The 56,423-nt window shown below is 33.6% G+C and overlaps 4 protein-coding genes across 4 annotated transcripts in view; 2 read left to right on the plus strand and 2 right to left on the minus strand.

Moving 5' to 3' along the window:
• LOC119836485 (cuticle protein 1) overlaps positions 1-1,429 on the plus strand; it is a 4,826-nt gene extending 3,397 nt beyond the window's left edge. The window contains exons 2-3 of the mRNA XM_038361823.1: positions 580-761; positions 1,038-1,429. Coding sequence (XP_038217751.1) covers positions 580-761; positions 1,038-1,116 — 261 coding nt within the window. The 3' untranslated portion in view covers positions 1,117-1,429. The remainder of the gene's footprint in view (positions 1-579; positions 762-1,037) is intronic.
• Positions 1,430-11,972: 10,543 nt separating this feature from the next.
• LOC119836516 (glucose-6-phosphatase 2) lies at positions 11,973-17,655 on the minus strand. The gene is made up of 7 exons (XM_038361888.1): positions 17,477-17,655; positions 16,420-16,584; positions 15,697-15,888; positions 14,106-14,236; positions 13,655-13,851; positions 13,232-13,353; positions 11,973-12,346 (listed from the first exon to the last, which is right to left on the minus strand). The coding sequence occupies exons 1-7, from the start codon at positions 17,530-17,532 to the stop codon at positions 12,133-12,135; spliced, it is 1,077 nt and encodes a 358-aa protein (XP_038217816.1). The 5' UTR covers positions 17,533-17,655; the 3' UTR covers positions 11,973-12,132.
• Positions 17,656-37,088: 19,433 nt separating this feature from the next.
• LOC119836477 (segmentation protein even-skipped) lies at positions 37,089-48,780 on the minus strand. The gene is made up of 4 exons (XM_038361811.1): positions 48,489-48,780; positions 39,857-39,920; positions 39,574-39,706; positions 37,089-37,409 (listed from the first exon to the last, which is right to left on the minus strand). The coding sequence occupies exons 1-4, from the start codon at positions 48,778-48,780 to the stop codon at positions 37,089-37,091; spliced, it is 810 nt and encodes a 269-aa protein (XP_038217739.1).
• A 6,724-nt stretch (positions 48,781-55,504) lies between these two features.
• LOC119836456 (putative ammonium transporter 2) overlaps positions 55,505-56,423 on the plus strand; it is a 13,798-nt gene continuing 12,879 nt past the window's right edge. The window contains exon 1 of the mRNA XM_038361785.1: positions 55,505-55,658. Within this exon, the coding sequence (XP_038217713.1) occupies positions 55,505-55,658 (154 nt within the window). The remainder of the gene's footprint in view (positions 55,659-56,423) is intronic.

Genomic DNA, 56,423 nt, shown 5'->3' on the forward strand with positions numbered 1-56,423 from the left:
AATACGCGTAGGTGTTGATATTCGAACAAATATTCGATTGTTTCAAGCCAATGAATAATTAATATTTATAAATCTGGACCTAGCTAATGTCTGTGATTTTGTGCATATTCATTTCCAATAATAAAAAAATTAACTGAAAAACACACTTTATTTATTTATTTATCCTTTATTGTTTTGAAATAATTACAAATTGAGACTTAACCTAGTTAACATTATCACAAATGGCGGTCTTATCGCTAAATAGCGATTTTTTCCAACAACCGGTTGCAATGAATGATTATTTTCGATGTATAATATACATCGAAAATAATCAACATACGGACTCTCATATTCAAAAGTAATTTCTGAGACTAACATAGCCGACAACCAATACTTCAGCGATACAAAATTAGTACAGATAACTAGCTGTGCCGCGCGGTTTTACCCGCTAACGATTCCACTGGTAACACTTAGTATTTCTACAGCTTATGTGTATCACAAAAATCTGTTCAGTAGTTGTTGCGTGATAGAGTAACAAGCATCAATTATTACAACCTTTCAGGAATACTAGTAGGATATATGTCATTTTCTCTTTTGCAGTTCATCGTCTGCGCTTTGGCCGTGGTAGCGCTCGCCCGCGAGTACCCCGCTGGAGTCCACCCCGCCATCTGCCCGAACTACCCCTTCTGCGAGCCGAACACCCTCGCACGGTTCACCCCAGACGGCATGCCCATACCTGAGTGGGTGTACAACCCATCTATCCTCCCTGTCGCACCAGCTGAGTAAGTATACGTTAATTTTGTAAATGAAAAAAACCTCTGTCCGTCTATCGCTTCTTCATGACTTAACTACTGTAATGAAATTTGATACAGGGATAGTTTGAAACCCGAAACAGGACATACGTTGGTGTTTTCATTCCGGGAAAGATTTCGGACCTTTTCGTCTATTTTTGCCTACGAAATTTTCCTTTGTTACATCATAAATAAGTAAATAGAATAAATGGCTATGAAGGCTTAATACAAAAATATATTAAAGATTTATTATTTTCTTTATTCCAGCCCTCACGCCGCCGCTGCCCGTGAATATCCCGCTGGAGTGAACCCCGCATCTTGTCCCAACTACCCCTACTGCTGGTGAACAGTTGACCATTGGCCGCCCCCCTGATCCCAGATTGTTAATACCAGATTTTCGAACGAATCGTCACTTAATTTTTTTTTAATTGGCACAGGACTACAGACCATACAACCACGTCAATGTCACCTTGACTACGTCACTCTGACAGCTCAAATCTCCCGCCACTTTTCGTTGAAAATCTCCGTCTATTAACAATGCCACTGCCATAATAATTCTAAAATGTACATACGCGTTTACGCAAATAAGTCTGTAAATGCTAAGCATTTGGTTTTATAATAAAATTTGTAAAAAGTGTAAATAAACACAATTACTTGTACTTTTTGTTTTATTACCAACTCGCGCTATTGTAGCCCCCTTTCAAATAATCATCGACGATCAATGATTGATTCATTAAAAGGGATTTTTTCATAACAATAAGAACCAGGATACATTTTACGCTTAAAGCATCTTGTATTCTCATTTAAAACTTTAACTTAATTACATAACATACTTATAATATATTAGAAATTAAGGAAAAATGAACGTCAGGCATAGTTGATCTTGAGGTTTTTCACATTATAATGTGTTACGAAAATATATAAAGTACTTAAAATAGAAAAACAAACAACTTTTCTCTAGGAGTAATCAAAAGATTAATATCACACACACACACTGCACACTAATATCATAAACTAGCTGCGCCCCGCGGTTTCACCCGCAAAAGTTAGTATTCCGTAGGAAGATCGGGACAAAAAGTTGTATATGTGTTATTCCGGTTGTCCAGCTATCTACGTATCAAATTTAATTGCAATCGGTTCAGTTAATTTGTGTGAAAGAGTAACAAACATACAAGTAACAAACATTCTTACAAACTTTCACATTTATAATTTTAGTAGGATAGGATTTATTATATTAGTAGGATGTGAAAGTTAGTTTGTTTGGATGTTTGTCCGTTAATCACGCGGAAACTACTGAATGGATTTTGATGAAATTTGGTATACATACAGGGTATGAGCTAACTTAGATAATAGGATAGTTTTATCCCGATTAAATGCTCCCTTGGGATAAAACAGGAATTTTGATATCCGGGCGGAGCCGGGAGCGTCTAGTAAATAATAAATGAGACCGAGACAGCTATATCGTCCCCAATAGTCACACAACAACGCCTACCTAACACTCCAGACACTTCGTAACAAGTCCGTTTTTTATTAATGTATATAGCACTTGGCTTCAGCTTATTATAATATAAAATCCGTAGTTAAACCAAATATTTTTAGTGGTATCCATAAACGAAATCTATACTAATACTAGCTGCGCCCCGCGGTTTCACCCGCGTAAGTCCGTATCCCGTAGGAATATCGGGATAAAAAATAGATGTTGGCCGATTCTCAGACCTACCCAATATGCTTACCAAATTTCAGAGGAATCGGTCAAGCCGTTTCGGAGGAGTATGGCAACGAAAACTGTGACACGAGAATTTTATATATATAAAGATTATAAAGCTAGTTACGCCAACGGAACCCTAACGTAACGCTGAGTCGACGGTTCGCACGGGAACGTATATTACTGTATGCAGCGAACTCCTTTGGTGCGACGTAATTTTAAGTTTTCATGTTAAATAAGTTTAGTATATATTCATTACTTTTTAGCACTTGCATCGTGCAAGACATATTGTAATCATTATAATTAAAGTATTTTTATAAGTAAAATTCGATTTTTTTTAAGGGCGTCCGGCTGTGTGAAACATAATTAGCTGAAAAGTTTGTTTGTTTGAACGCGCTAATCTCGAGAACTACCAGGTCGATTTGAAAAATTATTTCAGTTTTAGATGGCCCATTAATTGAGGAAGGCTATATATGTACCACGGATGACGCCGGGACGGACCGCTAGTGTTTTATATTCTGTGTACAAAATTGTACGATAAATAATAATATACATTACACTTTTGAACAAAGAATATAAATGCGAGTTTAGAATAAACAAAATCAGTAGAATAAACGACCTTATCGCTAAGAAGCGATATCTTTAAGGCAACCTTCAGGTATAGAAAAGGAATGATAATGTAACTAAGTAGCTTTTTCCCGCGGCTTCGCACACGTCAATTGGTTACACAAATACCTAACATTCGTTATATAAACATAGATATTACATGAAATTATTAACTACTAGCTGCTCCCCGCGGTTTCACCCGCTAAGTCCGTATCCCGTAGGAATATCGGGATAAAAAGTTGCCTATATGTTATTCCAGTTGTCCAGCTATCTACGTACCAAGTTTCATTGCAATCGTTTCAGTAGTTTTTGCGTGAAAGAGCAACAAACACACACACATCCTTACAAACTTTCGCATTTATAATATTAGTAGGATAAAATTACTAAATATAGAAAAATCAATAAAATACATACTAAATACCAACATTAACGCATTTATTAGTGAGCTATAATATGTTATTAAAAATAAAACACTCATGTTGGTAGTATATTCTATAATTTCATACGTAAAACACACATTATCCATAAAATTTAAAATTACATGATAAACTTAATATGTAATAGACCACTATTTCGCATTCAAACATATTATTGTTTCAAAAATATACTATATACACTAGTTTAGTATTATGTTATCTGTGATATTACATAATATATTTGCTGCCCACGGCGATTTTTTTAGACCCTACGGCCTAACTAAAACAACACTTTAAAAACAAACGTTAATTGGTTCCTCATAACCTCTCAAATGTTATGGCTTTATTGTTAAGACAATATCAAGTACTTTATACATTCATCACAGCTTTAAATGGTCAGTGCGTGTCATTATACAATTATTATAGTCACATCCATCATTGTGAAATTGCTATCATATTTGGAAGAGCAAGGGCGAGTATCCGAACGCATGAAATCCCGCGCGATGCATAGTTGCTTAATTATGGCGGTAAAATTAATATTGATTGGTTTTCGACATTGATGTTGCTTTTATGATAAAGGAAACCGGTCAGAGGTGTATCATATTAAGTATTGATGGCTTTTTATTGTAAAACATATGGAGGTAGGTATTTTACGTTGAGATTATAAATTATAAGAAATGGTTTGAGCACCTACTTTAGAAAATGTATCGACAATAATAAATAGTCTCCGAATGAATGAAATGTTTAATGTATGTAACCATAATTCTGAATTAAAATATTTTGTCTTTTAATTAATTACCTAAATTTTTCTTTCTTTTAACGATTTTGATACATAAAATTGACAATATCAAATAAAGCGCCAATCGCTCATTCAATAATATGCATTAAGTGACAGTTATATAATTATGGCGGGAAAATTAATACGAAAAGAAGAAAGTTAGAAACGGAAATTCTCTACATCTATGCATCATTTATGTACACTAATATTATAAAGAGGAAGAATTTGTATTTTTGTTTGTTTGTTTGTATGTTTGTAATGGATAAACTCAAAACTACTAGACCGATTTTAAAAATTCTTTCACCATTAGAAAGCTGCAACTTCACTGAGTGACATAGGCATATTTGTACCGCAGACGAAGCTGTGCCGAACTGCTAGTCTTTTATAAGGACTCATATTATGATGCTAAAAAGAGAGATAGATTTCCGCAGCCTTCTTTCTCTTTCAAGCAGAATGACTAAGTATGTATGTATTATAGTACCTCTTTAATTGAATATGTTTTCTTAAAATCAGTTTATACTACTCAGTAGTTTAATGATTGTGAAGGCAAATAAAGAAATTCTTATTTTTATTTTTTATTTTATTTAACATCCAAGCAGCATATGGCCGAACGGATAAATTAAATTGATTATACTAATGTCAATATCAAATATATTCTTTTACTACTATATTCCTCGGTGATGATTTCATTGTATATAAGATAATCGCAACTGAACAGCTAATAATCCTATAATCTACTATAAAGATAAATTCAATATCTGTTTGTGTACTAAGTTTTAAGTTTATTTTGCAAGATCTAGGTACCTCTAAAAAAAGTGTGTTCTTTTTATTGACAGAAAAATGAAACTTCTAGATGCTAAAACAGAGGTTATAAATCGATACATATAGTATGGAACGGCTATCTCGCAATAATATGATGAAAACAAGTGAAGACAGGCAGCAAGCTAGAACATTCACAAAGCCACAAATAAAAGCAACCATTATATAAACACGCTCCAACCACAGAACATAAACATTCCATTTTCAAATGCACTTGTGACCCAAATATCGTTCAAAAACCGAATATCGAATTCGTAATCAATATTGAAACACTAAGCTAGCCACCGTAACGTGTAACCCAATCATTATGTGTTGCAACCACACGCCACTTGCGCGGTTAATTATAATTTGACATGTCATGACACTGTCAAGTTTTTTTTTTATCGAACCTAAGAGATGTGCCTAAGAGTAGATACAGATCAAAATATGTTCAGAGACATAATAAATCGTTAATTACCTAATAATAATATTATTCCTGGCCTAATTTAAGGCAATGCTGCTTATCTTGATTGCGAGCACACACAAACCAAAACACAAGCAAGAAAAAACCTAACAATTTTTTTTGCTCGAACGTGTGGCTTATCTAACGATTGCTTGAAACACATTCTTTGCTTTAGATCAAACTGAACTATATAAATAGAGACCTTTGTTATTTATAATGAATCTCCGCCTGGAAATATTATTGTCCAAAAACACAATTTTTATGTAATTTTTTTTTAGTTCTGATCTTAAGGACAGTATTTTACTTACTCATATAAGTCTCAAATAACAAATTAATGTAACGGAGTATATAAGTGTTCATTCAATGAATAAAACAACGGTAGGTATGTAATGGAAATACTTATACAGAAATAAATGCAGTACGAGCTCTTGTCTTTCCCAGACATGCTTTTCTTTTTTTCTTTATGACTAAATTCAAAAGAAGAATAGTCTCTTGTTCCGCTAGAAGCTTCTCGAACAATTTGATGACGTCACTCACGGTCAATTTGGCGCCATTCGCGAAAGTGTCAAGTTTGACAGCTATGACGACGCAACTCTCTGAAGGCAGCTAAAAATTTAAAAAAATTTAATCAATTAATTCTAGAACGCTCCTTTAACAATAGCTACAGATCATAAAAAAACTCATACTTTATTAACGGCATTTTCATATTTATCCACTTCAGTGCCTGTACTCATAATCAAATGTCTAGATCTCAACCAAGCGTAGTTCGAACTCATTCCCTCTGCCTGCACTTGTAACCTCATAAGCAATGATCTTACCTGGAATAATATCAAAGAATTAAATACTAATTCCAATTTTGCCTTTAATACCTAATTCCAATTTTGCCAATTAAATTGGCGCACGTACTCATATGTACAATAGTGTCCCCCGGCTTCGCCCGAGGTACAAATGTTGCTAATGGCGTAATAATTATCTAAACAGGTCCAGCAGTTTTTACATGAAAACATTCCATCATCATCATCAGCCTATATATGGTCCCACTGCTGGGACACAGACCTCCTATGAGAGTTTAGGCCATAATCCACCACGCTGGCCAAGTGCAGGTTGGCAGATGTCGCATGTCGTCGAACTTTTTATTCTTGGACATGCCGGTTTCCTCACGATGTTTTCCTTCACCGTTTTAAGCATAACAGACATACAAAATTTTCTCGAACGGTCTCGGCCGGTTCAATAAATGCTTATAGGTATCTTTGTGACTTTAGCTATTGCGTCAAACTTGTAGCATTATGTTTTTAACACCCTATGAAATAAGCGTAAGACCTGAAGCATGTTTTCTGTTATTATTTAATGCAGTTGATCATATATTTATGGTATAAAACACACATAAAGCTCATGTAGTCAACTTAAATAGATGATCTTGCAATTTGCCTGCAAATGATTTTCACGTGTATGAGATGTTTTCCCGAACCTAAAAGACAACTTATGTCAGTCTAGCCTCCTAACTATCTTAACATACAATAATTATGACTATCATAAAACATATTTTCGCATATTCATATGCGAAAATCGAGCACGCTTCTGCACGAATTGGACCAGCACCGGGAAGTACATACAAAGAAGTAAATGTTATTATGTTTCATCGGTAAGTGGAGGAGCCGGTTTGTATCCTTTTCCTCACCCTTCCCAAATTATTCCTTCAAAAGCGGGTAACGTGTGCATTTCTGCAAATGTTCATGGGCGGAGGTGATTACCATCTGGCGAACCACCAGCTCGGTCTCCCGTTATGGAATAAAAAAATATATCATCTTTTACCAATTAAGCAAAAATAACTTTACCATTTTCTAGATTTCATTTAGAAATAAGAAAAGTAGCGGAAGACCTTTATTTTATGCTAATTGAAAAGCTTGCGTAAGACGTCATTTTATACGTGGTTCTGTATAATTTGTGATATGGGGTGGATGCATTTTATATTTGTTTTAGTCATCGATTAAATTGTATATTTGGAAGATGAAAACCCATGGAATGCTTTCGCTTAAGAACTACAAGACAGTTCTTTGGAACCATTATTATTTTACATTTTTATACATAGGTAATATGTATAATATTACCTATGTATGAAAATGTAAAATTGACATAATTGGAAAAGAGAAATAACAGAGTTTCTTGCCGGCTCTTCTCCGTAGAAACTGCTTTCCCAACCGGTGGTAAATGATAAAAAGTGTTATGACCATTCAGAAGTGCTTCTTTAAGAAGTCTAATTGAATAAACAAATGTTTGATTTGAGTTTGATTATCCTTAGGGTTACGTATATATAAACACATACATGCTAAAGAATCCAAAATATATAAGTTCATTTTGGTTTAATTAAAAAAACAAATAATTTATTAAAGTTTACGTTGGTTGTTAAACTTGGTCTTCATTACATAGTTTAAAGTCACTTTCCGCCGTTTGTGTGTGTCTGTATGCTGAGATGTTTAAAATTACGCGAGAGATTTTGATGGAGTTTTTTAATATATAAGAGTGATTGAAGGGTTATATTATGTAGTAGTAACATCCATTAAACTTATCCGAATTTAACGAGTGCGAAGCCACAGACAAAATCTACTATAAAATATATTTAAAAAATTTACGGGACCCCAATAACATTTAACTATTCTAATATATTATAAAATGATAAAATCTGATCTATATAGCGCGCTCAGCTTAAGGTTAGGTCCGCATTAGGTCTAGTATTTGCATGTGCGACCTAAAACGATGTTTATAATAGTCTATATAAGCCTACATTAATTGAATGCGTAATAAATATACATGAAAGTGAATTTGTAACAGAAAATAACGCGTAAATCATTTTGATATGTTGAACGCAAATACATTTAATTCCTCAATATTACCTATTAGCCGACTTCCTAAATATATAAACCTTATTACTAGACAAAAAAAAAGGTGTGTGTGCGATTTACACACGATAGAAGTGAAACTTCAGTAAATCGACACAAGAATGAGATGAATATATATAAAATATAAAATAGTATGTATATTTCTGTCTCATTCTTTGCCGGCTTCATTCTACACATTTTTGTATTTGTGTCTCTTATCGTTTTTTCCGTTGCATCAGCTTTGAAATCACAACGATTCTAAAGAAGTTTCACTTCAATAAAATTATATGAATCACTTCCCTGCTGTAACACAGTCGGTGGACTATTACGGAGGGAAGTATTATCCTTTACACTTTTAATAATTGCTATGTATAATAAGACATTTAACTTGAAATGCTGAAACATAACCATTTTAAATATTTTATTTATTTATAAATAACTAGCTGCGCCCCGCGGTTTCATCCGCGTAAGTCCGTATCCCGTAGGAATATCGGGATAAAAAGTTGCTTGTATGTTATTCGCGTTGTCCAGCTGTCTACGTAGCAAATTTCATTGCAATCGGTTCTGTAGTTTTTGCGTGAAAAAGCAACAAACACAGACACACACATCCTTACAAACTTTCGCATTTATAATAATAGTAGGAAGTAGGATAATAGGACTAGTAGGTAGTGTGATAGTGAGATATAAACATATTTTAATATGTTACATCACAGCTGACTTGTGCGCGTGATAGGATACTTTTATCCCAATTAAATGATCCCTTGGGTTTCGGAATCATGCTTTCCGGGCGGAGCCGGGACGAGCGTCTAGTTGATAATATTTTAAAAGCGAAACTACAGAGGTTTTCGCTGACTCTTCACAAGTTGAAAACGCTTTCCGAACCGGTGGTAATTCTTTGTACTATGGCTATTTAAAAGCGCTTAGAAGCGAAGGTTGTTGACTAAATCAAGGTTTGGGTTCGAGTTTATACAAATTTAAACTGATGTCAAATAATAATTACTCACATAGTTTAATAAGTCCTTAGGTGAAAAACGCATGACTTTATTTTTCTGCCCAACAAACATTCTTGATAAAGTATTGAATGAATATAACTAACTAATAATTTTTCGGATATTGGCAATTATACAGTTAGATATCTAATAATTAAAACAATATATAAAGCTTTGTCATTTATGTCTGTATGGGCTTTTTTTATAACGTCAGCGGCAAAGGCCACTTTTATTTTTTTTAAAGTGGGGTAATTTGCATAGGTAGCCACGGCCCCCGGAGAAAAGGCCCTGGATTATGTAGGACTCTTACCAAAACCCCACTGTGTTCCATCAAGCCGCATTGATGAAGGGGCCACGGGTAGTTGGATGTGACCGCGACCCCTGTAAAGGTCCTCGGTAAAGGTCGCCTGACGGTAAGTTACCACATGAACATTTGCAAAGGTTATTTGCTTTCTCAGGACCAAAGGCGTCGCTGCAGATAAGAAAAGATGGACGAGGGGAAAAAAGGAAATGAGTGGGGGAGGGTAAGGAAGAGGATACGGTCCATTCGCTTTAATCTTTTTATAGGAATTGCTAGAAACAACGGTAATGTGACGATTCAAAAACGAGATATAATGTAATTTAGTTTAAAGTTTTTGTATGTCATAGAGGGCAACTGAGCTGGTGGTTGCCTGATTGTAAGCGATCACCACCGCCCATGAACATTGGGAGAGGTTGGGCCTCTGCAAATGCGCTGCCCGCTTTAAAAAGTAAGGGATAAGGAAAGGATTGATGACGGGAATAAAGGAATGGCATGGGAAGGGATGAGGAAAAGGTTACGAGCCTCCGCCTCCAGCTGATTTCAAAAAAATATTCAACGAAAAACTTCAGAACTTCAATGACTTCAAATTATCAGAATTGGACCAAATTAATTGGCACCAATTTCCAAATAAAAAGAGCATCATTAAAATCGGTTCACCCAAAAGAAGACTGAGTTAACAAACAATCTAAAATACAGTCGAATTGAAAACCCTCTTTTTTGAAGTTGATTAAATATCTGTGTAAACGAAGTCGGGTTAGCCTGCTTGTGTTGAATCTAAATAATATTAATATAGATAATATTGAAGTGGGACTTACTGTGTCGCAAAATTAATTAAATCATATGGAATTTTATTACCTACGTAGGCACTGTAATCCTACTAATATTATAAACGCGAGTGTATAAGTATAGATTGATGTATGTATGGATGTTTGTTACTCTTTCACGCGAAAACAGCTTATCGAATCTGTATAATTTTTGGTACCGAAATAGATAGTCTGGATTAGTATACGTAACTAGTATAGTTTTCCTAGGTACCACGCGAGTAACGCCGCGGATTACAGCTAGTGATAATAAAAATCGATGAAAACTTTCATCATCATCATCAGTCCATTAATGTTCTCACTGCTGGGACACAGGCCACCTATGAGGGTTCAGGCTATAATCCACGACGCTGGCCAAGTCCGGGTTGGCAGATGTCACATGTCGTCGAACTTTTGATTCTTGGACATGCCGGTTTCCTCACGATGTTTTGCATCGCCGAAAATTTTATTTTTGGAAAATTTTAAGGTAATAAATAATAATAAAAAATAAATTTATTTCTTATCAAATTACAAGATTTTTCGCAATTATAGACATTTACAGTAAATGTGATAAGTGGCACCCGTTCTAGGCTGAGTTCAAAGAACTCGCCTGTGTGGACAGGCACCAGCTTCTTTCCTTACTTCAGTTATATTAGTATGCCTTTAATTAAAATACATTATAATATTCATAAATTTCTTTATATGACATACAAGAAGTAAAAGGTGAAAACAAAAGAGTCTTTAATTCAAATAAATCTTTATTTAATGTAACATCACTTATGTGCGGAACTTATATAACATCATCACAATGATATATATTATTTATTAACAAAAAGTATAATAAAAATATCATACTGGTATCACAATAACTGAGAATGTACGCAAACCCGTATTAAATCGTATGTTTCATATTTAAACATGCTTCTGACTGCCGAATTAATTAATATATCAAAAAAATAAAAAAAAACACATTATTAATTCGTGTTAATCCCGAAACCCAAAAAGCAAAGACAAATCCATCGTTAAAACCCAATACATAAATATTAATAACAAAGCAAATAATGGAAAACTATCAAAACTGATCTAGCAGTTTTATCCCATGCACAAAAAAACAAACAAATATTATCTTTTTTATATACTTTTCTTTCTGTTAGTGCCATGTCTTTTTATAAACAATGGACAGACTTTTCTATTAATTTTCTTTACACATTTATTTAACTATTTTTATCTCTTTCCAATCCATAGTCATACATATATCTGTCCCATTCACACACACGTCAACTTACTTACAGGTAAATTAGATGTATTGTTGTAGGTAATTGCACTATTTGTATTGCACTAAAATTATTTCTATATCAAATGATTGTATAGACACCACTCGTCACGCCTTCGTATCGCTGTGTAGTAAGCGAATGCAAAGCGAACGCGAAGCGAAGCGTGAATTTTTCGAATCGATAAGACATGTACGAGATCTTCTTTTTGAAATTATAATAGGAGACGCGTCGCCTGATGTTATGTGATACATGTCATTTTCAATAGACTAGGAGATGTCGTCGCTTGATGTAACATGTTGTATGTCAATTATGGGATAGAAACGCGAAGCGAAGGCGTGGCGAAGCGAATCGCAAATCTATTTCTCCCCACTAAACGGCCACATGGATAACTCGGGCACTAAACGGAGGTAAAACAATGGTTTAGTTGCGTTCAGCAGAAAGTGTAGAACGTAGAATTTAAACACACTATCTCTGGGTATCCCCCCCTCAATGTAATGGAATGAATACGTTATAACTATGGTAGTAAAAGCTGATATTATAAATGATCTCTTGTACGTGTCGTGGCGGAATCTGGAAAGAGTAAAACACAATTATGTGATTAAAAAAATATATACATGTAGAGCACGCTTCGGCACGAATTGGACCAGCTAGCACCACAGAAGGTCTTCGTCATGATTCCCTCCATCAAACCTTTCCCATCATCCATTAAAATTGGCAATACATGCTTGGTGCTGGTCGCTTACCATCGGGCGACGGAAGCAGCACCTTTTTATACTAAACCACCTCTATGAATCGTCAGAACTACTACACCATATTTAAATGGGACGATGAAATTTAAATGAGCTTTCTTTTTCTTATCTTCGATTACGTAAGGGACACCGTCTATTGAATTATCTCAACCAATAAGAAAGGTTATTTTAATGACTACTATATACATTACTCGATGAGGCGCGAAAAAATAAGAAAAAAAAAAAATTCCCACATCCTTTTCCTAAAGCTTCCCAGTACATTCCTTCTTTCCAGTTTTCCTATCTTACCCCTTAAAGCGGGTAGCGCTTTCGAGGCACTACCCCTGATCTGTTCACGGGCGGCGGTGATCGCTTACCATCAGGCGAACAACCAGCTCAGTTGCCCGCTACGGCGTAAAATAAAACAGCGGGCGTGACAGCCCAAACAAACTTCCACCCACCTAGCAACAGAGGGCGTGAGACTTAAAAAAAAATTTCACTAACCTGGCAACATCAGTCGTGGCAGTTAAATAAAAAATCTTTCACTCGCCTGGCAACAGAGGGCGTGAGACTTAAAAAAAAATTTCACTAACCTGGCAACATCAGTCGTGGCAGTTAAATAAAAAATCTTTCACTCACCTGGCAACAGAGGGCGTGAGACTAAAAAAAAAATTCACTAACCTGGCAACATCAGTCGTGGCAGTTAATTAAAAAATCTTTCACTCACCTGGCAACACTGGGCGTGACGGCCAGCGCCCAGCCGAGCAGCGCGGCGCCGCACTGCGCCAGCGCGAACAGCGGCGTCGTCGACACGTGGATGCGCTCCGGCTGCTCGCACCACTTGAACGCCTGCAAATGTTAAAAAGAACGTGAAAGAACGTGAAAGAACAGACAAGAACAGGAGAGAACATGAAAGAACGTAAAGGAACATGAGAGAACCGTGCTCAAATTGTCAGAACTAGACAAATGCTAGTAAATGGAAAGTAGGCAGGATACAAAAATAAAAAGAGGGTTCTAAAAAATTGGTCCATCCAGTAAAAACTTTATAAGTTTACAAAAGAACGGCAAAATTGAGAGGTTCTCAATTTTTCCTTTATTGAAGTCGGTTAAAAAATAAGAAAATTTTCATACGTTTACATGAAAAACTCACCAATTTGACAGTGTAATGCGGATCAACGTGGCACAACACCAAACTGTAATACGTGACGACACTGATCGCGATGGCCACGAGCGAGCAGAACACGTGCCACTTTATGGCACGTCCCGTCGTGTATTGCACGTACGGGCCGTACTGCCATATGTACGGGTCTGACACGTATATACAAAGCGCCGGCGCTATAAATGCACCTGGAAGGGAGAAAGACAATACAGGGATACACTATAATGCGATCAGACAATTATTTCATCAACGAGAAATTATTTAAAGCATGAGAAATTTTTTAAATATAGAAAAATACCGATCACGAGGCGGGTTGCTTTGTTCAAAACGAAGCATGCAAAAAAAACTAAAAAAAAAATAACCAAAAAATTTAAAATTCAGCCTACCCGCACCCCCCCCCACAAAACCCCGAGCACCGCTCGCGGAACGCCCATTCACTCACCGACCAGCGCGCCGAGCAGACACTGGTGCGGGAAGTGCGTCGCGATGTACGTGCGCGCCAGCATCACGCTGAGCAGCTGGGTCGCGAATATAGGGTATATCGCCCACTTCCAGAGGGAAGTGTCCCATTTTCTGAAGGGGGAATTCAAAATTGTGAATGTTCGAATAACTGTGTGGTGCTGCTACACCATTAGTGTGAAGGGACGTGAGTAAGAATTGGGAGGAAAAGAGGAATTTAAGCCGCTAAGATTATTACCAAAAAAGCCCAAAAATATATTCAGGGACGGCATACAAGTTTGCAATTGTTAAATTGCTTGGCGCCAATTTTTGTTGACGTCATATGCGCTATAAAGAAATGTCATCACAATTAACCGCCAATTTCAGTGACTTCACAAGTCAAAGTATCTTCTAGTATATTCTGCTCGCCTAAAATATCTCTCACGTCTGGAAATAATCATTTTTATATAAAGCGATAAGAACTGATATAAATGTACCAGGTTAGCAACAGTGCACAGAACTATATACTCCTAATGACGTCATGTATGCGATCAATAAATGACGTCCTACTTTCCCTCCAACTTGTATGACGTCACTTCGGAAACATCACCTGAAATGCTCTGCTGTCCTAGTACCCCATAAAGACCTAAAAAGCTTTTGTATAGAAATGACGTACTTGATTGCGTATGTACCAGGTTAGCAGAACTGCGTAGAAGTTCTTGCAGTGAAGTCATAGATTGCATTATCAAATGACGTCATGATTTCCGGCCAATTCATATGAGGAAAGATCTCCAAGAGTATACTACTGACCTAGTAACCACACCTATCTAGCAATACAAGAAGCAATAATTTGTTGCTTCTAGCAAGCACAATACAAGAAGCAAAAAGATTGTTTTTCTATGTCTTAGGACAGCAGAAGAGTACACGGATTTTTCTTGACGTCATAATTTCCCGCCAACATCTATGACGGCATTGCGAAACACCTCCTTGAATATTCTGCTACCCTGGTACCTCGGGAGTGGCTAAGCATTTTATGAAAGAAACGTCACTCCTTTTCAATATACCAGGCGTGCATAATTATCCAGAAAATTGCTTAATGACGTCATATGTTCATCGGGTAAATTAAGTCATGATTTCCCGCCAACTTTTGTGACGTCACATCATGAATTTTCTCCTAAATCCATTCTATCTATGTAATGTTTGTATGAAAAAGATTTTAAGGATTTCCCATGGTTAGCTAGGTCTAGCGACATTAACCTAAAAAGGAATGACGTCACAATTTCCCACCAATATCTATGACGTAACTATTAGAAAGAATCTCCAAGAATATTATGATAGCCTGGTATTTCGTAGGGTCTTGACAATTTTTGTTTAGAAGCGACGTAATCGTTTTTCCGTGTATAGTGGACAGCAGAAGTATGGAGAAGTATCTTCATTGACGTCACGCAGTGGATAAGTGACGTCACATTTTCCCGCCAACTTCTGTGACGTTCTTCAATCAATACTAAAGACTACAATATGAAGATATTTCTTAAGTTATGGCCTTACTTAAACTATATTTTTTAATTTCAATTTAGTGTTACAAATCAAATTACCTATCATTAAATATATGCGACATCCACATAACAGCTAAAACAAGAACGGATGCTGCCATGGATGTATGACCCGATGGACTGCCCGGCCCCGTCTCACATGTTTGGATGGTTTGCATCAACTTCGGTTGGATGGTTCCATTGTAGTAGTCTGTTTCACGAACCCACCAGTATGGACGGTCTTCTAAGAGCCACCTGAAAGGACAAAACATATCATTCATGATTATTATCTTTTTATAGCTTTCTTCATAATACAAAATATAGCAAAAAATTGACACTTTTTAATTCTATATAAAATATATCTCTATCTCTACATATATGAAATTTTAGTGTCACACATTAGTTACCACACTGCTCCGAAACATGTAGACCCATTCTGATGACATTTTGTGTACGTATTGATTAGTTATGCAGCATCTGAGAATCGGCCAACATCTAGTTTTCATACCCCTAAATGAGGTGGGACAGAGTTTTTAGGTTTTTTTTCACCATTACAAAGCTGCATCTTTACTGAATTTTGACTAGACTTAAAGACTAAATAAGGAAGGGATTATCTAAATTTTTGATCAACAAATTTATTGTATTACCATTTACAACACATGTTAAACTATATAACTGCAACATTTGTAAAAATCTAAACAATTACAATGAGACCTCTTTCATACAGCCTTTCACATTATCAACCTTTAAACAGTTATAAATTACTACATCACCCAATTAACTCACCATTTCATAACACAGTTGAGCCAGCCACCGAAGGAAGTGACCAACAGCAGTTGTGATGCAAACACAGAGTCGACAAACGACACAACCGGAAAGAGTATGTCCAGGACATTGTTGGGGTTGTAGAAATTGTTTATTTGCTCGAAATATGGCGCCCAATCCGTGAACCTGAAATGTGTGATGGGTAAGAATGTTTAATGAACATATGCCTGTGTGAAACATCTGCAGGTGAAACTGCCCGGCTGTGCTGTTTCACAGAGATAGTGCAGTTGCACAGAGATAGTGTCTTAAGATATATATTACAAGAATTATGGTGTAAAGATATTTGTGCAGCAATGTTTGCTCTCTGAATAATATAATATAATTAATTTTAACAAAAACTAAACTGCCTTCAAATTGTCAGAATCAGATCAAATTTAAAAGGTATTTCAAGAGTTACCAGCACTCTAAGAAAAAATGAATCATAAAAATTGATTCACTAAGTAAAAAGTTATGAGTAATAAACACATAAATACAATCAAATTGAACCTCCTTCTTTTTTTTATTGAATGTGATCAATTTCATCACATAACCATGATAAACACATTGTCTAAGATTAGTATTATGTAATTAATTTGTTTTGCTTTCACATAGAGTACTATTATATACTATTATTGGATGTCATTACTACTGTAATAAATTACTACTGTAATGACATCCAAAAATGGTAATATAACTTACAAAAACAATTGTCATATATTGAGTAAAAAATAACATAAATTTCCCAATTGTAGTTTAAATTAAACCATGATTCAATGAAAAAATCATACAGATTGTACTATCTGCTAAATATGATGATGTTTAGGAAAAAAACCTTGAAAAATCACCCCATGCTTGCAAAATTAATTTATTTCTATTCTTTAAGATTAATTTTAAGAATTTTAATAAGCTTTTTATAACCATAAAAAAGAGAATAAAAGCTTGTTAAAAATGCTCATACAATGGATTTGATTTGTCTCTTCACTCATTAGTCATTATATTATCATTTATCAGTACAAAACACAATAATCAATAATATTACCAATACTGAATGAACTCTATACAAGAAACCCCGAGCGCGTAAAGATGTTCCCTCATTTTTGTTGTTTCTGTCACAACATTGCACAATAATTTATAAAGTACTACAATTAATTAAGGGAATCGCAAAAAATTGCGATTTTCCGGTGGTAAATTTCCTAAAAGTGAAACCAAAACAAAGATTTTTTTAATAAACTGTCAAGTGTCAACATTCAACTGTCAAATAATAACGGTTATCAATTTTGGCAATATTAAGTATTATTAATGTATTTTATATTAATGATATGTTTGCAAATAATAATATAATTAATACATCATTATAAAATAATTTTAAATTATTTTCATGGATGTTTGAAAAACATTGCCATCTATTATTGAGTAGTTGAACTTATAACTAGATTGTTTTGGTAACTATTCGACACTAGATGGCACTAAATGCAATTAATTGTAATAGGTTCTATGTCAAATTATTATTTTTCATTACATCTACTAATGGTCTTAATTTTAATAAATTTCATTTAAACTGAAGTTTGACATTTACATGCTTAGTACTGTTACTCAGTATACGGGTATTTCTAATTTATGCATTAATTTCGTTTGAATATAAATGATTCAATAAAATATTTAAAATTACCTACAATGCGGATGATATCTATAGATAAAATATTCATACATTATTAAACAGTATCTATTTTAGCGCTTTCTAATTTATAAGTGTTTATTTTAAAAGATTCTTTGCAGCAAGTAGGTAAGTACAATTTTATTATTGATTATTTATTATTTTTACACTAACAGTTGCTTAATGTCAAACAGTAACTTTTAATTCAAGAGATGTAGGTAAATTTTACGTTATCACAATATTTTTTTCGTAGATAGACAATAGAGAGATTTATTAAAGAAAAGTGTTCCATCGCTCAAACGCTTAAAATTAGTATTCACACAGGTAAAAATTGTATAATATTCTGTCGGTGAAAGAATTTTATAAATCGGTTAATATGAGTATGGAAATGTGAGTCTATCTGTCTATCTGAAAGTAGAGTGCTTGTGACTTGGTTAAAATTTGCAATAAGAAATTTAAAGTTAAAGAATGTTTAAGACTTAGAGTCAAACATACAGTGCTATGTTTTGTTATATTTAAATCTACCTATAGTGAGAAATTTTGAAAGAATAGAAAAAATTCGATCACGAGGCAGGATGCCTCATCCTCATCCTGCTTCGTGATCGAATTTTTTCTATTCTTTCAAAATTTCTCATTTACAAAACATTTCAATGCTATAAAACTAAAAATTAAATCTACCTATAGTGTTGGGTAAACCCGCGATGTTCCATCATTACATCATAATTTAATATTGTATTACTCAAATGCTGTACTAAAATTAATCGTCTGTATTAAATGTCATTTTTCTAAAGACATGTTTTATTTTAATTCATTATTCGTCAATGGTCCGGCCATTTCGAAGATTGGGCATAAACTGACGGACAAACATTTATTGCATAATAATTTCTCTTCCTGTTTCGAGAACTGTATAAATACTGTATATTATACGTTCAATTTTGTATTTTTAACTTTAAAAAAATGTTAAATATTAATAAAAAGTAGCTGTTGTATGTTAATTATTAGTAAAATAGTTTTCGTATACATTATACATTTGCGAAAATGAATAACAATTTACTTCTATTTCTTACCAAAAACAAATGAAGTTCAAATTTGTTTTTTTTTGTGTTTAAAAGGAAATTATTATCATCATTTAATCTATTATTTTGCTCATCTAATGAATGCAAACTAAAACTGTAAATAAATTACTGAAACACAATCAGAATATATATTAAAAGGCATATAGTAGTAGATAACAAAATTATAACGAGATAATTTCGCAAAATAGCTGGTTAGTCTCTCATCAATAGATGGCGCTGGTCCCGCGGGGCCGGTAAATGCGGATTATTGTTTTAATAATTGAATATTATACTATGGTAAGTGTACGGTGGGCTATCTAGGTACTGGTTTTGATGTAACTTGAAAGTATAGAAATTTCTTATTTTTGTTCTAAACGGTAAAACAGCAATAACCCATTGCTGTCCGTCTGCCAATAGGTTGAATCTCATATGCCGTGATGTTTAGGCAGAAATTTTTTAGAGAAGACATTTTATTGTTGTTGAAAATAACGAATAATAAAAATCGAGGTTAAGCAACGGTTGGCACGGTCGTAAATTGGATGGGTGACCTATTATTTTTTTTGGTTTACAGTTGGTGTTTAGTTTATTTGAACGGAACCCTCAAAGCGGCGATGCGATCAACTCGCTCTTGACCTAATTTTTAATGTACTTAGTTACTAATTATATAGATATTTTAAAATGCTTAAGGATTTAATAATCATTTTTAACGAAAAACTAAACCATCGTCAAATTATCAGAAATATATAACACACACGGCACCAACTTTCAAATACAAAAAAAAATCTAAATCAGTTCACCGAATGTGAAAGTTCTGAGGTAACAAAAATAAAAGAAAACCCAGCCGAGACTCCCTCTTTCTTGAAGTCGGTTGAACAACACTTTAAGGCCGTATCGGATTTTAAAGAATTTTTCATCGATTCCATTATTCAAAAATATAATAAAGAAATCAACATTTTTCTCTTTTCTGTATTTTTAAGTTTTTGTTATGGACTAATGTTGTGAGAACTAAATAAAGATGATTTTTATTATTATTTTTTTATTATTTTCATGAACTTAAAAATATGTTTATTTAAAATCACATAATTTACAATTAGAATTAATATCAGTACTTGTGTCGCCGGTTGTACGCATGGCGCGAACGGAGCCGCTTTCAGCAAATTTAATCTTTGAACTCGACTGAAATAATATACACGAGATTGGACTTATTAAATATATCTTAAGACATCTATTATTCTATTTAATTTTAAATTTTTAATATTTTTAAAGTAAAAGACAATAGTTATTTTCCCAGTGAGTAATTTCAATTATTGGGTACTCATTTATTTTGTACTAGCGAGTCCGCCCTGGCTTCGCATGTGGTATATATTACTTTGCCTATAGCATTCACGTTTACCTACTATAGGAATTTGACGATTATTCACATCGGTAGAGTAGTTACTAAGATTAGCGCGTCCAAACAAAATCTTTTACGCAAAAACAGCTTATAGAATCTGAAATTTGGTACAGAGATAGATTATAGCCTGATTAGGTCATTGGCTACTTTTCACACAGTTACTTTTAGTCAGTCTTATATATATAAAAGAAAGTCGTGTTAGTTACACTATTTATATCTCAAGAATGGCTAAACCGATTAGGTTGAAATTTGGTACAGAGATAGTTTTAGACCCGAGAAAGGACATAGGATAGTTTTTATCCCGGAAATCTAACGGGAACGGGAACTTTGTCGGTACACACCAGGTCTATCTTTCCTGCAACTACGCGGGCAAAGCCGCGGGCGGAATGCTAGTATTATATAATTTGAGGCTTTAAGACAAATCCATATGCATCATCGTCAGCCCATATATGAACACACAGCAGAGGTACGGGTCTCCTACAAGGACCTCAGGCCATCCCTTTCGAAATATCTATTAATTTAAACTATTCAAATATCTTGAGATACATTTCGGTAATATCAATTCGCTTTCTTCTCACTCGAATCTCATAAACGCCGTATTATCACGTAGAATTATAGTATTAAAATATAATCTCCCCCTTCCAGGGGGGCGCTACCTGTCTCTGTCGCGCGTGTATCGCTATCTCCGTCTGGCTTGATGAAATTACTTAGTGTTTAAATGTGATTCTTTAAGAATGTATTTGAAATTTGCTTTTTATTTGGAATTAGACGAGTCTAGTGCAAAAAGGTTGCCATGTGTGGTTATTTTCATTGATGGTTTATATTTCCCATATAAATGATTATGATGACAATATATGATTTGGGATAATTTTGTAGAATATTTGTATTTAAAAAAAAATACATAGAGACGAACATAGAACCTCCTCTTCCCTCTTATTACCCATCTTGACATTTTACAGATGACAATTATTTTCTTGGACGATCAGTTATTACCAAAGATTTAATAAATACAAAAAATTGTTAAAATCGATTCACCCAGTAGGCATGAGGTTACAAATAAAATACAAAAAACAGTCGAATTGAGAACCTTCTTTTATTTAAATCGGTTGAAAAAAGGGCCTTAAGTGTACTTACATATATATGAACGATTATATTAAAAGCGATTAGCTAATTGTGATATTAGATATGGTTTTAAGTTTCATCTTATAATTAGGTCTAGAAGCTAAGTTTTAAGTGAATAAAATTTCTCATAACGATATGCTTATGATGAATTTCTGAATTACAATAATATATGAGAATTACTTCACAACATTGCAGTAAAACATTGACCACAGATCAAACAAAAATCGTCATAAAAATTAGGCAAATTCAAGGTCACTCATTCACAAACAATACAATATTTATATTCTTTACATTCTAAGCGTGACAAATCACTGGGGTTGGAAACTGTCGCCGACTTAAGGAGAAATTATTTTATTACCGTATTCATTTTCACTTTACAGTAGTGAATTATTGTTATATTGCGACTGTAAGGTAGTTTAGATACTACCGCAATTGGCGGCAATAAAAAGTGCATTGTCTGTGCCCCTTTTGTTTTGGCGGCAACTTTGACGTTTGTAATGTCATATTTTATTGACGAAAATTTTAAAAACCACGCTCGGTAATGGAAATATTTGTTGAATTATTGCTTTCGGTTTGTCGTCGTTATTGTGTTATTGCCTGATATATAAAATGTGGCAAAAAGTAATAGGTTTTTATTCTAATTACGCTTCTTAATTACTTTATAACCCAAAGTACCGTTGGGAGATTGATACTAAGCTATCTATAGCTTAATGTATTAGGTAGCAGCAGGTAAAAGTGCTCTAATTAAACAACATATTCGTGTAATTAGTATCAGTTCTTTATCTATAGATATGTAGTATATGTTTTCAAACGAATGAGGTTTTAAATCGAAGGAGGTTGGTTCTAAATTCGACTGATTTTTTTTTTTTTTATTTTATTACTCGATAACTCCGTAGATTTTTTTTGATAGGAATTGTTGTCATTTGGTGTCATTTTCGAATTTACAGTGATATCTCCTAAGATCGTCAGTGAGCACTTATGGAGTAAAGAATCATATAGTCCGGTAAATTTAGACCAAAAAATTAGAGTGAAGTGAAGTGAAGTGCAAAACATAATTATAAATAATGTCTAGAAATTCCCCATCGTTCCCGTGTAAGGAAAAAAATTTTGTTCAAGGTCGAAGGTCAAAAAAATGAGTTTTTCGCGATTTTCAATAAAACGGTAAGTACTTTATATTTTTGTGATTAGGTCACTACATTTGTTCCAATGCTTGTTAGATGTAATTCTACCTATTTATTGATAAATAAATATGTATCTACATGTTCAATATTTTATTACCAATCAAACGAGATTTATAGGTAATAAAATAAATTGAATAAATAGGGTATGTAGTATTTTTCGAGTACTACCAGTGCAATACTAAATTTCCTACAGATTTCGCTAATATTATATATTATAGTAAATAAAAATTCATTTCAATTAACATAAATTGGGTCAAGTGCGAGTCGGGCTCTACAGTACAAATTAGCTAACAAATAAAATGGTCACCAATTTATGACCGAGCCAACCGTTATTTTACCTCGATCTTTCATTATTTGAAGTTATAGTAACAACAAATAAACATAATATATCATTTTGTATGAAAACATCTACTTTTCCCACACGGTTCATAAGATTCAACCTTGACGGACCGACAGACAGACAGACATCGAGGTCTCGGTAACAGAGTCCCGTTTTGCCCTAGTATTAAGGAACTAGGAACCTTAAAAATCACTTACTTAACAAAAATGATTAATTCGGGTTTTTAATCAACTTTCACGAAATTTAACATAACAAAAAAGAATCACTGATTTCACTTAAAATTCATACCAAACCATGCAAAAAGAATACATCCGAAAATCACCAAAACCGAATCAAAACGCCCGCTGACGCATTATTTAGTTAAATCCAGCTATATCCAGTCTAATCCAGTATAATCTAGCCAACTGGATTGATTGTCTGACAAGCAGAGGGGTCGCAAAGCACCTGGGCTCAGTTTTTGCTTCACAGGCTGTATACAGCTTAATTGTTACGTCGTTTATTATATTTAATCTGTTTTGATAGTTGCGCAAGTGTTGCCAGATGATGATGGGAGATTGAGTTATTGAATTAATATCAAATAATAAGAAGAATAAATCTACCAAAAATAACTACAATTTTAAGTGACTATATTGAATTAATTATAATAATTGATTCGTGAATTAAAAATAAAATTCGTGTGAAGGATAATTAAAACGACAATAAAACGAAATGCAATAAAAACGAAATACCATATTATTTAAAATCGTAAAAATATAATCACAATAACATAGATCAATGAAGCGCGTTGAGTGCATTCACTAAAAACTCACTTCCGGATGTTAAAATACCCGCCATTTTGTGACGTCACAGTGTGTGTTAGTATCCGGTCATATAGCGTACTTTAAGCTTCATGAACCTGTTAAATACTAAAATTAAAAAAAAAATTGATACTTAAAATTATAAAGCAAGTAAATACAGTAAATTAAGGATTGTTTTGAGCCACATTATACGCGTCGCCAACCAATAAATAATACCAATCCAAAAAAAAATGCCTTGATAAAATAAGTGCAGGAAATTTTCAATGTCAATATTTTTACTGATTGTTTTTATGATATTTTTAGTTTTAAATAAAAATAATAAATAGGGACTAGTACAATAATAAAAAATACCCAATGTATTAACAAAAAAAATTATGTTTTAATGTCTTATGAATAAAAACTACGAAACCGATTTCAATTGAATATCAATAAATTTCTCCAGCAGCTAACCAGCAGACTGATACATTCATGAGTGATTTAACTACATACATTATTTCCAACCCACTTCAAAAAAAGGAGAATATCATCAATTCGATTGTATGTTTTGTGTTTGTTACCTCGTAACTCTTCACTGAATGGTTTTTTTTTTGCAAGCAGAACAATAACAGCGTTAAGTCGCTTCCTACCAATCTGTCTCTATGTCCCAATACTCAAATCTTCAAAGTTTATTTCTTCAAATCTGTTGAGATTATTATTTAATTAATAGACTGTTTCTGAACGCTCAAATCTTTAAAACTACGCAACAGATTATACATTATATTATACTTCCCGCCTCGTGATCAAGTTTTTTCTATTGTATCAAAATTTCTCTATGATGCGGGTTTTTTTTATTAATAAAATGATTCTCGAATGTTTTAGTATACAATTTGTTAATTGTAGACAGGCGTCAAACTATTTAAATATAATACCAATATATAGCATAGCGCTCTATCTAACCGTAGAGCGATATCTATTTACATCGCTCTCAATATGTCACTTAAAAGTACACCAATAAAGCTACAATTAGCCGTGTTTCGGGGAGCGATAATGCGATACTCCTGTTTGTTTGAAGATGGATTAATTAAGTGTTTTACGAGTGCTTTTTAAGCTTGCTAGACTAGCTTATGTCCGCGGCTTCGGTGAGGTTAATTTTATTTACTGCTGAGCGTAAAATGGTAATATTGTGGGTTTAGAGTTAATAATGTCTGTGCATATGATATTGAAATGAATATATTTTTTTTTACATGCTTATACGCGTGTGCTCTTTTAATATGCGAAGCAGATAGAGAAAAAATTCTACTAAATTCTTATTGTATACTAGCCTCTCGCCCGCGGCTTTGCCCGCCTCCGTATTGTCTTCCCTGGACTATTCAGAATGCACCAAAACCATTATTATAAAAATCAGACCAGCCATGGTCGAGTTTCAGCAAGACTAACGAACAGCAATTAATTTTTATTTATAAAGTATTTGTATTTTCTTTTCCCACTTATTATATAAAAAATAAAATATTCGTTCCCTTTTCTACTACACCCAAACTCCCTTATATAAAATTTAGCGCTGGCAAACCCGGCCGTCAGAACGCGTTCGCCATCCGTCGTAATAAAAAAGAAAAAAAAAAAGGATTGTCGTTTGATTCCAATTTTGAATTCAATCTACGCGGGTCGCTCCATGATTTTATTTTCATCGCCGCCGTGGGACCGCGTAGACTAGTTTAGATCTCTCGTGGATTATTAATAATAAATTAGATAAATGTTCTATGATTGCTTGAAGGGGGGGAAATAATGATTGATTACTGATGTTTTGATCAATGTTTTGTAGATAGTGTGAAGCTCACGTGTTTTTATTGTTATGGCTTAAGGCAAAGCAGACGTTAAGCATTGTCCTACAAAACCTAATTGAACAAAATATATTTAGTAAATTTTAATTTGAGACGATTTGAAGATAAAGTTCAAAAGCCATTATCTAGGGTGCTTTTTGAGCTGTAAGAAGGCAAGAAGATAGATTATCATATAATTTCAAACTATGCTAACTGAAAATTCATAAACTTTTTTTTTCAAAAAAATTTCAAATATCAAACTATACTTATATTATAAAGCTGAAGAGTTTGTTTGGTTGTTTGAACGCACTAATCTCAGGAACTACTAATTCGATTTGAAAAAATCTTTCAATGTTAGATAGCCCATTTATTATAAGCCGGGGCGGACCGCTAGTTGTCAAATAAAAAAAAAACAAATAACCTTCAATTATAACCGTTTCATAGCAACGTCCAGTCTGCACTGACCTTTACCCGGTTACTTTTTAATCCGGGCCGGTCGTAAACACCCGGACCCAAATCAAGGATATACCCGGGCAATCATCCGAGCATCTACACTATTTTTTCTCGTGAAAATGTTGCCAGACCCAAGGGGGCGTATCTTTTATTAAATGAGGGAGAGGGTGAGATTTTGGGGTCTTCAGGTGTTTGTATGGAATATAGTTTTTTAGGCAAGACGGATATATCAGTTATGATAGTACGGAGTCAAAAAGATACGTTTGAAATAGTTAAAATCTTGCTTAAGCACAAAAGTAGGCACAATTGTTTCTTCACTTCTCACATGTAGAAAATGTATAAAGATATTTCATTTAAACATTTTTTTACATCCTATTAGTCTTACTAGTGATATCATAAATGATAAAGTTTGAAAGGATGTGTGTGTGTTCGTTGCTCTTCACGCAAAAACTACTGAACCGATTGCAATGAAATTCGATATGTAGACAGCTGGACAACTGGAATAACATATAGACAACTTTTATCCCGATATTCCTACGGGGTATGGACTTACGCTGGTGAAACCGCGGGGCGCAGCTAGTGTTACATATTTATTGGTATGTAACATTCAAATTTCTCTTAATTACCTTAAATGTTTCTTGACTTGAAAAACTCAATAAATAAATTGTTCCTAAGAAAGGCGAAAGTAAATATGGCTGTTTGTTTGTTTGTCTGTCCCTTCTACGCGCCTAAAACCACTGAATTGATTTGGATGAGATTTTATACAAAGATAGTGCGACACATTAAAAATGAGGTATGATATTTATTATCCCGGAAAACCTAACACAAACCAAAACCCTGGGATATCCTTTCTTTGAATATGCGGGTGAAATATAACTACAACCTAATAAACCAATATAGATGTTGCAATAAAATATAAGAATATTTAATACAGTAGTACCACAAACCCTCAATCATTGTTTATTCATCGAAAACCATTATGCCGAACGGCCGATGACAGCCCATTTTTTTTACAACCAACTTTACAACTTAACCAGAATGAAATTGTTACAATTTCATCTGTTACAAATCATTTAGTGACGAAAGCATACATACCCTTCGCCTGGCCGTAAACAAAGCGAGCTGAAAAAAAAACAATATTTGGAGGGAAACATTTTGACGTTTCGTGACAAAGTGACATTTATGGTTGCGTTCGGGAATAGCCTTCAATTGTTCAAAAGAGGTTCTAAATTCAATAATGGATAGCTCCCGCTGTGTGTACGCTGTTAATGTAGCTACCAGTAGCAAATGATTAGTTTCGGTGAGCATTTTAAGTGTAAATAATCTTGTTGTGTATTGTTCCTTGTTTATGGTGTAGGTGAACGATGACTAAACGTTTTAAATAGAGAAATTTATTGTGTTAGAACGCAATGGGCGATGTGAAGCGAAAAAAGGAGGTTTTTGTTGACTGATACTAATTGTTAAGAAACATATTTCGTAATTGGTTAGGCTTTAACATATTCGTTAACTAAATAAATAACTTATATACGAAATAACTACATAAATTCGCAAATATTTTATTATTAAATAGACGTCTTTTAAAAACTAACTTATTTCTCCTTTAAAAGAAAAAAACAATAAAGCTTCAACGTACGTTTTTCCCTAACATGATTGATTTGCTATATTATTTTTAAAACATAATTTGGTTTATTTAAATATGATTCATAATACTTTCTATAAGTTTCTGAATTAAATATCGACTGAACATATCTATGAAATAAAACGCACAACTCCAAACATCCGTTAAAACAATAATCGCAATCAGAATATCCAATCAAACAATTCACAATGCAATTAATTCGCAGCAATAAGCCCGCCATATTGGAAAACGGTCGCACCGTTTCCCGCCGAAATTAACGTCATTTAGAATGGTTCCCGGCCGCGCTGGCGAATAAACGGGTATTATTATTCTGTACACGGCTACGCTGAATTTCCACAGCTTTATTATACGCTGTGAATTTTAGAATGTTCGTTGATTTTTGTTTTAATAAAATTGTATATGACATAAACAAGTTTATATAGAATAATAGATAATAGAAGAAAGTATGAAAATAAATGGTGCTTTGATACTGGAATATCAGTCGATAATTGATAAAAGGGTCCATGTAATCCCCAAACGTTATGGCCGGTCTTAAGGCACTATTGTCATCTTGCAGGTATAGTTCTTAATATAAGCTCTATGCTATAATAGCGCCTAACTTAAGGTCAAAAAAATAAGAAAATGGTTCTAAAAAATCTCGTTGGATCCCAAGTGAATATGGGGTAGAGGCATTTCATGTCATTTTCATTGCTTATTTTACAATAGCAACTTATGTGGCTTCCATGCTTTTAAATTTCAAGACTTCGTGTATTTTAACATAACAACATTTCTTTATTTTTAATATTATAATCCAAGTGCTTATTAGATGAGTTTATTACTCTCGGAAAACCAAAGAATAGATTTAGTTTGTAGATTATGAATCAAGCACCATATAGACAATTTTTATTCGATTGTTACGCTTGGAACCTGCTCGTTTTACTAAGGGCTCATCTAAAGAAATAGAAACTAGTTCATTATTAAATTAGTTTTTATATGAATAAATTACTTGTTGAAATAATCTGTTAGGTACATATATTATAACTAGCTGCACGCCTCGACTCCGCCCGGGTAGTCTTATCGTAATTGATATAATATAAGCTATCCCATCTTTTAAGTTGGATCAAACTGCACATGGTGTACAAATCTTATTTAAATCGACTCAATAGTTTAGAAGTCCATCGCGGACAAACATAACACGTAACTTAAATATGTTAAGATTATGTAAATAGGTACATATAGATTTGCAAAAATAGATTATTTAATATTATAAAGGCAAGCACAAAAATATTTCAGAGAAATCAAGAATATAAACACATAATTCACAATGCCTCATTCATCGGTCATCGTCGATTATTTTTATAGTAATAACAATCTAGAATAACGTATGTTTAACCATTTTACATACTAATGCAACGCCACTGAATAAAAGCGGAGAAATTGCTTTTAACCCGCCCAATTTCCAAGTGGCGTAAGCCCCGGATATTTCCGTCCCGTTCCAGCACACGTGTTGTAGTATCTCGCTCTCTGTCCCACTCGTTGGATTGTGGAAGCGTGAAAAGCTGTTTTGTTTGTCGGTTTGGTTCGTTCGCATTTCATGATAGCTGATTATACAATTTCATGTGGTCGGAAAAGCTAGGGTTGGCGCTGTTGGGAAATGTTAATGTTCAAATAATAAATGTTGAACGAAGAATTTAATTATAGTAAATAAAAATAGTCTTTAATAGCCTTCTCGTGAAACGCGTCAAGATTAAATAGCTCTTATGTTTTGTTTTTGAAGTGATACTTCTTTAGAATCGTTGTGATTTCAAACCTTATGCAACGGAAAAAACGACAGGTAAGAGACACAAATACAAAAATGTGTAGAATGAAGCCGGCAAAGAATGAGACAGAAATATATATACTATTTTATATTATCAGTCTCTCCTCTTTGTTAAACAAATAAACTTTGTTATTATCCTACCCTTGTTATATATATTCATCTCATTCTTTTGTCGATGTACTTAAGTTTCACTTCTATCGTGTGTGAATCGCACACACACCTTTTTGTTTTTTTTTTATTTTTAGCAGAAAAATTATTGAGGTTTCTTTCAAAGGATCGCAAAGAGATCCTTCGTCCTCAGCAAAGATGACGAGAACAGACAAATTAAAAGAGAATCATCTACATCAATTCAGTATTTCACGCGTGACCGTGTGGAAAGCGGGTTCAGGATTCAGGTTCTTTTCCAGCTCCACCACTCACCGTACGAAACACAGTGGCATGCTACTGTTTCACGTCGATTATTGAATGAATTAATGAATGAAAAATGCTTTATTGTACACCATAAACTACAATAATAAGTGACAATAGTTAAATTGAAATGTACAGAGGGCGATCTTATCGCTATAAGCGATCTCCCAGACAACACGTAAGAGAGGATAAAAAGTAAGGTGGTGGTGAAATACAATAATAAATAGTATTAATAAATTAGTGGCAGCCCTATACAACAGCGCTACCGAGTTTCGTTATATTAAAACGCTTAGGGTGTGCGGCGCCGTCTATTATTTAGCCCGCTATTGGACGTTTCGAAAAAGGAACGGCACGCGATTGGCCCGTGATCCGTTTGTTCTGATAAGTTTTAGATTAATTTCGTTATGCGCTTATCTTGTAATGATCTTGATAGGTTATGTTGATATTGCGTTTACTTCTTAGTGTGTCATATTTTGTTAATGTGTTTGTTTAATTTATGGTTATCCAGACTAAAACGTAAATGTTGGTAAGTGTTCTGCTTATATGGAACTACAATATCGATTTTGATGAAATTTTGCTTGATAATAGTTGAAGATGTGAGATCAAGAGAAATAATAAACCTGTGAAGGTTTTGTACCCGAAGGGTAAAACGGGACCCTATTTCTAAGTCTCCCATCCACCTATTTGTGTGTCTGTCTATCCGTCCGTCAAAAGGCTGTATCTTCTGGTTAGTTACATGGTTGAGATTCTCAGAGATTATGTGTTCCTGTGGCTGCTATAACCAGAAATATAAATAACTAGACGCTCGTCCCGGCTCCGTCTGGATGTCAAGATTTCTGTTTTATCCCAAGCGAGCATTTAATTGGGTTAAAAGTATCCTATCACCAAGTCAACTCATTCCCCCTTTGTATACAAAATTTCATCAAAATCCGTTCAGTAGGTTCAGCATGATTGACGGACAAACATCCAAACTTTCACATTAATAATTGATATTACTCAAAATCAGTTCACCCAGTCGAAAGATCTGTGGGAAGAAAGTTGGCTTTCTAGGTAAAGCAACGATTGCCACGGTCATAATTTGGATGGGTGACCAATTTCTTTGCAGTTTCTTTTAAGCTTATTTGTATGAAATAATGGATATCGCGAGTCCAACTCACACTTGACCGATTTCATTTCAATCATGATAAGGATATAAAATGTAAGTGGGTATCTGTTATAATACAAAACATATTAGTATCAGTTCAAACCGGCGATCTCCAGCTTGCACCGCTATTAACCACTGCACCAGGGTCACATTGTGTACGCACGAAACGAACGGATCCTTATTCATGCTGTTTTGTCTGAACGGTAGCTAGTAATTTGTTACGGTCATTGGTCTATTATATTAATCGTCATTTATGGTTTATGGGAATCGTTGAAAGGACCATTATGTACGTGTTTATTTGTTTACGTCGCTTTTGTATTTTTTTATTTTTATGGTGAAATTTACAAATGTACACAGGTTTTAAGGTGAGATGACATATTTAGTTAAACAAGCTATTTACTGTGGTTTTGCCCGCGAATATAGTAACTAACTGCTTACGTGCTTACTGCTTACGTAGAAAAATTTCGATGTCCATCATGCGGGATTCGAACCCGCGCCTTTTTGCCAAACCGTAGCAACGCCTAGCCTCTCGGCCACCCGTGATCCCGCCACAGTAATCAAATTTCTTCTACTCTTTCGGTTTCATGTGCCTAAGGGGCACCCCAAAAAATTTCTCATTTATAAGCACTAGCTGCGACCCGCGATTTCACCCGCTTATGTCCGCATCCCGTATGAATATCGGGATAAAAAGTTGCCTATACGTTATTCCAGTTGTCCAGCTGTCTACGTACCAAATTTCATTGCAATCGGTTCAGTAGTTTTTGCGTGAAAGAGCAACAAACACACACACATCCTTACAAACTTTCGCATTTATAATATTAGTAGGATAGTAGGATTTCAATGCTATCAAACTAATAATTAAATTCGACGGTATTTCGTTTGGTTATACTTTGTTTTGCAGCGGGTTTGTCGACTGACGTGATTCTTTTTGTGTTTGTTAGGGAATTATTCTATCCAATTTTAGCATTTGTTGTAAGCTTCCCACTGCTGGGACACAGGCTTGCTATGAGGGCAGGCCATCCATCACGCTGGCCAAGTTGGGAGATGTCACATGTCGTTTAACTTTTTAATTCTCAGACATGCCGGTACCAAAATTTTATATTTCACCGTTTCGATGTATAAATATACAGATAAATTGAAAATTCCATTTCTCTCTTGCACGATCTTCTGGCCTCGAACCCCGGACGTATCTATGAGATCTGACGCCCTAACCACTGAACCAATGTTCAAACAACAAAATAATATTTGTCCGAAATTATCAGTTAACATGGTCACCCTACACATTTTATCATTTATTGCTCCATCTATGCTCCATACATCATACAGTTATAGCCGTTCCACACATCCAAGCAATTTGGACAAACAAACTGACATTCTGCTGATCGCTCTCATTATTTTACGACTGGTCACTAATTAAATACTATATTATAATAAGCTTTAGCCAGCTTTAGCTTAACTTTAGTAAGTACAGTGCTTAGAGAAACTAAATGCGTGTTAGGTCTTGGGTTCGATGTCTGGTAAAGAATAATTAACACAATAACTTGCTGGTTTAACTTATTGACTTAAACGATTCTGTCGCTTGAAAGAAGAAGGTGAAGAACGCCTGGTGGCTGTTATATAGCTATCTGTCTCAAAAACTATTGAAGCTATTTTGATGAAACTTACGCTGCTTTCTTAGTTTGAGCATACCTATACTTCAGTATATAAAAGACTAGCGGTCCGCCCCGGCTTCGCTCGTGGTACATCCATAGCCTTTCTCAATAAATGAGCTATCTAACACTGAAGGAATTTTTCAAATCGGACCAGTAGTTCCTGAGATTAGTGCGTTCAAAAACAAACAAACAGAAGTAGTGATACTCAGTAGAGTTATGAGTATCTTGTCTCCACAATAAGTTTTCTTTATATGTCTGTAATTAAGCTAATTTAATATACAAAGTCATTTTATTCAATTAAAGTTATAGTTCTATATATCACATATTATGAAGGTATAGTGAAGTCCCGTGTCCCCCAGTGGGGTATGGGGCAGATGATATACATCTGTTTCACTGATCGATTTTCTTTATGGACAAGTAGCTGATCAGCCTTCTGTGTCCTGCCAGACCGAGACATTTTTTTTTTGTGCGTCCCCACTGAGAAACGAACCCAGGACCCCTCGGTTCTAAGCTCACGCGTTAACCACTGTACCAAGGAGGCGGTCATTATGAAGTATGGATATCTTATATATAAAAATTAAGTTGTTGTTCATTAGTCTCGCTAAAACTCGAGTATGGCTGGTCTGATTTTTATAATCATGGTTTTGGTGCATTCTGAATAGTCCAGGGAATGTTTAAAAGGTAAGAACAATACGGAGGCGGGCGAAGCCGCGAGCGGGTAGCTAGTTTTTTTATAAAAAATTACAGGGAGTCGATTCTATCGTCTCTATTAGCATTTGCAAACAGAACTTAAATTTATCGAAAAATAAAACAATCATATAATAAAAAAAACTTATCCCAAAAAGACCCTAACGTGTGTTCACCCTAACACCCTAAAATTTTTCCCCTACACGCTTATCATTTATTATTCCTCCATCCCAGCTGATATAAATGCTGTCTATTTGTTATAACTGTATTATTCGAGATCAGTATTAAGATAAACTTTAGATAATATAAGTTTTTTACGGACGCCATTCTTGGAAAAAGTGTGCCTGTGATTTTCAACTTTTGCGGATAATATAATTTAGATGATTATACAAAATGGCTGTACATATTTAAATTAAATTTAGTTCATGGATAGTTTATGTTAATAAATATGTTGCTAAGCGTAAAACTCCAGAAATTCGCATAAATTTTATTCAACGTTTTTTTTAAGACACAAGGAAGGTTTTTATTGAGAGAAAAAACGTACCACGGGTGAAGCCGGGGCGGACCGCTAGTTTCTAATCCTACTAATCCTATCCTACTATCCTACTAATATTATAAATGCAATAGTTTGTGTTTGGATGTTTGTCCGTTAATCACGCTGAAACTACTGAACGGATTTTGATATAATTCGATATACAGACAGGGTATGAGCTGACTTGGGTGATAGGATACTTTTTGTCCCGATTAAATGCTCCCTTGGGATAAAACAGGAATCTTGATATCCGGGCGGAGCCGGGACGAGCGTCAAGTATAAAATATATACCTATAATTTACATTCTATTATGTATATATATATATATATATATATAAGTTACATATAAGTTATGTATAAGTTACATATAAGTTATATATAAGTTAATAAGGGTGCACGTTCATTACAGCAGACGTGCGGCGCGTTAATTAAGGTGTTTGTACATTAGGGACGTTGATGAATCGCTACCCTAATATATTACTTTGCTAAGCCTTAACCGACATGACGAAATGGGAGGTACTGTGTTGTGTATTTACTGGATTTGTTAGTAGCTATATTAATGTGATCTACACTTTCTGCACTAATATTATAAAGGGGAAGAATTGGTATTTTTGTCTGTTTGTTTGTAATGTATAAACTCAAAAATTACTGGACCGATTTTAAAAATTCTTTCACCATTAGAAAGCTGTTTCTTCTGAGTGACATAGGCTATAAATTTACCATAAGCGGAGCCGGGGCGAACTGCTAGTTGAGAAATAAGTAGACGGATTTATTTGTAATCCTTTCTAATAGTAGTTTTGACTGTTTGTTTGTCTTTCTTTGACGTCACAACGCAGCAATTTCATGGTATGATTTTTGTATATGGAGATAGGAGGCTAGAGGCTAATTTTCATAATTTTTAGTCATTCTGTTTCTGTTCGTTAGTGTTGCTACAACTCCAGAATGACTGATCAAATTTTGATAATTTTGGATTCGATAAACAGACAGACAGACGGACAGCCATGTCTAAGTTACTTAAAATTTTAGCCGAGAATCAAAAGTTCGACGACATGTGACATCTGCCAACCCACACTTGGCCAGCGTGGTGGATTATGGCCTGTGTCCCAGCAGTGGGAACATATATGGGCTGATGACAAATCGGTACAGCAGTTCATCCATGAGATCGTAACACAGACAGACTTCATCTTTACATCCAATCAATCCAATCAAATCAATCCTACTAATATTATAAATGCGAAAGTTTGTAAGGATGTGTGTGTGTTTGTTGCCCTTTCACGCAAAAACTACTGAACCGATTGCAATGAAATTTGGTACGTAGACAGCTGGACAACCGGAATAACATATAGACAACTTTTTATCCCGATTATCCTACGGGATACAGACTTAGGCGGGTGAAACCGCGGGACGCAGCTAGTAAGCAAAGCTAATAAAACCATAGCCAATCTATTTGTATGCATTAACCATTTTGGGAAAAGAGTAATAAATCTATTCAATATGAATATTTTATAGACCCCAATCAATGTTTAAATATTGTTTCTATTTATCTGTTTGTTCTTTGTATATGAACCACTAAGGTACAAACAAGAGGCCAGATTTGGACAAAATTTTATATGGCGATAGATTTATATTAAGTTCAAATTATATCCTACATTTTATTTGAAAATACTAGGGTCATAATAAATTGCGAATATAACATTGAATGAAGTGTAATTCATTAGATAGATCAATAAAATGAAATAAAATTTTCTAGATAGGCCTTGCTAATACAAAAAATTAACAAGATGTCATAATTTTAATTTTTAGTTTTATAGCATTGAAATGCTTTATAAATGAGAAATTTTGAAAGAATAGAAAAAATTTGATCACGAGGCGGGATTCGAACCTGCGTTTCTCGCCTAACCGTAGCAACAATTTTTTCTATTCTTTCAAAATTTCTCAAGATATCATAATTAAAAAAAAGTAATTTTATATTCCAAGCGAGTAGCGGGCGAAAAGCTAGTTTAAAACAGTATGTAGGAACATATACGAATATAATTAAATTGAAATAAAACAAATAAAATTATATATAACTTCTTATATTTGCCTTCCATAATTATTTATACACGTACTCAAAGACAATAAGCTATGAACACTTAATAAAAATTTAAATGTACATATTTTTACATTTATAAATCTAGTTACAATAAAACTTGCATTTTTAAAACCATATGAAACCAGGTAGCTAACCACAGATATAATTACATTAATTGGATAAAAAAATCATTCGAATTAAAACAGATATACAATTTTTTTCAGTTAATATAAAATTTGATAAACAAAATGCAAGTTTTTATTTAAAATTAAATAATGTAATACGTCTTAATAATTATTTTATCGAGACATGAGTTATATGGTGTATTTTAAATCTTACCATCCATAACCATACAGTCCACAGATAATGTAACTCATACCTTATTAGACTACAGATAAAAATATATTGCACTTATCGATTAATAACGCTTTGGTATTATTTATACAAAAAAAATTCTATTTTTCATAAGTACTATGAATTAAAAAACCTACACTTAATTTAGACTTTTGTACAAACTGGAATGAATAACTTGTCCTTTAAAATTAAATATTCATTAGAGATACACTGGGATATAATTATATTAATAAATTAATTAACTATTTATATTTACATACATACAATCCGATATTATCATCTTATTAATATCATGCTTTTAAAATAACATTCATAGCGAAGCCCGCTCCTAGTTGTTTTTATTATATGAGCGATCGGCTTAGTCGTTTTTATACAAATCAAAATTCAAGGATAAAACCTTGTCCACATTTTTCATTATTATTTAAAACGCCAAGTTCATCGACAGATCTTATAAAAAAACAACAGAGTGACGTTTCAAATTACAGAACACCTTGGCCACGTCCGCACGCCAAAATTAAGAAGTTAATTTGTCTCTGGCCACTTGAACTTATAGCCGTAAAAAGAAAAAATAAAGTTTACTTGTCAACATTCAAATTGAAATTGGAATACGCGGGCCTAATTGTCGACTCCGGGTTCACGGGCGACGGAGGTGTCGGCGGAATGTAAGGGTACCGCGGGTACGGATAGGGGTAAGGGTAGCCAGTGGGTAGCAGCTGAGGGTTGTGGAAGGGAGGTAGCATGGCGGGGGAGGGGTAGCCGTAGGGTAAGCCGACGGAGGAAGCGGCGGCTTGAAGGATGGACGCTGCGAAGGCTGGATCGCTGTATACCGCCGCGTACGGCCAAGCCACAGCTATGCGCTGACGTTTATCTTTCATCCTTCGGTTTTGGAACCATACCTGTAAAGAAATTAACTATTAGTTACAATATTAACTCATCATATCAAAAATCCGTATATAGCATACAGTCTAATGCCCCCATAAATACCAAACCAAATACGTAAAACCAATAAAACTGAATACCGGTTCGTAATTATTTCCGAACGTTAATAAATATGTAATACATTATTACTCCGTCTTAATTACATCATACTAAATTAAAAACTTCACGTATATTCGCTAATTAGTTTAGCACATGAGATTCGAAACCGTTATTTGCAAAAAAAAAATTGGCTATTGGATAAGTCATTTTAGAAACACGCAATAATTTTTACATGTATTTAATTATTAATTAATTAAATAATTCACTGTATAATTTGGCTATTTTCATGTTATATTATTTATATACCTATTTCATCTTAAAAAATCCAACGCCAATACAAATTCAGTTAAAACGCAAAGTTATTACTTTGTTGCAAAATTCAGAACGTATTTTGTGAAACCATCTTAAAATTGCATCATTAAGTCTTAAAGCGTAATAAAGTGTACAAACAAAACCCTTTAAGATGTTAAGGTTTGAAAGCTAAACGCGTCAATTAGCAGCCATTTTGCAGTTTGCGCGCGCAAAATGGCGCGCTTTTTGCATCATAGACAAGATTATTGCTTTCTACGGGAGGCGAAGGTAATAAAATATTCAGCCAAGCATGGATTTCTCTGAATAAATTTTGTTTTACATCAACATTTTCTGTTGCGTTGTTGGAACAAGGAATTTGCTGGATAAGCAATTAAAAAACAAAATTATTGATATAGAGCTGTATACTTCTCATTTATATAGCAAGAGTTTTATTAAACGTTACATATTGAGAATGAAAAACAGTATCAAAAAGCTTTCAAACACCGTGTTGATAGTTTGATAATCGTACATTTTGTGGTCATTAAAAACAAAAATTTGTTTATGCCCGACCATAGTTTATAGACCGCCATAAAGGGCCATCACAATAAACAAATACTTTACACATCAAATAGTAGCCGCTGTTTATAAGTTTTTAATTTTTTAATTGGCGCAATCGCCATAAAGCCGGCTATAATATTTGAAATGTGTTCATAATGATTTGACTTTATACGAGTTTCTTTCGAATTAATGTTTATTAACATTGTATGGCTACTGAATAATTCGGTCGGTTTTTTTAACAAATTAGCGGGAGTGTAAAATTCGAGTGGAGTTATAAAAACACGTGTATTTTATTTCGGATTTCTTTTGGACGTGATAATTATGATTATGACTGCGTCATTTGTGAGAACACTTAAAATAAAATTTAAATGAGCGTACAGCATTGGTAATGTGTATTTGAATTTCGAACTGTGCTATCGTTTATATATTTGACATTACCGTTATTTTGCCGATAGATTCAAAATTCTACCGTTATTTCACTAAAACTATAAAATGATTTGATAAACCATCTAAAATGTTCATGTACCTGCGCAATGAATAGGTACTATTTGACTCGAATAATGGGCACATGATGAAAACGTTTTAAAGTATGATACGTCAATTAGAGCTACAATAATTTTCCATCAAGAACACTTTATGAACGGCCGCTAATTCGCAGAAATCACGTTACAAATGTGTGAATTTGAAACGAAACTCAATTTACATCGCGATGTTTAAACGGCTACTTATTGTTTTGAAAAGAGTATTTCTTTGTGTTGCTTATACACTCTCGCTTTTAATGGTACGTACTGTACTTTTTTTAATATCACTGTAACAGCTTAAAAATATTGCGCTAACAAAGAGTTCCGCCTACGTAATACTCTTCCAATTTTTATTAATTATCTGCGACATGTCAATCGTTATGTCACTATCTTCTGTTACGAAAAGTCACTAGAACGCTATAATTGAAGTGAGGTCGGTTTTATTCAGGTCACAATGTGGGCGATGTTTCAAAAGTCATTAAGTTCGAATATGTGGATAATTATCACACTAAAACATACACAACTTCTTAAACTACATATCGGTTATATTGCAAGCTTCATGACTCAATGTATGAAGAAAGTACACACTGCAAAACTCCTTCGATATTCTCATTTCAAAACTGGCCGTCGATAAATTTATAACATTCTTTATTCAAACGTTGACCAAAGACAATTTTTTTTTTTGTAAGGTACAGATTTATTATCAAGTTACCTTAATAGTAGATTCTGGCAGTTGCAATTGTGCGGCCAATTCGCATCTCCTAGGTCTTGACACATAGTTTTCTTTCATGAACTCCTTCTCCAGTCTGGCTAGCTGCTCTCTTGTAAAAGCTGTACGGTATCTCCTGTTGATAAATACATCAGTTAATTATCTTCTTATTCGTATTGTAATAACATTAAACACTTAAAATCTTATGAAGTGAGTGATATCAAAATATATCCAAAACTGAACAATAAATAGAAGATACATTATCATTGAAATCAGTATTAATTACCTGATGTTTGGATCTGGTGCTGATGAAGAGTTTGTGATTTGTTCAGATTGTGGGCTTAGCGATTCTGCAACAAAAAGAAAAGGAATTAAATATCAATCAAAAGACATGTTATTATTTAATTATATAATGTATAACAAATTGGTCAATCAATGAAAACTGAATCTCAAAAACCCAAATATAACCAAAGTTTCAATAGTGTCAAAACGTACATTTCCAATTTCAAATTCCGATAAATAATCTAATTAGTCGGCATAGACAAATGCCTCTACAAAAGCACACACTTGAAATGCTCAAAACCCAGTTAAATCACATCTAAAAATACTCTAACAGCAATTAATAATAATAATGCGTAAAGAACACGCTCGTCTTGCAAAGGGTTATAAGTAGTACTTAAGTCGGCGCTTTTAATACAGTTTGTATATTATCTAAACGACTGTTGTCTAGACATTAGGCTACTTGCGTTAAATGGAACTTGCGCTTTATTATCTGTATTAACGGCTGATTTAATTTTATTTACGCGGATGTGTATTCGTATCATGGTGTATTATCTGTGGCTGAAAGATATAATTGGTTGTAGAGTTGGTTGTCATTTGATCTAAATAAGATATTTAAGTTTAACTGTTTGAACTATATGTGCTAATTAATAAAGTAACAGTGACATACACATTTTGATAATCTTTATGGCGTATATAACGCCAGGTGGATAAAAAGGTTCACGCATCGCTCTACACTAATGAATAACCGAATTCACAATTGACTTATCATAAAACGTGGCTTTCAACAGTAGCCGGTAGGTGCTAATTGTACGCCAGCCTTTGAAAAGGAATACATTAACACAAAACAAACACAAATAAGCTATTGTCTAATTAAATATTTTCCCATGCGTTCACAAAGAACACCGATTCGGCGGCCAAAAGCGATCGACTTTACAAATCTGATTAGTCGCTGAAGTGGTTCTAAATTTAAAAAGGGCGCGCTATTGACACGCCGCTAAAATGTAATGCTTTCAACTCTATTGTCTATGCTCGTGATTGCCGCGTGATTAAGACGTTTGTTTTTTTTCCAGTCAGTGATGCTTATTTATATTCGATATTCAAATTTCTAAAATGCAGAATATAATTTGTCACTTTTTTACCTATGTCATCTTTTGCAGCTTGCCTAAGTATAACAATTATATATCATATTCAAAATAACATTGAAATGTATTTGCAAATAAATGGATGTGATTATGAAATATTTATTGCACGTTCAAGTGTTTGCAACTGAATGTTATTTTTTTTAATGTAAAGCGCCGACACTTAAGTTGTTCCCATGCTGGGTGGCGACAGCACTCAAAAATCAATTTGCAACAGTCTAGCCGAGCTTCCTTTCATTACATACTTTTTCTTTCGACTTCCTTGGTTCCAGCTGTGTTGTGGCGTGTGTCTATTAAGATTGTAGCTTCCGTATTGCCCACGTTCGATTTTTAAATGTGACATTCGAAATTAGTTTTTAAATAGTTCGTGGCGACGGAGTTTTTAATAGGCTACACTAATGCACCACTTATATCAAGTTGTTTTAAACTCGAGGGACGTGTATCATTGACTAATTTGGTCTGTAGTTTTTTTCATTCAAATTAAAACGTTCACATATCTTACGCAGACGGTGAACGTGAATACTTCCGATGGTTTTTTAACTGTTGCTATAATTAATACGGAATTGGTGTATTTTTACCTAATGGTGCGTCACTAATGCACTCAACTTTAATCAAGCGACTTCAACATACCCGAGACATTGTTTCAAAACTCGATAATTGTGAATACAAACTGAGTCCAGTCATAAATTTAAATGACACACAATTTCGTAATGTATGCATGAAACGGTAATTCTCTTGGTCTCTGTGTGTGTGTATGTGTGTGTGTGTACGTGTGTGTAACAATCCATGAACAGCCGACGAAGAGTTTATATAATTTACAGCTTTTTCGAAATCATGCGAAACAAAACAAATTTATTAACAGCAATATTATCACATGTGACGTATCCCGCTAATGGAACAATAATTTAAAAAGAATTGTGTTCTAAAAATATTTTATTGAGGCAACACTGTATAAAGGCATTGGAACACTTATGAAGTGCTAATAAATACATATAATAGACGTCAATATTTATATAAAGTACTACGGTCTATAGTATTTCAGTATATCTATCATTATTTTATGAATGTGACACAGCTATCTACTAAGTATTAGTGAATAAATTCTTTACCTCGCATACCTAATATCGTATACAAAAAATTGTTATGGAAATATTAATTTCCCAAACATTTCAATAAGTACATAATATGTCGTTTTATTAAATATAATTCAGAACACGTGTCCTGTGTTATCCACAAGGAAAATCATTAACATCCGTAGCTATAGCGTCCTAATCTTAATTAGGTAACTACAAACCAAACCGTTCACGAAACAGAACAATCAGTTTATCGCAATACCCATAACAAAACCGAATCAATCATTCGTAAACACATTATCTTAAACGTTCCATTAATAACCAATTCGCAACTTAATAGCCCTTGTAATAGTAAACCGATATCGATGCATCAATTACAATCGGTTTCGACCCTCGGCACGCGCCAATAATTGTGTTGCCATTGTTCATGTGTTTATTGTCTATGATACCGGTAATAGCTTTTGAATTTGGAACTGTGTAAATTTGATTTTCGAATTCGTTTCTTTCACCTTCTATTCGTTGCGAGTCTGGATTTTCGAATCACAATTTAAATTGTGAATGCATTAAACGTTGATTAAACTTGGATAGGATTTTATAAAGAGAGATTTAGGTTTTATAGCAATTTATATTAATATGTCATCGATTAAAAAATGAGTTTCTATCTCTATAAACAATAAAATAATCCACGCAAAATAACTTAACAATTGCATTATTTATTCTAAGAAAGTTAATTTAAAAAATTCAACTCAACCCTCGATGGAATTAAAACAATTTAGACGGACGATAGCTCGAACAATTATCCAATACACAGCCAATTATACGGTGTCATCCCCCGGCACGCTCCCCTAAACCAATTTTCATAATAAAATCCGTATCTAGTAGTCAGCAACAATGTAATGAAGATAAATATCTCCGTGGGGAGTTGAGCCATAAAAACAGAATCAGTTTAAGCCCAATTGACAAGACGTACCTACCTATTACAACTGACGTGTAATTAAAAATGGCGAGCTGTCAAATTGCGGCGGGAAGTTTGACCATAGACAATAGTTAATAGTCGATTTGATTTTGGAACAGCTGCGTGTTGATTTAACATTTTATTGGGCGATTTACGAATTAATTGTCGGACGTGTGCAATTTACAGGAACGGGGATTAGTGGTATTATTTCATTATGCTTCAATAAGGCCATAGTATGCTCTGGATAATTGACACAGAATTAGCAATGATTAATGGAATATCCCAATCTATCGGTTTTGTTTAAAGGCGCTTAAAACAAAGCTATTGATGTAAAATTTAACCTGAAATTAGTTTCAAAGAAAATTTGAAAATTTCGGTACTTTTAAAAAGGTTACCGCCATAATCCCATAAACATTAACGATCCTAACGGTGAGCCCGCAATAAAACAATTTTCGGTACAGATAATGCAAATATTTTACAAAAAGGCGGCAAATGTCAAACGTCACCTCATAATTATCATAATACTGACACCGCTTTTAGGATACACCTTATTGCAAAGTATTAAGGTTTAATATAGCAGAGATATTGCCATAGCTTTACCTGAAGTTCTGTCGGCATCTTTTCAAAATAACTGTTTATAACATAATCATTATGGATTGCAATTAGTGTGCTGTTAAGCAATTTAGATAACGTCTTAACTTTGTCAAAGTGTTTTGAGTGAAAATGTCATAAAATTAAAGCAATAACCGCTATTTCAACATTCTAAGATAATTCCTAATTGAGATCAGTTATTCATCTTTAAAGACCTGGACACACTTCAATAGTTTTTTTTTTAGGTATTTTAGGAACCTATATTCAGATTTATTTCTTGTCTGTTGCACTTGATCCTGGCTGCCATCTTACAGAACAAGCGGTAATTTAAATCTTACTTAATAAGTACTATGATGAGTATATTAAGTATTATGAGCTATCTATAGACATTATTGTGTTTATAACCAATGTAACATTATTATAATGAGATGATAATTGAGAAATCAACAAACAACACAAATCATTAAAATTAAACTGTTTTATTTTATGGTTTGTGTGTAGATTCTTGTGATTTGTTTGTTGTAGGGCAATGTTATCGCTAAGCGATAAAGCCCTTCAATTTAATAAAAAAAAATAATAATTAAAATGTATTCAAAAGACATTTACGCAACGGTTTAATCTAGAAAAATCATTATTTACAAACAAATGTCGCATTTCAGATGTCAAAAAGTATTAATTATGTTGATACTTTATATTTAAATCCATGTTTTAAATACGGTAATTATAAAAACCCGTATTGTAGATACAAAATCGTTACCAATAAATTAATATAAAAAACATAGGTACCTTTACTCTTAGGTGACGACGGCGGTGTATTTTGTATGTCACTATACATTTGCGGCTTCGATATTATATCAACGGATAATTCCCTCAATTTATGATCCATCGCGTAATTCCTAAACGACTCCATTGAAAAAAGTAAAAGCTGAAAGCGCGCGATAACTGTCAATGTCAAACGTAATTAGCACATTCGAACGTGCGCGTTCAAACCGAAGACAAAGCGGGCGAGGTGCGCGCGGAAAAAGTGAACTGTCAAAGTGAACGTTTTATCGATATTTGAATGTGGAACGCCTCGTACTAAAAATCCATAATGCGCCAACCAATAAGGTTGAACGTTTTTCTCCCCACCAATCAGGGCGGGGCGGTGCTCCGTCTCTTTCGTCCACAAGCTTCTAAAGCTTATTTAACTTGTAACTGCTTTGTTAGGGCAGCGATACAATGATGCTTTCTTTTGTTTTACTATTTATAGTTATTACATGATTATAATGGATGGATGATTATAATGATACTAATATAAAAGACAGTGATTACTTCTGCGAATAACGGGTACGTCCTGAATAGCAAATTCTGTGGTTAAACCATAGAATTTCGTATTTTATATCATTTATTGAGATTGTTATAATTCTGTTCAACAATAAACCAGGATATAATATTTTGAAAAATTTCAATTTTTATAGAAAAAAAATATTTTAGAAGCCATATAATTAACTGCGGTGTACCTCCAAACAAGATCGTTCGACCCAAATAGAATTGATCAAATAAAAAAAATTTAGGTAACCAACATGGGTTTTCGCAATATAAAAGTATAGAATACGTATTAAAATAATACCCAGTGTGCCCCAAACCTAACAATTTAATCACACCCGCGTTCAGCATCATGGAACCTTATTACTCGGTAACTTTATTAATACGATAACACCTTTACTGATAAAACCCTGAATGTGCCGTAATTACTGTTACAGATTGACTGAAACTACATTTTATGATACAAAAAGTCGAGTCTAAAGACCAAAATGTAAGTGTAGCTGCGCCCCTATCCCGTAAGAATATCGGGATAAAAAGTTCATTGCAATCGGTTCAGTAGTTTTTGAGTGAAAGAGTAACAAACACACACATCCTAACAAACTTTCGAATTTATAATATTAAAGTAGGATTCGTAAACAGATTTTTGGCTTGTAAGTTATATTAAATAGATCTACCTAACTAGCTATTGTTTTTTCATCTAAATCCTGCTGATCTACCTACCTATCTTATTTATATCTATATCATGTAAATAAATAAATAAGTAAATGTTTAATACAATTTGTCTCGAAACTTTTCTAGCGCTTAAAAAATTGCGAAAACATTCATAAAAATGTCATTCGATGGATTGGATTTAACATGGTTTATCCATTGTTTGTTTATAGAAAGTTTATAAATTCTAAATAAAAAATAAGAATTGGCATTCGACAAAAATAAGCTATGTATGTACATGTTATGAAATGAAACTATTGTCATATATACATTAGGAATAGATATAACAATGAAATGCCTGTATTCGGGCTTTCTAAAGGAAAATGAATTTATTGGACAAGGTATAACGCTGATAATGGAATTCATCGTAGTATTAAAGAGTTGAGAGTGCTTAATTGAAAACTTATTATTTCTGTTGTAGATAGTTCAGAGAGGCTATTACAGCATTCATGAATATATGAAAGATTAAATTTCATGAAATGTTGTTGTATGAATATATTTTGAAAGGGCAAATACAAAATTTCTTGCCGGCTTTTCGCTGTAGAAACAGCTTTCCGAATCGATGGTAAATGGTAAAACTGCGTTATAACCATTCAAAAATTATTCTAAACAGTCTTTTAGAATAGTTAAACGTTGGAGGTTTGAGATTTTAAGATTGAATCAAACAAATTTAATAATTGCCTAAAGTAAATTTCTTCTTAATCCCTTATTAGCAGGTAAAATTAGGCAAAATATTATTCATATCGTTAATATCGTATGCTTATATGCGTAGATGTTTACTTAAACAACCAACATGTCTCTTTAGTCTATTATAAATACAGAAAAACACTAGAATACTAGGTACAAAGACGTCAAAATCAAGCGTAAAGCAATAAACAGTGAATTCTCAGTACCAATCCGAAACATGGAAGCAATAAAACCAAAATATTTACCAAAAACTAAACGGTTATAAAAGAGAAATTTCTACCACAATGAACCCAGTCCATAATTGAGCAAACAATTGTATGCGACATTAAAAGAAAACCATTGTCTATGCCTGCATTGTTTTGGCGGCAGAATTGACAAATGTCACGCTGCGACAAAATGGCGGGTCTCCAAACTTTGTATTATGCTGAGACAATAGTTTTGTGAAGGATAGCTACTGTTCGCGGTAGGTTTTTGGGATAATTTGTCAAAATTATAGCATGAATTATAGAAAGCTGGTTTTTACGTGCTAAATATTTTCTAATGACGAATCACTTTATTCGAGTAGGTAGAAACTACCGGTTATGCGATATTATGACTTGCTTACTACGCAAATTAGTGATATTTAACAAAGATATGACTCCAAAATCTAACACACACGTCATAAATATACTAACAAATACAATTACTGCTTTTTTCTGATATTTTTGAAAATCACAGACTACTAAAGTATAACATAATCTGTGCTATACATTTATGTTATAGCAGACAAATCAAGGCTTTCCATTCTTAAAAAGTGTATCATATAAAAAAGCAACATCTGTTTTCCGATTAAAAGATGACCATTCACACTTGTGAACTTTAAATACCGGAATATGCGTATTGACTTGTAATTTGAATAAAATCGCATGTTAATAACTTATAATTCACTATAACAAGGGTGTCACCCCAATAATAGAATTATGAAACAAATATTTTGCAAACATATACCCATTAATAGCCAGCAAACTCGGGGTCGCACCCTTTTTAATCTGTGTATTCTGTTATCAACCTGTTAATCTGTATTGAATTGATGCGTGAATGGGAATCTTTTTGTTAAATTTTTTTTTGTGTTCTTTTTTTAAGTTGACAATTTTGTTACTTTTCGTGTTATGTTTTTTAATTTGGTAGTTATGGTATACTTTTATACTATGTGGTAGAAAATACCAATGAAGACGTAGTAAATTTAGATATAATCGTTTAAACTGTATTATTATTTTAAAAATTTGGTAATCACCCATTTATTTAATAATATATTTATTATCGAGATAGACTAATGAATTACTGGCGATCCGCCCCGGCTTCGCCCGAGGTACATATATAGCCTATAGCCTTCCTCAATAAATGAGCTATCTAACATTGAAAGAATTTTTCAAATGGTCCATTAGTCCCTAGATTAGTGCGTTCAAACAAACAAACTCTTCAGCTTTATAATGTTAAGTATAGATAATAACATATGTACCTACTTTAAAAAAACAAGCTACTTTGCTAAATAAAACGGCTTTTATATCATACATACATACAAAATACTTCACACTAATTAGGAAAACTTATAAAAAAATTGTATTTTTCTTTGTATGTCCGCGGCCGTCGCTACAAAGGAGCCGACGGTACAGCTAGACTGTAAATAATTGTAGTCTTCATGATTTTATTGCTCATTATTATATTTTAGGGCACTAAAATCTACTTCCAGACCGTTAGAACCATTTTATTATTAGTTCTGTAAATTACACACTAAACTCCATGAAAATGGAATGGGGTTGCTTGGAAGAAATTGCTATTGAGCAATTAAGCCGCCCTTTGCACATTTCCTTTTTTGTTGTTTTATTGTTTGTTGAGTTTGCAATAAAGAATATTTCATTTCATTCATTTAATTTTTTTCATTTCATTTCATTCGTTCATCCATTTCATTTCAAAATGGAAAAATTTATAATCAACGTACAAATACGCAGCTAATTTATACACATGTTCTTATTACTGTATTATATTAGTTAAAAGTTGTATATTTTTAATCAAGTTATTATTTTAATATCATCCTGTTTTTATTTTCTTTTTCAAAACATGTCAAGACATAGACTTTCGCGCTCCTTTTTAAAAACTATTCCAATTTCAAACGTTTAACCCAGTACAAAAGTGTCTTACCATGGGGTCTATCCTCCGCTCCGTCGCTATCAACCTCACTCCGCACGCTCCCCGGGCTAGCTCGCTTCAAATCCTCGCCTGGATACTCGGTCCGTTTCTCGTACATAAAGAACGGAAAATTCGGCACACGATTTTGAAAATAGTACCCCACTTTCTTCACATCGTCGTCTTCGTTGTAATCCTGTATCGTATTTTCAATATCGATTTCTGGGGACCGACGATCGATGCCCACAATCGATTCTATGGAGAAATTCTTTGGGGGAATTTTCGTTTGTTTCGATTCCGATTCCATTATCGATTCACAATTCGAACACGCACTGTCCACTCACGATTTTGAATTCCGAACGTCTGATGCTGACTGAACGCTCCTGGGCTTTGCGAGATGAGGTGACCACGCCTTGTGTATGTGGGGGAGGCTTTATTTGACAACTCAATTTGAATTTAGCCTCTATCTCGTGCAAATAAGGTTTAAATTTGCTTGAATGTGTATTCCTTTATTCTTATATAGGTAGACAATTTTGTACTCTACCGACATTGTTCTAGAGATGGTTATTACACAACGTATTTGTTTAAAAGAATATTGAACTTTATTGCAATGCAATAAGATCTTACACCTAAATGTATGAAGAGGCTGCATTGAAATACAAATGCTTAGAAAATTTTAACTTTATCTCTATAATAATAAAGTTGAATTTTGTATTGCTCTAAACATCCATAATCTGTTGCGGTATACAAAAATGTGTTTTTTTTTGTATAATAGTTTTATTGCCTTTGAACCGAGGTTATTAAATTGTTATTTATTTATTGCAAGCTATTAGGTAGAAAAATGTCAACCCATCACCAAGGAAAAAAAAATTTCTTTTTCTTCTTTTAAATAAATTAAGAAAGATTTAAGGTTCCATAATTCTTCATCATATTGATAATTACTGTTTTATCTACGTAATGTCTTCTGAAGAAAATAAATTCATATTACCTATATACTTCAATGAAAAATAAATATTATATAGATAAAATGAATCAATTTTCCCTATTTTTATCCAACCTCATTGAAAGTACATATGTATTTATTTTAAAATTCCTTGAACAAATTGTTAGGCATTAATATTCTCATATAATGTATCCAATTTAAAATATATACACTTATTTACTTTTAAAATAAAAATCGGAAAACCTCGTATACTTAAATTATGTGTTTTGGAAGAAAAACACACTAAGTACGTTTATGTAAATAATACATATGAGTTGTTTGTGTCACAATTTTTTTTCGTAAAAAACATAAAATGGTGTTGTAAGAAATTTTCGAAAAGACGTATTTATATTCCTAATTATAATAAACATCGACAAAACTTTGTTATTTTTTATGTCATAGTCGACAATGGAGCTGGTGGGTCACCTGAAGGTAAGCGCCCATGTGCATGGGAGAGCGTAAGGTCGCTTGCAGACCTTACGCCTCTGCAAATGAATTGCCGAGTTCAAGCTGGAAAGGGATTAAGAAAGGTCTGACGAGAGGATAAAGGAAAGGACTGGGAAGGGTAAGGAAAAGGATATGGGCCTCCGGCTCCCCCATTCACCGAACGAAACACAGCAGTATGCTATTTCACGCTGGTCTTCTGTGGCGGGTGTGGTGCTTCCCTGGTACAAGCTGGCCCAATTCGTGCCGAAGCGTGCTCGACTCCCACACTCGAATTTGAAAACCATATTCTTATTGTATTTTATTTTTTTTTATTATGTATATATTAAATTGTATTATCACTAGCGGCTCGCCCCAGCTTTTCCGGGTACGCATATTTGAAGTTTTGAAAAATTCAACACGCTTTTATTAGCTTCTTCTGTATGTTTTTATGTAACCGAGTCCTTTAGACTCGATTTTGTTCCACTTTAAATGGACAGATTTAATTCAAACTGTCTCTATTAAAGATCGGTGACAACACAATAATTTCATGAGTTTATCTTATTATACTGATTGAGATTAAATAATCCTGATTATAAATGTAAGTGTTTATTTATTTAACAGTTGTTATGCTAATCAAATCGAGGACAATTGCAGCATGTTTTTGTTCACGGGCGGTGGTGATCGTTTACCATCAGGCGAACCACCAGCTCAGTTGCCCGCTATGACATAAAAAAAAGCAATCCAAATCATTAAAATTCGTTCAGCCGTTTGTGAGTTATGAGTGATGGAGATTACTGAAATGATTTTCTCTATGTACCTATATTTTTGTCTATATTTTTAAATTTAATAACATAATAATTTTTAACAAAACCCTAAATCGCTTTCACATTGTCAGAACATGATCGAAATTAATGGGACCACACGGGAGATCAGATGTAAATAAATGTAAGAATCATCAAAATCGGTTCATCCAGTAGAAAGTACGGAAGCGACAAACCCAAAAACGTCATCGGATCTGAGAACTTCCTCCTGTTTAAAGTACGTTGAAAATAAAAATTCAAATCGCATTAAATGGTTACCTGAGTTGAGGTCTAGGTCATTCCAGATGTCTGATTTGTTCCTTATGTATAAATAAATTGACATACCTACCTATCAACGAGATATAGATAAATATTTGTCGTTTAATCTATGACATAGTAAGTTTTGCGAGTAATTTTTATAAGTGTGCCTATTTATGAATTTCGTTAAATAATTATTCATTATAATCATTCAATATTTGAAAATATATATTAATAAGTAAGTGAATCTATCAACAAATTTACTCGTTTTTTTTTTTTTTTTGTCAATTCTAAAACTTTTAAGTACTATTTATTACATTAATATTACAACAGCTTCGACGATCAGTCCGTCTTCCATTTTATTTTTACAGCCTTTTTGTACCAGTCGCTGAAATGTAGCATAAGTCTTTAATAATTCACTTCTGAAAATAAATAATTTATACCAGCGTATTTATTATTCTATTGCTAAAGAATTTGGGTAGTTCAAAAATTTTAGTACATGGCATGTATTAGTAATTTGAAGGTGTTCGCCTTTGTAGCGACTTAACCAACGTAAATTAAATAAATAGGAAAGAGATAGGAAACTGTACTGTTAGTGCCCTCTAGTGGAGAATGGCAACTTATTTATTAAAGCGCCATCTATTGTGGAGAAGTGTTAAACAGCTATTTTAAACATATCACATTTGTATAGTCTATAATACGTACAGTTATCTGTGACATTACTTATATAATTGTTGTACAGTATACGCGCTAGATGGCGTGTTTATAAACTAAAAACAGCCTTTGAAGTACATTTCAATATTTAAAATGCAATGCGCCTTTTCCATGTTTATGAAGAAAACATTAACGATTGCGAACACACAACAATAATGACTAAACCATTGCGAATAAAATAAATTTGAAATAAAACTGCTATTTTGGTAATAACTCACTTCTATTGAATTTATATCAAAGCACTGTTAAAAAACACATTGTAGTACTATTTGTATATATTTATTTCAGCGTTTTCAATCGTCATCACAATATTTCATTACATTTACATAATACTAGCTGACCCGGCAGATGCTGTTCTGTTTAAGTCTGATCATTTAGGGGTATGAAAAATAGATGTTTGCTGATTCTCAGACCTACCCGATAATATCGGGTAGGTCTGAGAATCAGCTCTCTCTGAGAATCAGCTCTCAGACCTACCCGATAATATCGGGTAGGCCCGATATGCACACAAAATTACAAAATTTCATGTTAATCGGCTATGCCGTTTCAGAGGAGTAAAGTAACTAACATTGTGACACGACATTTTTATATGTAGAGATTATATCTAACGATGTTGCAGTACAAGACGATGCGGATTTATAAGTTACATACCCGGCCACGCGTTGCTATGGCTGAATAAAAATTAAAAATATTAAGATTATAAATTATTGAGATAATTATTCGAAATAAAAACTATCCTATATTTAATAATCACCAGTTTGGCCTATATAATTAAGTAAATATAATGAAGTATTTTCTTGTGTTTGATTTTTAATTTCTAAAAATATAATCAAGTCAAGTCATTATGTATCGTTACGTAGCATGCTTGTAACGATAAATGGACATAAGAATATAAGATAACTTCGCAAAAAAAAATCTTGAAAGCAGACTTTGTTTGGTTGAGCGTGCTAATCTAAGGAACTACTTATCCGATTTGAAAAATTATTTCAGTATTAGATAGACCATTTATTGAGGAGGGCTATAGGCTTTATGCACCACGGTCGAAGCCGGGACGGACTGCTAGTAGGTACATATAATTTTAACCTTATGCCGCAGCCGGTCGTCACAGACACGGTAAAAGTGAAGTCCCGTGTCACCAAGTGGGGTATGGGGCAGATGATGTACATCTGTTTCACTGATCGATTTTCCTTAATAACAAGTAGGTGATCAGCCTTCTATGTCCTGCCAGACCGAGGCATTATTTATTTGTGCGTCCCCACCGGAATTCGAACCCAGGATCCCTCGGTTTTACGTTCACGCGTTAACCACTGTACCAAGGAGGCAGTCACAGACGCAGTAATACCATATTATTGAGTAATAATACTCAAAATATGGCCAGATGACATTTGCTTACATGTTTTCCCCACAAGTGTGCCAACATTCACGTATTTAACAATATTACGTACAGGACTATAAATCCATCTAGCATCTACGTGAGTCGAATATGTAAAAGTCTATTCGAGTTATTGTTTTAAACACAGAATGTAAGCTCCTTTACGAAAAACGGTCAATTTTATATATTTTATTTATTCGAGAACTTTCATTCTGTGTACTTTTTGTATAAATAGCTATAAAAGCCAAAATATTAATTAAACCGTTGCGATTTGAGAGAAAAATCAGCAAATAAAAACACATTCGCATTTAAAAAATCTAAACGGATTATAACGTGAAATGTACGACTTATTGAAATTATGGTTATGTTTTTCATAAAAGAACCTTATTGAAAATTTATAAGTATACAAGAAAATACTTATAAGTACATTATTTCATATCGTCTACCGATAGCGCCAGATGAATTCAATATCTTTAACATATTGGAAACTAGCTGCGCCCCGCAGTTTCACCCGCGTAAGTTCGTATCCCATACTAATATCGTGATAAAAGTTGCCTATATGTTATTCCAGTTGCCCAGCTGTCTAAATACCAAATTTAATTGCAATCGGTTCAGCAGATTTTGCGTGAAAGAGTAACAGACACACACACACATCCTTACAAAAAACAAACGATAGAATGCAAACACGAACTTAAACGATAGCTGCGTAATATTATCTTTTTCAAACAAATTCCAGCAACGTGTTAGTTTCGTTGATATTAAACTAAAAATAAAAAAATATAAATGGGTTTACAAAATCAAAATTATGTATAATTAATAATTCGGGTATTACCTATATAAATAAGTAACCTAAAAAATTAAACTGAAGGAAGCGTAGGAGTTGACCACAGAAATAATATGTATATAGGTCTATGGATATTTAATTAGTGATAAAACACAATTTCAACACGGATAAATTACGCCATTTTCAAGGCATATCGCCACTATCATTTCAATTTCGGAATAGGTTTGTATGCGGGCTAAAGGTTTTATTTTTAATTATTTCAAAACAAATTGAATACACTTCTGCTACAGACAATTCAAAGACTTATTTAAAAATCTTTAATTAACTACTTAAATTTTAATACATAAATCAACTAGCATACCCGGCCACGCATTGCTGTGTTTGTGGCTAAATTTATTGTTTATTATAAATTTATAGGATAATTAATTAAAAACTATCCTTTAACTTAAGTTGGACCAAATTACACATAAAATACCAAATTTCATCAAAATCGGTTGAGTTGGTGAAGAGTTCATTGGGAACATACATTATTACACTGGATTTTTACATATTAAGATAGTTTATAACCTTATATAGTATTATATTACCCATGTTTATAACCTAATAGCTTTTGCCCGCGGCTTCGCACGCGTTAAATTTGTAGTAGTTTAATAGATTTTATAAATATAAACCTTTTGAACCACTCTATCTAAAAAACGAAGTTGCGTTGCGAGGTTTTAAAGATTTAAGTATACATAGGGACGTAGGGACGGAAAAGCGACTTTGTTTTGTACTATATAGTGATAATGAGTTTCAGGCTTAAAATGTTCTTGGTGTTCTTATAGGAAAAAAGAAGCATTTTTTATGTCTAGCGGGCAACTGAGCTGGTGGTTCGCCTGTGAAAATTTGTAAGGATAGAGTCGCTGTAAATGCATTACCCGCTTTAAAGAAAGGATTGACGCTAGCATGCTACTATTTCACACCGATGTTCTGTGGGGGTGTGGTAAACGATCACCACCGCCCGTGAACATTCGTACAGGTAGTGTCTCTGCGAATGCGCTGCCCGCTTTAAGTGATAAACGATAAGGAAAGCATTGCTACGATTTCATACCGGGCTTCTGTGGGGGTGTGCTACTTGCCCCGTGCGTGCAGGCCCAATTCGTGCCGAAGCGTGCTCGACTTACACATTCAAACATACGTAAACATTAATAACAATAGTTTTTCTTCTAGTCGTCATTGGCCTAACATAAACACTAGTTTAAGATGTGTCTTTAGCACTGGGTACTTATATTTCGAATACAAACGACTCAACCTATGTGAATTTGATTCGATGATAAAAAGATAAAAAAATTCTACAAATTGTTTATCCCGCTCTCGCTTACGCTTCACTCAGCGTCCGTGCCAAAGCCTTCAATCTAATTTAATTTTCATACTCTTATTTGCTGATGCGGTTTCATTTAAAGTAAAGATTTCGCTAGCGACGGACGTGATTATAAATAATTAAATTGGCGGAGGATAGTAAAAAATATTATTGTAATGAATTAATTTTTAGATATTCAAATGAAATAGTGAATTTATCCATTTAACATCAATACAAAACAAAAATGTATAACAAATCATCATTAAATAAACCTTTTTGAACGATATCGAAAGCATGTCACGGCGATTTTGAAAAAAGAACTTTCGAATATAGAATAAAAAATAAACGCCCCAAAAATGGAGGGAAATTACACATATGAACCGCGCATCGGCCTCCGGTCCCCAAATTTAACAAATACAACCGTAAATTTGCAAGAGAGCTTCGAAATTGATTTGGAAGATACAAATTGGATTTTGACATCATCGTTCATCATATTTACGATGCAGACTGGTGAGTAAATAATATACAAATTTGATATTTTTTATTGTAATTTTAATGCTTTATATCAACGGCTCCGCCCGGATATCAAGATACCTGTTTTATCCCAAGGGCATTTGTTTAATCGGACAAGCAAGCAGGCAAGCATTTAATCGGGGTGAAAAGTATCCTATCACCCAAGTCAGCTTATATCCTGATTGACGGACAAACATTCAAACAAACAAAGTTTCACATTTATAATATTAGTTTGATGTGGGGGTAGATAGCATGGTTCTCAATTATTGGTTTTATATCTTTTTAAATCGGTTTGTCACAAAATGCTCCTACAACGCCACAAACTCAGTACACGCAAATTAATGGATTTGCGTGTACATATATCATTATGTAAATATATAATGATATATACATATATATAATAGTATAGATAAATAAAACCGTTAAAACTGTGATTATTTCGTAATAAAGCTTGGTTAAAATCCGCAATGGCTTGTATAATACAACAATAAAAGTTATATCAAAGATGACGTAATTTCGCGAGGACTTTCCTCGTGTAAAATTTAAATCCTGTCGCTTCAAGGCAAGCTATAATGTTTATACTTTATCCTGCAAAAAAGGATTGACATAAAAATTACCTTACCTTGACCCTGTAGCATCGAAATTAATTCGATCTTAATGGTAATTGGACTCGATTTTGACCCACTTTAAAGGGACACTTAATTCAAACTTTGTATCGTTAGTTTATTATCATAGATCAAGATGAAAATAAAAATGGTTAAA

The sequence above is a fragment of the Zerene cesonia genome, chromosome 24 (assembly GCF_012273895.1).
Source record: "Zerene cesonia ecotype Mississippi chromosome 24, Zerene_cesonia_1.1, whole genome shotgun sequence".
NCBI classification, from domain to species: Eukaryota; Metazoa; Arthropoda; class Insecta; order Lepidoptera; family Pieridae; genus Zerene; species Zerene cesonia.

Excerpts from the sequence above, each read along its gene's own strand:
- LOC119836516 (XM_038361888.1), bottom strand. The coding sequence starts at position 17,532 with ATGAGGGAACATCTTTACGCGCTCGGGGTTTCTTGTATAGAGTTCATT. Across the intron at positions 13,354-13,654 it reads CGCATTACACTGTCAAATTG|GCGTTCAAGTGGTGCGAGCA; the intron begins GTGAGTTTTTCA and ends TAACATTTGCAG. Across the intron at positions 12,347-13,231 it reads GTCACGCCCAGTGTTGCCAG|ATTCCGCCACGACACGTACA; the intron begins GTGAGTGAAAGA and ends TACTCTTTCCAG.
- LOC119836477 (XM_038361811.1), bottom strand. The coding sequence starts at position 48,780 with ATGGAATCGGAATCGAAACAAACGAAAATTCCCCCAAAGAATTTCTCC. Across the intron at positions 39,921-48,488 it reads AGCGGAGGATAGACCCCATG|AATCGCTAAGCCCACAATCT; the intron begins GTAAGACACTTT and ends TTTTTGTTGCAG. Across the intron at positions 39,707-39,856 it reads GCACCAGATCCAAACATCAG|GAGATACCGTACAGCTTTTA; the intron begins GTAATTAATACT and ends ATTTATCAACAG.